This window comes from Mytilus californianus, unplaced genomic scaffold (assembly GCF_021869535.1).
Source record: "Mytilus californianus isolate M0D057914Y unplaced genomic scaffold, xbMytCali1.0.p SCAF_1, whole genome shotgun sequence".
NCBI classification, from domain to species: Eukaryota; Metazoa; Mollusca; class Bivalvia; order Mytilida; family Mytilidae; genus Mytilus; species Mytilus californianus.
Genome location: NW_026262581.1, coordinates 61,081,354 through 61,153,442, shown reverse-complemented (window position 1 = coordinate 61,153,442; position 72,089 = coordinate 61,081,354). Strand labels below are relative to the sequence as shown.

The 72,089-nt window shown below is 33.2% G+C and overlaps 2 protein-coding genes across 2 annotated transcripts in view; one reads left to right on the top strand and one right to left on the bottom strand.

Annotated features, from left to right (window-relative positions):
• The window catches only part of LOC127705150 (uncharacterized), a 12,841-nt gene extending 5,139 nt beyond the window's left edge, over nt 1-7,702 (top strand). Inside the window, exons 3-5 of the mRNA XM_052209404.1 lie at nt 2,615-2,768; nt 5,766-6,011; nt 7,030-7,702. Of these exons, the coding sequence (XP_052065364.1) occupies nt 2,615-2,768; nt 5,766-6,011; nt 7,030-7,197 (568 nt within the window). The 3' untranslated portion in view covers nt 7,198-7,702. The remainder of the gene's footprint in view (nt 1-2,614; nt 2,769-5,765; nt 6,012-7,029) is intronic.
• A 19,283-nt stretch (nt 7,703-26,985) lies between these two features.
• On the bottom strand, nt 26,986-65,414 carry LOC127724628 (uncharacterized). The gene is made up of 4 exons (XM_052231673.1): nt 65,321-65,414; nt 63,518-64,009; nt 45,312-45,421; nt 26,986-28,816 (listed from the first exon to the last, which is right to left on the bottom strand). The coding sequence occupies exons 1-4, from the start codon at nt 65,375-65,377 to the stop codon at nt 26,986-26,988; spliced, it is 2,490 nt and encodes an 829-aa protein (XP_052087633.1). The 5' UTR covers nt 65,378-65,414.
• Between the last annotated feature and the right edge of the window lie 6,675 nt (nt 65,415-72,089).

Here is a 72,089-nt window from a genome sequence, read left to right as displayed (position 1 = left end):
TGACTTCTTCATTATAAATATTTCTTCCGTGTGGAACTGTAATATTATTAAGGAAATTTTATTCAATGACAACTAATGAAAATTCTACTACTGATTTGACCATCTTGAAATTGAAGCACAGCATTCTCTTAGCAGTACACATTTTATCACCAAAGAAAAAATGGATTTTATTAGCTAGGTTTTGAGATACATGTAATTATGAAACGTAGGATTTTTTAAGTGTTTGTTGTTAGAGATTATGACGATGATGTTACAAGCTATAACTCTTTGGCACACCATTATCTCCCCTTTTTATACGACCGCAAAAAAATTTTTGTGGTCGTATATTGGTATGACGTTGGCGTCGTCGTCTGGCGTCATCCGGCGTCGTCCGAAGACACATTGGTTTTCTCACTCTAACTTTAGTTTAAGTGAATGGATCTCTATGAAATTTTACCACAAGGTTCAATACCACAAAAGAAAGGTTGGGATTGATTTTGGGGGTTATGGTACCAACAGTAAAGGAATTAGGGGCCAAAAAGGGGCCAAAAATAAGCATTTTTGTAACTTCCAGACATAACTTGTGTGTTAGTGTATGGATCTCTGTGACATTGTACCACAAGGTTCCATATCACAAAAGGAATGCTGGGATTGATTTTGGGGGTAATTGCCTCAAAATTTTAGGAATTAGGGGCCAAAAAAGGGGCAAAAAACAAGCATTTTTCTAGTTTCATGACAATAACTTGTGTGTAAGTGTATGGATCTTTCTGAAATTGTACTACAAGGTTCCATATCACAAAGGGAAAGCTGGAATTGAGTTTGGGGGTAATTGCCGAAACGTTTAGGAATTGGGGGCCAAAAAGGGGCCAAAAATAAGCATTTTTCTAGTTTCCAGACAATAACTTGTGTTCAAGTGTATGGATCTCTCTGAAATTGTACTGCAAGGTACCATACCACAAAGGGAAGGCTGGGATTGATGATGGGGGTAATTGCCTCAATATTTTAGGAATTAGGGGCCAGAAAGGGGCAAAAAACAAGCATTTTTCTAGTTTCAGGACAATGATTGTGTGTAAGTTTATGGATCTTTCTGAAATTGTACTACAAGGTTCCATATCACAAAGGGAAAGCTGGGTTTGAGTTTGGGGGTAATTGCCCTAAACGTTTAGGAATTTGGGGCCAAAAAGGGGCCAAAAAACACATTTTTCTAGTTTCCAGACAATAACTTGTGTTCAAGTTTATGGATCTCTCTGAAATTGTACTGCAAGGTACCATACCACAAAGGGAAGGCTGGGATTGAGTTTGGGAGTGATGAATCATAAGGGGGGTTCAAAAAATTTGGGGGGGGGATTTTTTTTTTTTCCTTTTTTTTTCTTTTTTTCCTTTTTTTTTTCTTTTAAAATTTTCCATTTTAAGTTGGTTATTTCTGATTTATATTTAAAAGCAAATAATAATGATATGGTAGGAGATACACACCAAACAGGATGTGTAAATTATTATATAATAAGTATTGTGCAATAGCAAGAAATTTTCAATTGCACAGTATTGCACAATAGCAAGAAATCTTCAATTGCACAGTATTGTGCAATAGCAAGAAATCTTCAATTGCACAGTATTGCGCAATAGCAAGAAATATCCAATAGCACAATATTGCGCAATAGCAAGAAATTTTCAAATGTACAGTATTGCGCAATAGCAAGAAATATTTAATTGCACAGTATTGTGCAAAAGAAGATACTTCCTATAAATTGCTTATTTCTTGACCAATTTCAATGGGGTTTTATTCTTGAATTCTTGGGGTTCTTTAATATGCTGAATCTAACCGTGTATTTAGTTTTTGGATTTTGGGCCCCGTTTTTAGATTGGTCCACATTGAGGTCAAAAGGGTCCAAAATTAAACTTTGTTTGATTTCATCAAAAATTGAATTATTGGGGTTCTTTGATATGCTGAATCTAACCGTGAATTTAGATTCTTAATTTTTGGTTCCGTTTTCAAATTGGTCTACATTAAGGTCCAAAGGGTCCAAAATTAAACTTAGTTTGATTTTAACAAAAATTGAATTCTTAGGGTTCTTTGATATGCTGAATCTAAACATGTATTTAGATTTTTGATTATGGGCCCAGTTTTCAAGTTGGTCCAAATCGGGGTCCAAAATTAAACTTTGTTTGATTTCAACAAAAATTGAATATATGGGGTTCTTTGATATGCTGAATCTAACCATGTACTTAGATTTTTGATTTTTGGGCCCCGTCATCAACTTTGTCCACATTGAGGTAAAAAGGGTCCAAAATTAAATTTTGTTTGATTTTATCAAAAATTGAATACTTGGGGTTCTTTGATATGCTGAATCTAACCATGTATTTAGATTTTGGATATTGGACCATAATAGGTGAATGTCCAATTTAAAATTTTTAAGTTCTTAGACCACATTCATTCTGTGTCAGAAACCTATGCTGTGTCAAATATTTAATCACAATCCAAATGCAAAGCTGTATCAAGCTTGAATGTTGTGTCCATACTTGCCCCAACTGTTCAGGGTTCGACCTCTGCGGTCGTATCAAGCTGCGCCCTGCGGAGCATTTTATTATACAGTAGTGTATGGTATTCCCATTTACATTTATGATTTTCTATTTTTAGGCCAGGTTCAGCATGTTCTGCAAAAAAAACCATCATGACATTGCAGAATGTTTCAGTTACATCACAGGCTGACCTTGTTATGATTCCAGAAAAATATCGTCGAGGTGCATTTTCAGCTTGTGTTAGTGCAACATGTGTTGTATCTGTAGTTGAGGTATGATTTCATTTATTTCAGCATTTAAAGTAATCAAAATTAATTCTTACATTCTCATACTAGTCTGTCTTCACATATATTAATCTACCATCACCAGAATATTTGTACAAAAGGGGTTTGTCATTACTTTGAGTTAATCTCACATTTTTTAATCACATTCACTAAAACCAAAGGATCAATTTGACATGTTTGAATCACATTTCCCCCAATATTATGTAATATAAGACCTGGACAAAATGTTTTTATTAGTCATTTGGACCTTTTGATGTTGAGTAGGACTTTCTATGATACCTAATAATATATGAAGCAAGAAGATGATAGAATATACATCAAATTTAATTTTTGTCTCACTTGCAATTAAATTTGCAAAGGTCATATCTCCTGGGCCAACCAACAAAGCCTTCAAGCCTATCTGTCAGTTTGGTTCATTTGACCATTCAAATTTAAATTCAAACTCAACTGACAAGGCGGATGAAAATAAAAAGAACTATGATTTCAACTTCAATAAATAATTGTAAAATTAGAAGTTGTTGATCCGTTGAGTTTCGCTTTGGTTGACCAACTTTTGAATTCAGTATGGCACCAGACAAAAATGTTAGGCTGTATATTTGTTATTTGGTAGGAATGATAGTATTTTGAGCTTAATACCCTCCTGAGACCAACTGTATCTAGCTTGCATTGGTATTGGGAAATCTCATAGATTTTGAATTGGGTTAAATCCTGTTAATCATGCAATATAATATTAAATTTATGTTACATTTATATTTATAATTTAGCAGTTTTATTTGACAAATAACATAGACCATTGCTTTATATAATAATGCTAACAATAATAAAAGTTTTTATCTTTGAAATATTAAAACTGATCAAACCAATCTTGTGGTGAATAATTCTGAGTTTATTTTTGATAGATATTTTAAAGAATGAGTTTGATAGTCTGTTATTTGAATCAGTATACAGGAGTCCTGTACTAAAGAAACTCTGAACTTTGAATTTTAAATCAATTTCATTTTTTTTGATACACCGTGGAAATCCCTTGTGTTGAGTCTCATTGAACAGATATTTCTTATGTTTCTTCACTATATCAGCTAAGTCTTAAAAATGTATGTTTTCGTCAATTTTTTAATTAAAATAAAGTATCCATTATTATGATTTTTGTCTTGCCTGCAACGAAAGCCTGGATGATGAGACATATTCTATGTAACTATTCCAGCAGCGGCAGCACAATATACATTGTATGTTGGCAGCTCCAACAATTGTTAAGTTTTCAGCTTAAGTTAGTTTGATGAGAACTACAAAATGTACTTGTGATAGATCAATGATATTTTGTATGAAGTTACAATACTATCATGATCAGTACATTTCAGTTTGACGACTATTTCGAGGCCCTGTCCCCTAGGTCATTGTCCAGTGACTTTCAATAAATTAACAATTTTCAATGTTAAGTTTTCTGCTTAAGTTAGTTTGATTGGAACTACTTACGATAGACAATGATATTTTCAATTTTAAAGGTCTCTTATATTATTCCATAATATAATACGGCTGGATTGACAACAACACTTTAGTGTTGTCAATCCAGCGATATTTTATTTATTTATTTTTATTGACAACCATGCATACCATCAGGTATCCTCTTTAGTGACTCTACCTTCACTTCACCACAAAGGCGTTGGTTCAGCAGCTTCTTATTTTTATTCCATAATATGTTCGTAAATACTAAGTAGTTCAAATAACATCTTTGTTACATCTCAGTTTGACGATCATTTTGACGCACTGCCCTCTATGTCATGGTCCAGCAACTTTGAATTAATAAGAAATATTGCTGTCCATCAGATTGTCTTTTTCTGAATTTTCTGGCAACAGGTGAAACATATCTATCTCTGTGTTAACAGTTTTTTATTCTAAAAAATAGTCAATATCTAAACTGATCCATATTAATGAGGGTCATATAGTTCTTTATTGCCCCCCACGCAACGCGTTGTGGGGGACATAGAAATACTGGGTGTCCGGCTGTCTGTCTGTCCGTGCCTCGGTCTGTCCTGTCTTGATAGAGCTCTCACGTGTACAATTCTTGCAAGATTTTAATATAACTTGTATCATAGATGTAAATCGGCATTGTCTCCAACAAGTTTGAAAATCAGTGCCGATCAACAATTTTTAAAAGAGTTATGCCCTTGGAAACATCAATTATATGGAAAATTGCATTGTTTGCGCTCTCAAATGTACAATTCTTGCCAGATTTTTATAAAAATTATATCATAGGTTTATATCAGCAATGTCTTGGACAAGTTCAAAAATCAGTGCTTATCAATAATTTGTAAAAGAGTTATGCCCCTTGGAAATATAGATTATATATAAAATTGCATTATAAGTGCTCTCATGTGTACAATACTTGCCAGATTTTAATAAAAACTTATATCATAGCTTTATATCAGCAATGTCTTGGACAAGTTTGAAAATCGGTGCCGATCAATAATTTTCAAAAAGAGTTATGCCCCTTGGAAATATTAATTATATTGAAAATTGCATTGTTAGTGCTCTCACATGTACAATTCTTGCCAGATTTTTATAAAACTTATATCATAGGTTTATATCAGCTATGTCTCGGACAAGTTAAAAAATCAGTGTCGATCAACCATTCATAAAAGAGTTATGCCCCTTAGAAATATGAATTATATGGAAAATTACATTGTAACTGCTCTCACATGTACAATTTTTGCCAGATTTTTATCAAATTTATATCAAAGGTTTATATCAGCAATGTTTTGGACAGTTTCAAAAATCAATGCCGATGAAATATTTTTAAAAGAGTTAAGCCCTTTTGAAATATTAATTATGTCTGAATTTGCATTGCATTTGCTCTCAAGCCTTCATTTCTCTAAAGATATTTATAAAAATTTAAAGAAATTTTAGTTTTTGCCAATGGACAGATAATATATGTGCAATGTGGGGACATTAGAACTCTGTTCTTTTATTCATTCTTGTTCCACTGTTTAGGTCAATAACTTAAATCATAAAAAGTCAGAGGTGGAAATGAAAAAGGCTGCACAGCATGGGAGGTCATCAACTGAAGCTGGTGAAATGGAAGGCTCTGAAAAACCACAGATTTACACAAAAGTTCATGCAGACATTCTTGCTCAACATGGTGGTGATCTTTTAATTCACAGACAACTTTATTGTAGTACTCTATCCAGTAGCACAACCACTTTATATCTTCCAGGGATGGTTGTTGTTGGATCTGAGGTAAATTGCTATGTTAATTAATTGGTTATTATCGGCAATCTGTTGATATCATTACTAGCATTTCAAATCATTTGGATATTTTAAGCTTCACTATGCACAAGATGTGCTGCATACTGTAAAACTTAAATGGATAATAAAAAGATTTGATCAAAGGCCATCCTTATAAAAAATTATTCTCTGTTTGTTTTCTACCAAAAGAATCACATATTTCAGAGACTTAAATTTTTGACAGGCAATTTTTGATCCTTATGATTATTTGGTCATTGGTGCAAATTTAGGCATCTGTGGATTTTGAAACCTAATTGTATTACAGGAAGTAAACAAGAATGTGTCCATAGTACACAGATGCCCCACTCGCACTATCATTTTCTATGTTCAGTGGACCATGAAAATGGGGCCAAAACTCTTATTTGGCAATAAAATTAAAAAGATCATATCATAGGGAACATGTGTACTAAGTTTCAAGTTGATTGGACTTCAACTTCATCAAAAACTACCTTGACCAAAAAGTTTAACCTGACAGACGGACGGACGAAGAGACGCACAGACCGAAAAACATTATGCCCCTAGGTGGGGCATAGAAAAGAACTGAATGATCAGTGACAAGTTTCTTTTTGTTATATTCAGCATTCTGATTTTTAAAATATCTCTTATAAGAGAATTAATATGTAGAAAGTACTTGGTGAAACAGTTTACAAATAAATTACATGAAATCAAACTAGAAATTGGTAAAAAAACGATTATTCAAAAATTAGAAAAGATCAGTGTTATTTATATAGATTTCATCTCAACATACTGGAATAAAACTAAAAAATATACCTCAACAAAAATTTAAGCCTTGTTAACATAATATAAACCATGTATTCATGTCAGAAAGAAATAATTTAAGGTAAACATTATATTTGATCTGTAAGTTAAAATAACACATTATTTTGTTAAGGTTCGTTGGACTCTATTTTGAAATTTAAATAAATATTGTACTATTGTTTTTATTGAAAGAGACAATTTATATTTGCAGGTAATTTTTACTCTCCTGAAAATACTTAGAAAACATGTAATGCAGCTAAAAGAACAAAGAGACACAACTTTAAGAGCAACTATTTATTACTCAAAGCCTAAAGATATGCTAAAAAAGGAAGATAGAGATGAACTAATAGAAGCCTTAACACGGATAAGCAATGTTTAATTTCAAACACAGGAATTAAAGTATTTTTTGGAGTAATGAAAAGTTGCTATTCAGACTATAAACAGCTATTGTACATTGTTGCTAGGTTTTAGGCTGGGATTTTACAGCCTTATGTTACTGCTGCAAGAGATAAAGGCTTTAAGGTTGCAAAGGATATATTGTTAATAATATTCAAGTAAAAATGAATTCTAATTTGCAAGAAAACCAAAATTATGAAAAAAAAGAATGACAAATGCTTATTCAAAGGACAATTTCGGCCAGATCAAATAAGCAGTTCAGTGGTGCATATACAGGAATCATAAATGTTATGGAAGCATAGACTAATTTGATAAGCAGGTTGATGTCATCCAATTTGTTTTTATCAATATTGTCATTAGGTTGTTATATAATCTAAACAAGCATACCTCAACTATGTCAGATTTTTTTTCTTGGAAAAATACGGTAATTGAAGTTTTATTACAATAAATAATTTGAGAATTAAAAATAAATTGAATTGAAGCATGTCTGTTTTGTCAGAGTTTATTTGTCTGAGGACCTAAATGTTTATTTAAAAATTGCACTACCGTTGCCTCCTTTTAAAAAAAAAAATTACTGTACAAAAATGGTATATAAACAGTATTTTAGTATAATCTAAATTTCTTTTGGCTATTGGAATTTAGGAAAAAACGTTTTTGTCACTTGATGAAACTCTGTCAAGTTTTAAGTGGTATATGGTCGGTTGCCATATTTCTTGGTTATGCATTCCTTTATTATTATAAAATAAGTCAAAAATGTCATATAATGATTTTCTTAATATTAAAAATTCACAAGTGATAAAATAAGTCAAAATTGTAACAACAAACAAAAAAAAAAACAAATGCAAAACTTGTTGTTCAGTCTTTAGTTTTCTATGTTGTGTTTTGTGTACTGTTGATTGTCTGTTTGTCTTTTTGTTTTTGAGCTGCTAGTTTATTTTCGACTTATGAGTTTGAATGTCCCTTTGGTATCTTTCCACTCTCTTTTTCTGTTTGTCATTAACCAGAAATTGAAAAACTGTAATAACCAAACAAGTTCAGTGTAAGTGTGCCCAAATCTTTTGTCATCTAGAGTTACATTGTTGTAGTAGAAATAAAATTTTATCATTAGTGTGAATGGAAAATGTTTAAATGGATACCTTTGATTTCTCTAATAATATTGAAAATTTTGGTCAAATATCAATGTCTAAGTCTTTCAGTAGCTTCCATTTTAGAAATTTATTTAGTGGCTGTTGCAATATTTTATTGATTGATTAATGATATTTAATGCAACTTTCAGCACCTTATCTGTTGAAATGTAAAGAAGTTCTTGTCCATACAGAGTGTATATTAATCTGACACTGGCAAAATATTTAAGATATCTAGAGTTAGAATATCTTTGGTACGTGTCTTAATACTTTGTTTTATGGTAGATGAACAAATTAAATTTCTTCCAAAAATTTCCTTATCAAAATGAAATTTCGTGCAGTTTTCTTTTTTGTAAAGAGAAGACTGTCACCATCTAATTTGGTTAACTTGACAGTAAAAATACCTGCTATGGATGATCTTACTCCAATATAAATCTTATCTCCACAACTTACTTTGGGTATGTATTAAAAGAAGGCAATTAAATGTACCATTTTAATATAAACCCTCTTTTTGTAAAATGTCGAAACAGTGTATTGTGTAATATACCTCTAATTTCCCATTCCAAGTTGAGATATATAAAGTGTACAGTAACTTTAGTACATGATAGATTTGGTAAAGCTGTTAGCAAATGAACTATATTAAGGGAAACTGCCAGTATCTAATACTGTAATACCAAGGAACGAGTATTTTTGCATGTTCACAAGACTCAAGTAGTTTTAGTACTGATGAGGTTTCCTTGATTTTTCAATTTCAGCTTGTGCCAAGTAAGCTTTTCTTGTCGCTTTGTGTCCTTCATCGTCTGTTAAATTTTACAAAAATCTTCTCCGAAACTACTAGGTCAAATTAAGCCAAAATTGGCCAAACTCATCATTGGGTATCTAGTCTAAAAATTGTGTCCAATGACCCAGCCTACCAACTAATATGGCTGACATGGCAAAAAATAGAACATAAAAATTTAATGCAAGTTTTGTCTATTATCTTGAAAACTGCTGTAGATAAAGAAAATCCGACCGAGGCAGAAATGTTTAGATCTACCTCCTATTCATGACTTATTATAGGAATTATTGCCATTAAATGACGAATTTTACCATTCTTTTTTCGATTTTGCTTATTATCTTGAAAATTATAATAGGTAGATAGAAACTGTGTACAGCAAAAATTATCAGCAAGATCAGCTCTACAAGTAAATTGACATGCCAAAATCTCTTGTCGACTTCTTATTGGAGTTATTGCTTTTTAATGAAGATTTTGCAATTTTAAGCTGACCTGGCCGAAAATCCAAGTGACCTTTTCTCATCACTTGTCGTCTGTCGTCCTTTGGCGTCTTTGTCCATTAACTTTTGCAAAAATCTTCTCTGCAGAGACAAATTTAACCAAACTTGGCCACAATCATCATTAGGATATCTAATTTAAAAATTGTTTCCGATGACCCTGCCTGCCAACCAAGACGGCCGACATGGCTAAAAATAGAACATAGGGTTAAAATGAAAGTTTTGCTTATTATTTTGAAAACCGCTATAAATAGAGAATATCTGAAAGGGGAATATATCTTTATTTATGTCAAAACTGTTAGACAACTTTTTATAGGAGTTGTTGCCCTTAAATGACAAATTTTACCATTTTTAAAAAAATTTGCCTTTTATCTCGAAAATTATAATAGGTAAGACAGAAACTTTAAAAGGTGTAATACCACCAAATCATAGTACATCACATCCGGTTGCATACGAAAAAGGGTCGAAAAAAAATATTTCCTTGAATTTGATAGTTGTAGGAAATTAATCCTACATTTCATTGCAGTAAAAAATTTCTGAGTCATCAACATATATCTTGGGTGTTTCAAAGCACCATTATTTTTTATTTAGTGTTTCTATAGAATATTTTGGAAACTTGAGGTTACATGGTTACTAAAGCTTGTACACAGAAAAAAGGGGTAAAAATTTGATCGGTTAACTTCCAGTGATGGTTATTTTCTTATTTGCAATGAAGTGTTATGTGAAAGGAGTAGGTCCGGTAAGGGCCGATTTTGGCCTCAAATTTCAAATACATCTGATGAAAGATTTTGGACACTTTTTAAACACTTAAGTGTCTACTTCAGTCGATTCAATTAGTTTATGTGAAAGATTTTAACTGATTTTAGTCAATAAATACGCTCAAATTCAAGCTTAAATATGAAAAATCTATCAAATATGCCATAATATGTCACTTTTTAGATGGTTTTTGTCAAAAATGGAAGTGGCCGCATCCGTGTTCACTCTCACCCTTTATATATGTTTTGTATTATCATCAAATACTGGACCTACTCCTTTTGTCTATAGTCCTGGACAGGATAAAACTTTACTCATGCCAAGGGTATCAGGTCGTTCTGGCCCCAAACCGAATAAAGCATGCCAAGTATTTCTTTATTTGAAACAATTTTACGGAATAAAGCTATTTTTATTAATTATGTATCAGAAAGATATTACATGGGATAGAATAAAGACTATATAATATAACACTTTTAAATCCTGTTTGATTTTTCATTTTGAAATCTTTCCTTTATTCGTTTTTATTTTTCAATCAATCAGAAGTGATGCTATATCAATGACAAATTTCTTCAATCCCGTAAGGGACAGAATCAAGATATAGCCCCGTCTTGACCTTGTTGTAGGGTATGAATGATTCGTTCATTGTTGAAGACCCTACATCAACTGTCAAGAAGAAGAACAGGAATAAAAGCCCTGTTCGTTGATAATTTTCTATGTTTTCTATGTATTGTGTGCAATTTTGTCCCATGCACATTTACTCCATATCCTTTCATTTTCTATTCAATACATAAAAAAAGTGGCAAACATTGTCAGCATGATATGATCTACAAATAAGTCAGCAGAGTTGAAATCTTCAGTCGACTCCTTGTTAGAGTTACAATGTATTGCCCTTAAATGATGATTTTTACAAATTGTTTGTGTTTTGGCTAATATCTTAAACACTATAATATATCGGTAGAAACTTTAAAAAGCAAACAAGATCAGTAAGACAAGATCTACAAATAAGTCAGCATATAACCGAAATCGTTAGTCGACTCCTTACTGAAGTCTGTTTCCTCTTAATAAAGTTATTCCCCTTTAATGATGATTTTAGCTTAAAAGTAACCACTGTTGGATGCAGGTGAGAGACACAGGCTCTTTAGAGCATATAATTTTGCTTTTTGCCTAATATCTTGCAAGCTATAATTGATAAGCAAGACAAGATCTACAAATATGTCAACATGGCCGAATAGTCAGTCGACTCGTTATTGGAGTTATTGCTTTTAAATAACTTATTTTACGTTTTTTGTGTTGATTATCTTGTAAGCTTTAATATATAGATAGACCGTGACTTGAAGTAGCAAAATTAATCTTCAAGACAAGTTCTACAAATCAGTCAACATGGCCGAAATCGTCCGTCGACTCTGTTATGGAGTTATTGCCCATAAATGACAATTTTTATTAACTTCTTGTGTTATTGTCTATTATCTTGCAAGCTGTAATTGATAAGAAAGACAAGATCTACAAATATGTCAACATGGCTGAAATAGTCAGCCGACTCCTTATTAGAGTTATTGCCCTTTAATGACGATTTTTACAAATTGTTTGTGTTATTGGAGTTATTGCTTTTTAATGACATATTTTACCTTTTTTGCGTTGATCATCATGTAAGCTATAATAGATAGATAGAAACTTTAAAAAGCAAACATGATCAGTAAGATCTGCAAATATGTTAGTATAGATTAAATTGACCGTGAGTTGTCTTCTTCCAGGAGTTATTGCCTTGAAATGACGATTTTTTTTATATTTGGGCAAAAACTATAGATAGCTTGAAACTGTAGACAGAAAAAATGATCAGCAATACAATAGATTTAGTCATAAATTACTTTATAGTCCACAATGTTGCAGGGAGTCCATTCTTGAAAATGAATATAGACCTACGTGAGCGATACAGGCTTTTTAGGGCCTCTAGGTTCGTTTATTTTGGCAAACAAGCTATTCAATAGGCAAAATCTTATCGTTGTCATGTGCCATGATATATCAAACTCCTACTTCAGCAATTGCATTTGCTGTTTTGTAACATGGAAACAGAAACGATTGATAGGCTCTGTTTTGGGTTCGGAATTAAAACTTTGATTCATGTGGAAGTAATCGTTGTCGAATAAATTAAATAATGCGAATAAATAAATGTTATACATGACGCCGACGACCTTAGTAACGTCACCGTTGCCGCATATTATTTAAGAAATAATTCACGAAAGCCATAGATTTGTTGGAAATTTACACATGGCCTGGGCCGTGATATTCGAATTTTATCCTGAGCGTTAGCGAGGGATAAAATTAACGAATATCACGGCCCAGGCCATGTGTAAATTTACAACAAATCTATGGCTTCCATGAATTATTTCGATTCTAATAGGACAAATGCGGTCATTAAAAAACTGAAGCGAGGGTGGGTATGCCGTGTGTGTGGCTGTTCTTTTTTACTCCCTGTTAGATAAAGCTAAACATTCTAATAAATCTGTAGCTTGCATGAATTATTTCGTAAGAAAAAATGTGCTTAATTCTTTTGATTCTCAAACCCAACATTTGCCATTTTTAATTTACATGTTTTTCTCGTAAGCCACCATCAAATCCAAAGTTGACATTTCGTAACTAAAGGAGCCGCCATGTTGACTTGCTGAAATCAGTAAATATATGCGAATAATGCAATAAAATAAAAAATAAAACAACACCTACCTCAAAAATCCATTTTAATGTAATATTATACGAATTTCGATGGTTCACGTTACGGAAAAACCTTGAGCTTTAGCGTTTTCATTTGTATGACGTCATGTTTTGAAATGACTTAAATGCGCCAAAAGGTATAAATGGACTTTCGCGGAATTTTATTTTATTTTGATTTTGTAGATTTCTCCGAGCTCTTGTGCATTAATTTTTTTTGTTATGCATCCGAATAAGAATAAAAGTTCTGTAGACTTTTTTCAATTGCAATTTTTAAAACAATAAAATCGGCATAGCGTTTGCAAATAGGTTCCAATACATGTGGATTTACGAGGGAGGTATATTGTAACATCCATTATTATGTATATCTCTGAGTCTGCGCTAAGTATGGATATATCGAAAATTTTATCACGGAGTTGTTTACAAAGCGAAAGAAGCACGTCATATTAGAATTGTTATTAAAAGCTATGCCTGAACAGACATGTTTACATATCTTAGCGTAAATGCCACAGTTTTAATCTCTACACTTATGGTCCCGTAACCAAAGGATTTAAACAAGCTCAAATCGATACGATCGGGGAACAGAAGTGCTGTAGCAAAATAATTCCAAAAGATAGAAGAAGCGATGGAGAATACAGATTTCGATCCAGAAGAATGAACCGCAACGTTTGACAACCTTATTCAGATGCAAATATTATTGAACAACTTGAATGAACAGATACTCAACCTAACCGAAACGGAAGATATTGAGAACGAAATCATAGATTCAGATGAATATTGTATAACTTAAGAAACAAAAATCAGACACATACACAACTTTATTCAAAATGCTCAAACCACATCACAGACACATCGTCAGAGTGAAACCTCATCGCAAATAATAAACATAAACCGTTCGTCACAACAAACTTCACAGGAAGTACATACACACAGTCGTCCGAAAATCCTTTCTCACAAACTAGTCACACAGTGAGTACTCATGTAAATGCGCATACATCCGGCAGTAGTCAGAATCATCGCTTAGGGAGCTACCATTTGATTTTTATGGGGGCTAGGATGAAATTATTCTGCCATTATATACACACCCTAGCGCATTGCACGAACGTGTCTGATCTAGAAACACGGATGATTATTGTAAAACCTGAAAAACTATTTTTCAACTGCCTTGGCAGTCACCGTATAAACGAATGTAATTCAAAACACTTTAAGCGTAACTGTTACAAAATGCACCATACAAGTCTGTGTGATGGACGCCCATTTAACAAGAACATAAACCATGATAATGACAGGAGTAGACAAATCGTGCAAAATACAAATGGAACGGAGACCCAATTATTTCTCCCATTACTTCAATGCAATTTTATCCAAATTGAGGGGCAGATTTTTTATTCCCTATATTAGACTGCAAAATTTGAATTACTTTCTCATACTAGTAGCCCCCTTCATGGTTTTTGGGAGAATTCTTGGAAGGTCATGACCGGCATTTAAGAGAGCAATACTGTTTTGAGTATTAATAGGGTCATTTTATTAACTTCCTGGTTAAAATCGAAAATAAAATTAGGACCATTTACTCAGACAATCATCCACCCTTTACATTTCAGAATCACTGAAAATTTAACAGAAGTTGAAAGATTAATGAATACCCTTTAGATATACTACAAATTTAAGCATCTCTACATAATTTTCATCTCGGTACAATATCCCATTTAAAAGATGGTAGATTTATTAAGGGACTTCATTCGTGGGTACTGGACTGGTATACTGTAACTGGGATTCTATTCCTATCAGACATGATGATCATCTCAAAAAGAAGAAAAATCATGTTATTTGCTGAAAGAAATCATTTATCTTCAATAAAATCAATGTGTGTTATGTCTAAGTCTTCGCTTTGTGCATTTTATAGCCAGAAACAAGAGACCACCACTTCACACCAAAAAGAGCATATTTTCAGCCAAAATTTGATTTTGACCAAAGAAGTATCAAAATCTTTTTTCCTTAACCCATTCAATTTGTCTCTAAACTGCTCTAAAATGACTTTTTGATGAAGGAAATGTTATATAAAAGCATTTTCTCTGTTTTTACAAGCACCAAAAACCCAATTTTAGCTTCAGAGATATGCAAATATATGTAAAATGAGATATATTTGATATATTTATACAGTGGCTTACATCTCTATTTCTCTTCAACTTCAACCAAAGAAAAAGAAAATCAGGCATAGATATATGAAGAGTACTAGTAAAATGCATACATGATCAGTGGCAGAATTCAATATTTAAATTACATGAAAACCTAATGATGAGTGTATTGGACTATGTTACAATATGATAGAATTTTGGTGCGTTGCTGTAGATACAATAAATATGCTATAATTTGCCATTTTTTGGCCAAAATTGAATATTGTAGGAACTAGTTTATATAAAAAGATTATTAAGACACAATACGTTTTGGAATGCTGTACATAAGTTATGCAGGGCCCCTCAAGTGTTCAGATTATTAGCCAATCAGCAAGGGTGTTTCCCAGTCACTTCTGCATGTGCTTCTAGTTTACTAATTGTTTTGCGAGATCATACTAATTAACCAATGAGATTGCTTATTAATTTTGAATTAACCAATCAGCACTTATTTAGCAGGGCTTTTGTTTTAAACACACACGCTTAATTATTCTTAAAGCAGTGCTTTCTTGTAGCAGTCATTTTAAATTTTTCGGGAAAATATTTTCTTAACCTGCAGTTTTTTAGCAGGATCATTTATCATAACAAAGTATGGATTAGTATTTTCGAAGTGAAAATGAACCCAGAGATAAACGAACGTGCAGAAAAACGTATTAGAGGCATACCGAACATTCCCGATTGGTATTTGTTGACAGAAATTGACATTTGTACATGTGCAAGATATTTACGGCAGTCCGAAGGAAGTCGACGATTTGTTTATTGGAGTCTTTAGCTGGACTGTGCAGCTTCATGCAATGGCTGCTTTTTCTGAGGCTACATCACAAAGACAAAAATAGGTCGACGACTGGGGTATGTGCTTCAACGCTAAAAAATGCTATATGCTAAGCCTAAAAAGTAAAAGTCAGCGGTTCTACAACTTAACAACCACACACTCGAACAAACTACATCCAACCAATATCTTGGGCTACAAATACAAGACCACTTAAATGGAAGGAAAAATTAACAAATACATGCTACAAAGCCAGTTCTACGCTAGGCTTCCTAATGAGAAACCTACAACACTGCCCTAGGGAATGCCGTAAAACAGCATATATAGCAGCCGTAAACAGTTATCAAAGGTACCAGGATTATAAGATCTATTATGCAGTTTGGATCAATTATTTGGGACCCATATACGCAAAAAGACCTCGATAAATTGGAATCCATACAAAAGAGAGGGGCTAGATTTATCACCAAAGACTACAAATCAAGAGATGAAGGATGCATGACAAAAATGCTATTAAAACTTCAGCTTCCGTCACTACAATCAAGACGTCAACAGCAACGACTGATTTTCTTTTTCAAAGTGGTTGAGGGGAAGATACCAGCGCTCCCTCCGGACGACCTTATTAAATAACATTGACCTAAACGACAAATCAGAGCAACGACATACACTAACTTGTTACTAAGAACATTATAGACCAACAAGTCCGCAGCAACAAGCGCGACTAACTTGTGCGCAGACCAACCCGTCACACATTAGCCGAAAGGAATTTGTGACGTACCCATCCATATTCAGAAGTGGGAAATACAGATACAGACAGATACAGAAAGATGTGCGTTTGCGCTACCAACCCGCGTCAGTGAGACGTGATTAACTTTTTGCCATCTAACTGTATTTTTTTAATTAATATTCATCAGTTTATTAAAAATGTCTGACGACGAAGACGTTACATTTATGACTACGGCCGAAAGACAGTCGTCTGATAAATTGAAGATATGGCCCAATGTCATGAAACTAACCGAAGCAACAGCCAATGCTATCTTAGAGCTAGGTTTCAACAGCATGGAAGCGTTATCTTTAATCGAAGCTGACGATTAAAAAGAGACAAATATTCCCATTGGACAAAGGAAATTGTTGTTGAAGGCAGTGAAAAAGACTTTTCCGCACGACATTAATGGCGAGAAAACGGACCTATACGCGGAAGCAAAGATGGCGGCTTCCAGGGAACAAACAAAGATGGGGCGCCGAGGTAACTAAGAAAGATGGCGGCTCACCCGAGGATACCTATATGCAGGCGGTGCTAAAGTAGTAAGCTAACCAAAAGCAACAAGAACTTACATATGATGCAGTGAATTCTGTTTTAAATCCAAGTGAAAAATAAATGAACACTTTAGGTATAAACTCTAACATATCTTGGCAGGATACTCAAATTTATTTAAAATCATCAAATATAGACTGTAAAGTTAACTTTTATGATATTTCGGACTTTGTTTCATATGATATAAGGGAACCAGCATGCCTGAGTAATGCCTTATTTCGGATTCATCAGGGGGGCAACTTGTGTTTAAATCGGGGCCTTTCAGACCGAAACTTGAATCCCTGTCTCTGTGTCAGTGGTCAATGGCAAATTTGTCAATCGTGTACAAATTGCTTAGCACAGGTGAACTGACACAGACACAGGTGCTCGATTATTTATCGTATACAATGCGATTTTACCACTTGATGTCGTCTTGTGAATTTGTGTCAGTGCTGTTTTTATACAACTTAAAAAAAATTTTGCGGTCGTTTATTGGTATGACGTTGGCGTCGTCGTCGTCGTCGTCGTCCGGCGTCGTCGTCGTCGTCCGAAGACACATTGGTTTTCGCACTCTAACTTTAGTTTAAGTGAATAGATCTCTATGAAATTTTACCATAAGGTTCAATACCACAAAAGGAAGGTTGGGATTGATTTTGGGGGTTATGGTACCAACAGTTAAGGAATTAGAGGCCCAAAAGGGGCAAAAAATAAGCATTTTTGTAACTTCCAGACATAACTTGTGTGTTAGTGTATGGATATCTCTGACATTGTACCACAAGGTTTCATATCACAAAGGGTATGCTGGGATTGATTTTGGGGGTAATTGCCTCAAAATTTTAGGAATTAGGGGCCAAAAAAGGGTACAAAAAACAAGCATTTTTCTAAGTTTCATGACAATAACTTCTGTGTAAGTGTATGGATCTTTCTGAAATTGTACTGCAAGGTTCCATATCACAAAGGGAAAGCTGGAATTGAGTTTGGGGGTAATTGCTCAAAACGTTTAGGAATTAGGGGCAAAAAAGGGGCCAAAACAAGCATTTTTCTAGTTTCCATGACAATAACTTGTGTTTAAGTGTATGGATATCTCTGAAATTGTACTGCAAGGTAAACTACCACAAAGGGAAGGCTGGGATTGATTTTGGGGGTAATTGCCTCAAAACTTAAGGTATTAGGGGCCAAAAAGGGGCAAAAAACAAGCATTTTTCTAGTTTCAGGACAATAACTTGTGTGTAAGTGTATGGAACTTTATGAAATTGAACTACATGGTTCCATATCACAAAGGAAAAGCTGGGTTTGAGTTTGGGAGTAATTGCCCTAAATGTTAAGGAATTTGGGGCCAAAAAGGGGCATAAAAACAAGCATTTTCCTAGTTTCCAGACAATAACTTGTGTTCAAGTGTATGGATCTCTCTGAAATTGTTCTGCAAGGTTCCATATCACAAAGGAAAAGCTGGAATTGAGTTTGGGGGTAATTGCCCAAAACGTTTAGGAATTAGGGGCCAAAAAGGGGCCAAAACAAGCATTTTTCTAGTTTCATGACACTAACTTGTGTTCAAGTGTATGGATCTCTCTGAAATTGAACTGCAAGGTACCATACCACAAAGGGAAGGCTGGAATTGATTTTGGGGGTAATTGCCTCAAAATTTAAGGTATTAGGGGCCAAAAAGGGGCAAAAAACAAGCATTTTTCTAGTTTCAGGACAATAACTTGTGTGTAAGTGTATGGAACTTTATGAAATTGAACTACATGGTTCCATATCACAAAGGGAAAGCTGGGTTTGAGTTTTGGGGTAATTGCCCTAAATGTTTAGGAATTTGGGGCCAAAAAGGGGCCTAAAAACAAGCATTTTCCTAGTTTCCAGACAATAACTTGTGTTCAAGTGTATGGATCTCTCTGAAATTGTACTGCAAGGTACCATACCACAAAGGGAAGGCTGGGATTGAGTTTGGGTGTGATGAATCATAAAGGGGTTCAAAAATTTGGGGGAGGGATTTTTTTTCCTTTTTTTCCTTTTTCTTTAAAATTTTCCATTTTAAATTGGTTATTTCTGATTTTTATGTAAAAGCAAATAATAATGATATGGTTTGAATAGGTAAATTAAAAAATTTTAAGTTCTTAGACCACATTCATTCTGTGTCAGAAACCTATGCTGTGTCAAAATATTTAAACACAATCCAAATTCAGTGCTGTATCAAGCTTGAATGTTGTGTCCATACTTGCCCCAACTGTTCAGGGTTCGACCTCTACGGTCGTATCAAGCTGCGCCCAGCGGAGCATTCTATTTGATAGGGAATACCGGAGACTCCAAAAACAACACAATTTTAGGTGGGGCACTGACATACCTCATTTGCAGTCTGTGTACCTTCGGCCAAAAGCCATGTACACAAAACCTCAGTCATCTGGTCAATCTAAGTTTGCAAGTAAACAGCAGGATAACTTAAAGTATACCTCTCACTCTTCAGAAGGTATTGAAATTTGCAGAAAGTTTTATAGTAGAAAAGGTTGCGCATTACAAATCTGTCGCTTTGCACATATTTGTTCCATGCAGGGGTGTGGGGCCCGACACCAATCCTTTGCTCATCCAAAAAACCTGGTATAAAGGTAAAGTCTGTGCGTGACCTAGATTATAATGTTTGGCAAGAAGAACTAAAAAATGATTTTGATAAAGATTTTCTTTTGCATGGTATAAAAAATGGCTTTGACATTGTTCAAAATGGTTTGGCTTCACTAAGCATATCAGCAAAAAATCATCCTTCAGCACAACCGTAAAATCCTTTACATGAAAAAGCTCATCAACAGATTTTAACTGAAATTGAAAATATGAATTATGAGTTTACTGAATCTGCACCCGAAATTATCGGTCCTTTAGGTGTTTAAAAAATTGTTTCATGTCAAAAGTCGATTTGAAATCTGCTCATAGATCTATTGGTATCAGTCGCTGTAGTCAAGAAGTAACAGGTTTACAATGGACTTTTCCTGACGGTCAAACACATACCTTTATTGATAAAAAAATTACCCTTTGGCTCAAAGTTAGCACCTGGTACTTTCCATAGACTTTCACAGGCTGTTCGCCGCATGATGTCACGCAGCGGCTTTACCGTTATAGCATATTTAGATGATTTTTTCATCTGCGAATGCACTAAACAGAGCTGTGCACATGGCCTAAGAGTCTTGATTGACTTGCTGCTAGGCTTTACCATAAGTTGGTCCAAGGTTTTCTACCCTTGCCAGAAGTTAGTATTTTTAGGTGTGGAGATTGACTCCACAACATCGGAATTAGGATTACCTATGACAAAACTAGAGCAGTTAAGGACAGAATTAGCAGATTTTAAGCAGCGCAAGCATGTTTCAAAGAAACAATTGCAGTCCTTTGCGGGAAAAGTGAGCTTCTTTAGTGGTTCACGGCGGAAGAGTTTTTCTTCGGAGAATCATTGATGGCATTATGAAGCTTAATCATGACTGGCACAAAATGCGCTTATGCGGTGAAATCTTGCATGATATCCATTGGTGGGAAATCCCTCTTACTAAACACTGATCCTGTCACCTCAGTATATGCTGATGCTTGCAAAACAGGTGCAGGGGGTATTTTTGATACAGATTGGTTTTATGTTAATTGGAAAGAGGATTTTATATTAGCGCAATCTTTGCATAAAAATGAGCAAGAGGCATTTGCTGTGGCTTTGGCGGCCAACAGATGGGCTAAGTGTTGGCAAAATAGAGGTGTATATATTTTTTGTGATAATTCATCAACTGTAAGTTGTATCAATAAGTGTACCTCTAAGAACAAACTCTTGATGTCTTTTTTGCATGAATTGTTCTGGTTTTCTGCTTCTTAAATTTTCATCTTGTGGCTATTCACCTGCCAGACAAGGAAAATGATATGGCTGATGCCGTTTCACGATTGCATGATTTAAAGTTATGTAAATTTTGTACGAAGGAATGCTTACCAGCCCCGTTGTTAGTGCATCACCTTGTTTCTCACATGTCCTGTCACTCCCTCCGTTTTCTTTTATTTAGGCTTACAGGCACACATAGAAGTTACTAACTTGGACAATTTAGTGGAAACCTTCAGGAGTTACACTTATGCTGAATCCACAAAAAAGACTTATCAGACTTATTTGAACTCTTACAGGAAATTTTGTGCACTAGTTAATATCTCCAAAAATTGCGCTTTAATTCTATCAGTAATTATATATCAATAATTAAACTTTTATATTTGGAGGCAGGTCAACCATCGCCAATAGATTCATACAGTTTTGCAGAGGGCTAAACGTGTATTAGGTACAATGGTTCAAAGAAAACTCTCTATTACACCTTAGCTTTTGAAAAAGATTTCAACTACCCTGGATCTTCAGAATCCAATTCATTTTAGTTTCTGGGCAGCATGCTTGGTTGCCTTTTTCTCCTTTTTTTAGAAAGTCTAATTTATTTGTCCCCACTTTGGCTGAATTTGATGCTGGTAAGCACCTCAGCCGACAAGACATTGTTTTTTAGACTAGCGGCACATTGCTTCGCATACGAAAGTCAATAGGCTGTTGGAAATTCCACTTCCCCAGAATCTTTAATTCCCCTCTTTGTCCTTCACAAGCACTCCTATTACATGTTAAAATGATTCCAGCTATCAGCTGTCCATCTCCTGCCTTTTTACACATATCTAAGGGGACAACAGTTCCTTTAATCTATTCAATTTTTCTTCAAATGCTTAAGCATTCTATATCACAACTTAAATTGGACACCAGTGGCTACTCTGATCATAGCTTTTGCAGGGGTGAGGCTACATTCGCTTTGGAATGTGGAGTTTCGTCTGACCTCATCCAGGCTCGGGGGGACTGGAAAAGTGAGGCATACAAAGGTTACTTAGACCCTTCCTTTTCTCATAAACAGCAAGTCATGAATGCATTTGCGTCAGCCCTTAGTCAATAGCGTCCTTCTGATGCATGAACCTAATTTTACTACTTTTACACAGGTTTGGGATTATTTTTGGAGTACCACAGTTTTTCAACTTGATTTTGCTTTCTTTGTAAATATGTTTATTGTTTATTTGTACTTTTATACAATAACCAGTTGGCATATGTCTTGGTCCCTTTACTTAACTCTAATAAGTGTAAAGTAAGTGCCTTTATCTGCACTGTATCTCTTCAGCATTTGGTTTGGGCACCAAAGGGATAGCCAACTAGTTATTGGTACCACTGGTCTTATTCATCAAAATCAAATAAGGGAGGATCTGGGAGGGGCAAGTTTTGTGGATTAATGGAACTATTATATATAAATAGATTATTAAGACACAATACGTTTTGGAATGCTGTACATAAGTTATGCAGGGGTCCTCAAGTGTTCAGATTATTATCCAATCAGCAAGGGGGTTTCCCAGTCACTTCTGCATGTGCTTCTCGTTTTCTAATTGTTTTGCGAGATCATACTAATTAACCAATGAGATTGCTCATTAATTTTGAATTAACCAATCAATACTTATTTAGCAGGGCTTTTGTTTTAAACATGCACGCTTAATTGTTCTTAAAGCAGCGCTTGCTTGTAGCAGTCATTTTAAATTTTTTCGGGAAAATATTTTCTTCCCGCCCACCTCTCCCTAGTGGACATTTATTTTTGTTTGCTATATACATATATTACAGATATTGCTGCATTAGTAGAGTCAGCTTTGCTATTTTATATTAGTAGAGTAGTAATGTTTCAAAGAACTCACAGTTTTTATGTACTTTTTGTATTGAGTACCACAGTTTTTCAACTTGATTTTGCTTTCTTTGTAAATATGTTTATTGCTTATTGATATGCAAAGAAAATATTAAACTGAGATTCTTCTCCCAAACCTGTGTTTGTTCAGTTTGTACTTTTATACAATAACCAGTTGGCATATGTCTTGGTCCCTTTACTTAACTCTAATTATTGTAAATCAAGTGCCTTTATCTGCACTGTATCTCTTCAGCATTTGGTTTGGGCACCAAAGGGATAGCCAACCAGTTATTGGTACCACTGGCCTTATTCATCAACATCAAATAAGGGAGGATCTGGGCGGGACAAGTTCTGTGGACTTATTGAATAAAAGAGTCACATCAGCAAGTCTTGCTACAAACAAACTTATTTTCATATTTAGAAAATGAAACATTCTCTCTCAATATTGACTATTTTGTCAAAAATTATCAAAATTTAGCAGATTTTTCATTGACCGTCTCATATAAAATTGCACATTACAGACAACCTATGACTTTTAAGTACAAAACTAGGACTGTTTGACCCTAACTATATATCAAGTTTACCACAGAATTGATAAGATTTATTGATAGTTATATTTCGTGGTACAAAATTGCCTTTTTGCATCATTTTGTTTGTTTGGTATCAAATTACGCACACTTTTTACAGTTAAAATGATAATAAATAAGGGTCAACTGTACTTTTAATGAAAAAAAAAATGTAATAAAACTGCACTATCTAACATGTATAACACTGCATGTCGTATAAAACATCTTTGCAGCCAATATTATGAAGTTTAAACTAATTATCTGCTCAGACTATGGAAAATCATGTATTTCTTTAATATAATTACATAATAGCCTGTAATATGACACCAATATGATAAATATAAAAAAAATATTTCTAATTCTTTAATATTTTGTTAAGGTCTAACAAATAAACCACAATTTGAAGATTTGTGTTGCTTAATTCCTTCAGGTGTACCTTACCATTGACAGGAACGTGGACCAAATTATTTCTCCCTTTACTTCAATGCAATTTTTTCTAAATTGAGGGGCAGATTTTTTATTCCCTATATTAGACTGAAAAATTTAAATTACTTTCTCATACTAGTACCCCCTTCATGGTTTCTGGGAAAATTCTTGGAAGGTCATGACCGGCATTTAAGAGAGCAATACTGTTTTGAGTATTAATAGGGTCCTTTTATTAACTTCCTGGTTAAAATCGAAAATAAAATTTGGACCATTTACTCAGACAATCATCCACCCTATACATTTCAGAATCACTGAAAATTTAACAGAAGTTGAAAGTGTAATGAATACTCTTTAAATATACTACAAATTCAATCATCTTAACATAATATTCATCTCGGTACAATATCCCATTTAATAGATGGTGGATTTATTAAGGGACTTCATTCGTGGGTACTAGACTGGTATCCTGTAACTGGGATCCTATTCCAAAAGACAAGCCACAGAATATGAATTTTCATAGTAGCAATGAACATTTGCAGAATGCATCAGCCAATCAGACATCTGTACATCTTGTAAATGATACGAATAAGAAGGAAGAGGACACCACAATACTACACTCTTCATCAGCCGAAGTACGCAACCATGTAATTTTAAAAACTGTCGTAGCACCCGCATGGTCAGACCACTTATGTAGAGATACACATATACTTTTTAATGAGGGAGCACAGAGATCATTTGTAACAGGAGTAATGGGACAAAAACGTACGACACTTAGAAAAACCAACAGTATAATATGTAGAAACAGACACCAGACAAAGAATACCTATAAATGTTCTGATCGTACCTATGATTGCCATACCATTACAGAACAATATTTGCCACATTAGCAGAAGACTGAACTATTTGCGGGGACTAAAGCTAGCATGTCCGGTTTGACAGCAAGAGTCGTTTGAAATATCATTATTGATTTGAGGAGACTTATTGGGATATAGTCGAGGATGAAGTAGTACGAGGAAATGATCCAACCGCCGTTAAGTCAAAATTAGGCTACTTACTTTTCGGTCCAATGAGTGACAAGAGAGAAAACTCGTTGATAGATACCATCATATTTAACATTTTTGTTTCGCACAAAACAAAAGAACTTGAAATTAAAATGTCTCTAAAGTATGAAGACGCAACGCACAGAAGTACTCTACCGAAACGAGTAGCGAGTGTGAAGGTCCGGAAAAAGATAAGGAAGTGGATAGCCAATGTAGATGAATATGATGAATATGATGAACAAGACTAACAATTGTAAAAAGACTTTCGTGGTCAATTCAACATTTTCTTTTATGTGAACAAGAAATTTGTCAATTTAGTACATTAGACGTTTTAATTTAATTTATTTTCAAATATGGACATCAAATATGAAATAGTGATAAGTATGTCGAGATTGTTGCGGGATGAAAACGTTCTTCAGTTTGCACTTTACCACTGTCGACGTCGGCGACTACAGTTACATCACCATGGGTGCTTATTAGTTGTTTTTAAAAGATATGACCGAACAGATGTGTTTACATATCTTAGCGTAAATTGCTACAGTTGTAAACTCTACAAACGGTATGGAAATTTTTTTATCCTTTCTTATTAGCCATATTTAAGTATTAGTGAACTCCGGTTTATCTTAAATAAGATACACAGTATATTTAAGCTGGCTCGGGTGTCTTCCTCCATCTTGAATTTCGAAGTAGCAATTAACGTTGGTCTAGATATTTCATGAAATGTGCAAATTTTGAGAGTAGTATGTAATTTATGTAAAAGATTTTTGATGTAAATATAAAAAATTGTGTGTTTTATCATAATTACGGCTGTAATTTCTCAAAAACATCCTATTTGCGTTTGATTAGATTTTTTTCAACTTTGCCAAATAAGGGGAGATAACTCAGATAAAGAAATTTTTAGAATAGAAAGTGTTGTGAATTTACCTATTTTGATATGTAGCAAGAAAACAAGTTCGTTGAACTCATTTTTTCTTGTTCTTATCTGAAAGCATCTTATAAGAGCTATCTTCTCACATTTTATCTTAAAGTTCTATAAGTAGTTTTCTTTTTATCACACAAAATTTGATTTTTTCCATGCATAATCTATACAAAATCTCACAATTTTGCACAACCTCTAGCGTGAAAAAAAGTTCGGTGACCCATACTTTTTATTATATTTTTGAAAAAAGCATGAAAAAAACTTCATTTTGAAAAATTATCAAAAAATTCTATCAATTTTAATTAAGACGCCCAGCCATCTTAAAGTATGACGTTTTGTAGATCAGCGTTCAACGTCTCAAGGTTGATGACTTAAATGAAGGCATAAGCAGCTCTTTTTTTATTTTCGACTGTTAGGAAAGTCGCCGAATGTGAGTCATAGAGATGCTAATTCAGCAATTGAGGCGACGGCAGAAATTTTTTGTTTAAAACTTAATAGCTTAAAAGACTGAAGATTTGGATACTTCATGCCTTGTAAAGTTGTTTTATGTTCTAACGTTTTAGTCTCTCATTTGTCCATTTTGTTTGATTTAAAAAAAAAAACTATAATTAAGAATTTTGATTTAAAAAAGAGAGTCGAAAGATACCAAAGGGACATTCAAACTCAAAAGTCGAAAAATAAAGTGACAACGTCATGGCTAAAAATGAAAAAGACCAACAGACAAACAATGATACACAATACACAACATAGAAAACTAAAGACTGAGAAACACGAACCCCACCAAAAACTAGGGGTGATCTCAGGTGCTCTGGAAGGATAAGTAGATCCTGCTGCACATGTGGCACCCGTCGTGTTGCTCATGTTAGTAAGTAATTTACTGACATTCCAAACATTTGATAAATCCTCCCATTCGTTAGAAGATAACTAATGAATATTAGCAATACACTGTGTATATGTATAGAGCACTCCACCGTGCTCAATATGCAAAATTTAATTTTTATAACATTTTTAAAAGCGTGGCATGAAAAAAAGTTTCCTATTAAATTTTTCTCAAGACCATGGATTTTTATTTCTATAATCACAAACAAAAACAATCGGAATCTGGTTTTCATCTTGTTGAGGAACAGAAAATTTGGCTGTTCTCCAAACCAAGGACTCAGCACCTCGATACGTATTACTGTAATATCTTGGTCCGTTTGCTGTTATTCTAATAGCTCCTTGAGTATTCCTGTATCGAAAGAAACGGCGCTTTTGACGACCCGGGATCAAAATCATTGGTTGGCAAGCAATTCCACATTCATCAACCGCAGTGATAAAAATTCTCGTCGCCTTTTGTTCCGGATTTTTGATACCGATATACGAAATTTCCGTTGAAACTGTGCGTTTGTTGTCCAAAAAGACTGTGTCTTCGTATATGCCATAGTAATTTAATCCATATGAAGAAACTCTAACTTTGAACAAACCAGATTTATCGTAACTGCATGATTTACGTTTCGAACGTGCATTGGCTTGCAAATTAGAAGTAAACTCTAATGGTTGTCCATCAGAAAACACATCAGTATTATTCAATTTACGTCCTTCCAAGTCAACTGGATACGACGCATAAATTATATCACCATGTCGTAAATTGACAACTTTGACTGGAACAAATACCCATAATTGTTTTCCTACTTTACAATCTAACCTAAAAGAATTCTGAACTGGATTTCCACCACATGCTTTTTGAAATCTTGGTATTTTCAATTCGTCAATAGAAGGCATTATTTGAGGAAGACGTTGCGTATTGATGTTTGAAGGAGAACCAGACCTTCCCCCTGTCACGACATGGCGTGTTCCTTTCAGCCCAGGCCTACCCTTGAACCCATGTTGGCCTTGACGTCTCTGATTTCCAGGTGTCCCCGGTCTGAATCTAATACGTGGCGTATTTGCAATAGTGATAGGCTGCTTCTTCAATGTTTTAAGTGCAGAGAAAAATTCCTCAGCTGTTATTTTTCTACCAGACAAACCTGCAGAAACTGGTTGACCTCTAGAGCTTGACGGAAAACCAGGTGCAAAACTCCTCAAACCTGGAAATCCTGGTTGACCTCTAGAGCTTGACGGAAAACCAGATGTAAAACTCCTTGGCGGAAGAGGTTTTCTTCTCGATGTTGGACTTCGTCTATTGTGCACTTCAAAAACATCTTCAGGAGTAAAGCTGGGTAAGGCGGCCTCTGATCCTTCAGAAACACACCTTTCCCTAAATATATCACATTTAAGCCACTTGGACCCACACTTTGGTGCCTGAAAGCTACACGATGGTTGAGGTGCACAAGTATAATAAGTCTCGGTCCAGAAATCTTTATATCCATCAGCATTTGTAAGATTAACATTATTGAAAGGTGGCAGATTTGCCATTAAGCTAGAGGATTGATGATCCAGCGTGTGCAAAACATCGTCTGGGTAGATTTCCGGATTTTTGCCTTTTTGTTTCTCACGATCTCTATAAAGCTCCCATATGCAATCAATAAAAGCATGATGCATGTAGAAAATAGGATCAAAAGGAGCAAGGTCTAAGTTGTTCATATCGCCACCAACCCACCCATGAACACCCTTATGGATATCTTCTAAACGGGTCAAGAAATTTGTGTAGCTAATATTGTCACTTAAAAGCGATATCAAAATACTTTTTGTAATAAGCAACGACGATTTACCATTTTTGACTGATCTATTAATTTTTCTTATCCATCCTCCGAAAGGCACTGATACAGTTTCATGTGCTTTTCCAATAAACTTTTCGGTAAAAATAACAGTATCAGCCGGATTTTCCATTGCACTATCTAAGGTGGAATCCCAGTACGGAAGCATGACATTTGGGTTCTTTTCTTGCAATGCAAGTTCGTACCTAAATATGGAACAGAAAGAAAAATTGGCATAATTGACTTAAGAATATTTGAAGATAAGTCTAGGTTTAATAAACATTACATAACTGTTTCTTGTGCAAAGGTATCGGAACGATTCAACTGTCGAGTCACCAAATAAATGATAATGATAAAAAAGATAAAATTAATCACAAAGAAGCAAGCCCAGAACAACAGACTACATCAACCATCAACACCCTAATTGCCCTAAAAAACACCACAGATGGACATAAAAATACAAACATCAACGAATAAAAAATGGCCAAAATAGACTGAATTAGTAAAAGCACAAATTGCGCAGGGTTAAACCAATTTACGTGCACCCTAACCCCTTTGCCTATTTAGACACTCTGTCGTAAAACCAAAGCATCACATAAATGCAGTTACAAACATGGTAACCGCTTATTTAAATCAAAATGGGTTCACACTGCCACTAAAGAAAACAATTTAAATGGACACTATTTGTGAGGCGACGGCAAGTCTTAAAAATCATTAAACCATCAGAAGATGTACATATTTTAACTGAATAAGTGAGTATATCACGCTTTTAACCCTTTCAGCTGAAATTTCCTAAATTTAGAATTATCATTTTAATGTTTTAACTCTCTTAACGACATGACAATAAAAGGTATGACGAGAAATACCATCAAGTATGATTTATGTTTACGAGAAACATGATATTTAATTGATAATCGAAATGCACCTTTGGTGAACTAAAATTCGTACCGTAAAAGTATGTACTTCAACTTGGTCGCTACCTATTCTAGTAGATTGCTACTTCTTCAGGGAAAGTTGACCATAAATGATTTTGGCTATACTTTTTAGGTATTTTTTGTCATATTCATGCACCCTTCCTTTGAATCTTTAGGATGAGCGTTCCTGATGAAGGTTAATCCAGAAAAGCGCATCGGACGCAAGAAATGTATTTAGTGTTATTTTTATTTACTAGCACTGGGTCGATACTACTGATGGTGGCCTGTAAGTCTCCGATGGTAATATCAGTTCAGTGGGCAGTGTCTAGGTACTGACATGAATTTATAACTGACTGTGTGTTTGTTTATTCCACATTGGCTAAAGGTATAGGGGAGGATTGAGATCTCACAAAACGTGTTTAACCCCGCCGCATTTTATTTGCGCCTGTCCTAAGTCAGGAACCTCTGGCCTGTGTTAGTCTTGTATTTTTTTATGCAAGAACCCCCTGAGGGGTTCATGCCTTTAAATTGGTGAGTTTTGGTAGCTTCTATGTGTCATTCGGATATTTCCGGAAACAAGATTCTCGGAACTTCTCGAAAATGTTCGATCATTATACAGGTAGTTATCTATGCATGTCTTTGATACGGTCCCTCTATGGATAGGCTACCACGTGACATTTTATATTTTAACAATCAAAGTTCATTCGGATAGTAAAGAAATAAAGACTAGGTTGCAGTCAAAAAATTATTTATATGTTAGAACCTATTTGCCTTTTGACAAAACATATGTGTTTTAATAATGCGAATGTTTATTAAATATCAAGTATAATGATAACGCTATTATATAATTCATGCTTTGAGACGGTCCCTGTACGTGTTATGTGTGTAGTTTTAATACAGCGTGCTGTTGTGTATCGTGACAATAAACCTGGGAATCGTTTATTAATAAATAATGTCCCAGAATAACTGATTATTTCTGGGCGTTTATCACGTGATATTTTGTATTTCAATCATAGCCTGGGAAGATTTCGGAAAGCATGCAGAAAATTAACCTGAGACCACCATTATAAATATTTATCTTAGGTCGGAAACACAGTGCTCGGAAAGCAGAAATATAATTAAACAAAAGGATTTTTCTGTCAAAAATATTTAATTCCATTAATAGATACTACCAGACCAAGAGAATATTCATTAAAATTATCAAGTTTAAACTGAGACTAAATTTATCCTTGCTAGAATATAATTAAAGAAGCTTATATATAAGTGGATAATGTCCCACAGGATTGAACAGTAAATACATTTATGAAAGTTATATGCAAGATATGAGCACCAATGAGCAGGGATGCGTATACATAAGTTAGTATCTAAATTTTAAACGGTAGTGAATGAACAAATACTTTCATGGTTTCAATTCACAAGGATTTTAAATCCTTGTATCTCACAAAAACAAAACCGTAATTAATATTAAACAAGAGGCTCATGAGAGCCTGCTATCGCTCACCTGTAATTTCAGTTTCAGGCATTTAATTTTTTTATAGATCTTACTTTGCTGAACAATTTTGTCATTTACACTTTCTCTCTTTCTATAATAATATTAAACCCAATACATAATAATATTAAAGATAATAAACCAAAACTGTCAAATTTCCTATAAATTAACTATTTCTGGACAATAACCCAACAATAAGTTGTCTTATTGGTCTAAAGATTACTTGACAGGTAGATCTAAACCTGTTTAACACTTTCACCTTTGTCAGTTTTGCTCTTACTGCTTTAGTTTTTGAGATGAAAGCCAAAAACTTCATTTGACCCCTATGTTCAATTTTTAGAAACTGCCGCCATGTTTTTGAATGGATCAAATCCCCGAATACAATCTATAAACTAGATACCCTAAGGAACATTCAATTAAAGTTTTTGAGTATTTGGTCAAGTAGTTTCAGAGAAGAAGATTTTTGAACATGTAATTAAGACTTTCACAAAAAATGTAAAAAAAAAGGTTTGAAGGGCAATAACTCCTTCAGGGGTCAATTGACTATTTTGATCATTTAACTTATTTGTAGATCTTACTTAGCTGAACATTTATAGCCATTTATACTTTCTTTCTGTCTATTATAATATTAAAGAAAATAACCTTAAACAGTAAAATTTAATAAAAATAAACTATTTCCAACAGTTACCCAACAATGGGTTGTCGAACTTGTCTGACAATTTCATAACAGATAGATCATGACCCATTTATCTCTTAAACTCCCTTTCACTTTTGCTCTAACTGCTGTAGCTTTTGAGATATAAGCCAAAAACTGCTTTTGTCTCCTATGTTCTATTTTTCGCCATGGCGGCCTTGTTTGTTGATGGATCAAAACTTTGGATACAATTCATAAACTAGATACCCTAAGGAACATTCATTTATACATGTCTCCGTCTTTCCACCAACAATACGGTAAGGTTCACGTTTAATGGTCGCACATTTTCCCAAATTTTGAAACTGATATCACTTGAAAAACCGGGATGCGGTATTCAGTACGTAGATGAAACTGGACGATATTTATCTAAAAGCACACAAGAACACCTTTATCGTTTTAAAAGACCCCATAAATTCAAAAGTATCATTTATCAACACCTTAAGAAGCACAATCATCCTTTTAAATATTTAACAGTTCAACCTTTAGAAGTAGTTAATAAGCAGTCTGGGGAATCTCATTCAAAATTTGTACGATCACGAAAAATAATTGAATTAAATTGGATTAAAAAATTACAGACAGCCTATCCTCTCGGTCTTAACGACAATATCATGGGAATTGGTAATATATCTAGAACAGATTCTGTTAACATTTTGGATATAGTTTCTAAAACAGTACGTAAAAACCGTTCTCATGGGCGTAGAATAAATCGCAATCAAAGAAATTTTCGTAATAACATTACAAATATTTCGGACCTAACTTCTATTTAAAAAAACAACGGTAGACACTATCTATTAAGCAAGCTCTGTTCTTTGCCTGTTAATAAATTACATCGAATTTTGGAGGAATGCAACACAATTCCATATTGCAGTCCTATGTATGAAATCGTCCAAACTATAATTGCATATTGCTATTCTAAATTGTTTCCCAAAATTGATCGCCCTGAAGATCACGAAAAACATTTTATTAAAATTAAATATGTCAATAAAGGTTTTGATTTTGTAAATATTGCCGGTATTTTTAATGATAATTCTGTTGAAGAACAAATTCCTGGCTATTTTGATAAAACTGAACTCCCTCTTATTTGTTATGTTTACAAAAAATCTACCCGGAAATATGTGTTTAATTACAGCGAAGTGTGTAAAGATGTTAATATCAGTGACAACACACCTACCTCATGAAATTGCAGTACATCCGAATACATTTATACATTTATAGCCCCAGTTCCCATGTTATAACAGGAGACCTTAACATCGTTCGTGACCGAGAGTTGAAATCATTCCTCAGTAAAGGACCTAAATACCGTCCTCCATCAATTATTAATTGGAATGAGTGTCGTAACATCATACACGACTCACTCCGTACTTACTGCTCTAAATGGATAAAACCAGAAAAAGCTGACAAGAAATTATTAGATTCTTTTTTTAATTCGGTAATGCAAATAGTTGATATACGTATTCAACATTTTAAAGATCATTTTACTCCTAACAACAACCATAATAGCCCAATTTCCCGTATCATACATAAACTAAAAGAACTCGCTAAGGAATATATTTTTTTCCCGGCTGATAAGGCTGCTAATAATATCATTATTGCTTGACGTAAATTTTACATTGACGTTCTACAAAAGGAAATCACGAATTCACCAACAGCCGCCCAACTGACTCCATTTTCGGAAAATGACATCTGTAACAAACAAAAACTTTTAGCTACCTCTTCACAAACAGAACCAAATACAATGAAAGTTCCAACTATGAACTAGCTTCCGAAGCTGCACAAGACTCCTTACAAATCAAGATTTATTTCGTCTTCAACCCATTGTTCCACTACTAAACCATCTATTCCACTTACTAGTACACTTGGTACAATCAAAAACCTGGTAATAAATTGTTCAAATAAGGCCTTTGAAAATAGTGGAATTAATTACTTTTGGAGTGTCAAAAATTCGTTGGAAGTACTTGATAAATTGCATGCTTATATTGGTGATTTCGAATCTGTTCAATGTTTTGATTTTTCTATCCTATATACCACGTTGCCTCATAATCTTAATAAGAAAAAATTCACACACCTTATTAAATGGGCATTTAAAAAGTCGAAATGCGAATATCTATGTTCAAACTCTTTTAGGTCATTTTTTAGTAACAACAAACAAAAGAACTATGACAATTGGACCTGCTTTGATACTATAACTGCCCTTGAAATTTTACTAGATAACATTTTTGTACGCTATGGAGATTCCGTATATCGTCAGGTTATCGGAATTCCCATGGGAACTAACTGTGCACCACTTATTGCGGACCTTTTTCTGTATTGTTATGAGTTACAATTTATGACTAAAATCAGCAAAGACCCATCGAAAGAACATCTGATTCAAAAATTTAATAACACTTTTAGATATTTAGATGATACATTGGCTCTCAATAATGACGACTTCAGTATGTACACTAAAGAGATTTATCCTGCCGAACTGACTTTAAATAAAGCTAATACTAACAATGAACACTGCCCTTTCCTGGGTCTTGATATCTTTATCTTTAAGTTTTATCATCGGTACAAGGACATCATTCGTAAATATAAATCAACATGCAGACATCTTATACGTTCAGGTATTTCACATCCAATATTTTATGGTAATATTCTTTATAAAGCACAAACATGTCGGCATTCACATCAAAAGCTAACCAAACCTTTAAACAGACTTATTCGGAAAGGATATAGTTACGATACTGTTGTCAAGTCATTAAGGATTGCATATTTTGGTGTTAATATTGATTCACTCATAGGGTCTTTGCATCGGAAATAAACACATTTATTCTAAAACCAGTTGTTGGCATGATACGGGTTATGTGTTTCTCATATATTTTATGATGGTGTGATACTAAACCCCTAACGGGAGGGATTGTACTTGATTTTCATATGATGAAGACATAATCTTTCAATCAGTTTAATTGATGTCTGGAGCTGGCATGTCAGTAACTACTAGTAGTCCTTTGTTCATTTATGTATCATTGTCATTTTGCTTAGTTTCTTTTGTTACCTATTCTGACATCGGACTCGGACTTCTTTTAAACTGAGTTTTACTGTGAGTATTGCTATGTGTTTCTTTATTCTACATTGGTTAGAGGTATAGAGGAGGGTTGAGATCTCACAAAACATGTTTAACCCCGCCGCATTTTTGCGCCTGTCCCAAGTCAGGAGCCTCTGGCCTTTGTTAGTCTTGTATGTTTTTTTTTAATTTTAGTTCATTTATATGTTTATGAGTTTACTGTGACGTCCATTTTTACTGAACTAGTACACAATTTTATTTAGGGGCCAGCTGAGGACCACCTCCGGGTGCGGGATTTTCTCGCTGAGTTGAAGACCCATTAGTGGCTTTCGGCTGTTTTCTGCTCTTTGGTCGGGTTGTTGTCTCTTTGCCATATCCCCATTTCCATTCTCAATTTTAAAAGTTTGGAAGTATTTAGCCCGGTAGTGTCAGAGAAGAAGATTTTTGAAAAAGTAATAGACTTGCACGAAAAAATGTAAAAAAATAAACATTGCAAGGGCAATAACTCCTTAAGGAGTCAATTGACTATTTTTATCATTTGACTTATTTGTAGATCCTACTTAGCTGAACAATTTTGCCATTTACACTTTCTCTCTATCTATTATAATATTAAAGATAATAACCAAAAACAGTAAAATTTAATAAAAATAAACTATTTCAGATCGTAACCCTACAATGGGTAATCCAATTGGTCTGAAAATTTCATGGATTTATAAGTCTCTGCTTGCATTTTGCATAGCAATATATTCATATAGTGGAAAGTTAGAGTTTAAGAAGAGATTGATTTGATAGATAAAACGGCAATCAGTAAATTCTTGACGTTTGAGATTATTGATATTATATTCTAATTTTCGGAAAAGATTCATTAACAGAAATGTATGTTAATAATCTTAAAATTTCAATTATTTTTTTTATTTGTTTTTAATAGTTCAACATTATAGCATCTTAATCTTTTCAATATGGTACGTTTTGAAAATTGTATTCATTGTGTTGACCAGCTATCCTACACATCTTGGTTCATTGACATTTTATATCACCCTCTTCACACGACACACTATCGGTTTGCGTTCACACAAATTCCGGATTAAATGGCAATGAATCGGAGTCAAAACACTTGAGGTAGATGCAAATGCGTATTCTTATCTAGAGTATCAGTGTGTATGCTTTCTATTTACTATTTCTTGCGCAAAAAAACCACGTACATGCATAAATATAAATATATCTTTTTATATAAATTGGTTCCTTTGAGAGTATGTTCAGGTATTCATAAAACTTCTGAAAATAAGATAGTACTCAAAACTAAGTTTTCCTGTAAAATATTTGGATTGATTTAAGTAAATTCAGGAAATCTGTGACAGGGCAAAAGTGGACGTCTTTGCTAAATGATAGATAAAGAAACAGCTTTACAGAGTATAAAGGTATTCTATGTAAAGATTAATTAATCCTCTAGTCTTTTCAATTAGCGCTTATTCGGCCTGAAACCCAAGCGACAGATATTTATTATGTAATAAGGCATGAGGGCCGTCAAGGGATTTCAATCAGTTAATTCTTTGTTAGATTAAGAAAAAACTTCCTTGTGAACATCAAAGAATAAAGTATTATATTTCAAATTGTCTGTATTTTCCCAGTTTACCAGTCAGAGGTTATTATAAGTCAGAGTCATCAACCAGTCAGTGGTTCTCAGTCATTATATCAGTCAGACAACAATTGGTCGCTCACATTACATCTGCACAGTCACAAGTAGTTCACACATGCAATCACACACACCAAACCAACACGCCAAGTATAAAGCTAACAGATTTGTGGACGACCCAAAGAGATTCCAGTACAGCTCTACCAAGTTAAGTCATATCAACAGTAGATGCCTTTGAACAGAAACAACAAGACAGGTGTTCATCCAAGTAATTACCCTGGTACAAGATCCAGATCTAGATCAACACAAACAGATACCTCACCACAACACAACGAAAGTCACCTGGACTCTTCAGACGAAGAATTGTTAGAAAATTTGGGTAATATAGTATCAAGTTGCTTAGTAATTAATTCAACAGAGCTTGAAATCAACATAGTTCCTGAAATAGTTACAGAAGACTCAAATTTTAGTTTTTTTGACGAAATGACAAGCTCAATCCAAGTACCTAAATTCTGTGATGAGTCATCACATGTTCCAAGTCAATGGTGGAAATTATTAGAATCATACCAAATTTGTTCCAAAATGAGTGACGAGCAAACCATTGCTTCACTTAAGTTTCATTTTAATGGTCAAGCACAGCTCTGGTTCAAATCTTTAGAAGGTGCAACAAGAGACAATATGCAAAACCTAAAAACGGCATTCTTAAACAGATTTTCCAATCGTAAAACAAGCAACGAATTTTTTAAAATTCAACAACTTGACCAAGAAAGTGGCCACCAGTATTTAACACGCATTCAACAACTGGAGCAGCAGAACTGCCATAAAGTGCCATCATCGAACTGGCTATAAATGGCATGTCGCAGAATCTAAAGCCACACGTTTCACATGACACAAAATCATTTGATGAACTTCGACGATCAGTAGAAATAGCTAACAATGTTATTAATTGTAAACCTCATCAAACACAAAATAATTATTGTTCACACAATTTCAACAATTCATGTACTCAAAGTCATAATAATAGTTCAAATATTAGTGCAAATGATAAACTCAAGTATGTTCTTCATTAGCAGAATCTTTAAAGAGTGTAGTTAGACAGGAAGTTATGTCCATGCAACCAAAACCACAGTATCAGACACGACAGCAGTATGAGAGAAGAAAACACATACAAGGTGACAGATGTAGAGGTTGTGGTAAGTTCTGTAAAATTAGAAGACAATGTCCAACTTTTAAAGTTAAGTGTTTTCAGTGTGACAGAATAGGTCATTATAAAGAAGTGTGCGAACAAAAAAAAAATGAAATAAAATCAGAACACTCACCCATCTGGTAATGGTCAATAGGGAAACGCGCCTATCCAGGGTATGGATAGGCACATTCTTTGCAAGAAATGGTCAAGTCAGCCCAAAACACCAACAACACCCAGATCTCTCAAAGAAATAGAAGTGCAAAAATTTTGCAACTAGTTCATTTAAATGGAAATTCTGTTCTAGCAAGTATAAACAGCAGTTTGGTCAGCTGTTTAGTGGACAGTGGTGCTTCAGTCAGCTGCTGTTCTGTAAGTTTAGGCATAAACAGTAAAAGTTTTCGTAAACCATATTTCAATGAAGCTGTGGGTGTTGTTGGTGAAGCACATAAAATGTTAGTTGTTACCCTTCATGTCACACTAGGTAATGTAACAAGTAAACAGAAATTTCGCATCTTAAATCACATGCAACGAAAAATGATATGAGGGCATGACTTTCTAAAACACAATAAAATCCATCTTGATTTTGACAAAGAAACATTATTCATTCCTGAAACAGGAACAAAAAATCAACAGCAGTTGAAATGAATTCAGGTTTAGCTAGGACAATTTCTCCTATCACTATTCCACCTCTTTCACAAGTTGACATTCCCATCAGAGCCTCAAGGGTTCAAGGTAAGGTTGCCATTCTGGAACCTTTGTCTAGTTTACCACAGCAGTCTTTAGCTGGTGCAAAATGTTGCATTTCACTCGTCAATGGGAATGAGTCACTCATGAGAATCATGAATCCTACTAAAAAAGGGGTTTTCTTGCCTGCAAATTCTGTAGTAGCTTCTGTCTCTCCTGTTAACTCAGATTCTGTTACTTCACTTAGTCAGAAAGTGGACAACTCTAAACATAGTCAAGATACTGCTTTGGTTGATAAGAAAATATGCAAGGACACATTAAACTTTAATTTAGACAATTCTAATCTAACAAATCAACAAAAAGTAATTCTAACACACTTTCTCAATAAAAACAGGAAAGTTTTTGCTAAAGACATGAGTGAGTTAGACCACAATGATGTCTACCAACACAAAATAGACACAGGGAATGCCCCACCCATCAGAAAGAGATTTTATCGTCAGTCACCTCATTTCTTAGAGGAAATGAACAAACAAATTGAGGAGTTACTCAAATATGACATCATTGAGGAATCAAACAGTGAATGGGGGCACCAGTCGTCATGTGTCGTAAAAAAAACAGGCCAGCTTAGATTTTGTTGTGATTTTAGATCCCTGAATCAGGTCTTGGCAACAAAATGTTTTCTTTTGCCTCGTCTTGAGGATGTCTTTGACTCTATTGGCAAAAGCAAAGCTCAAGTTTTCATTACGCTGGACCTTTTCTTAGGCTATTGGCAGTGCGGCCTTGCCCCTTCTACTGCTCACAAGTCAGCCTTTGTAACGCCTAGTGGTGTATATCAATAGAAGAGACTTCCTTTTGGTATAACATTAGCATCTGCTTCTTTTCAGCATATGCTCACTCATGTGTTACATGGTCTGAATTACCAAATGGCTTTGGTATATGTAGATGACATTTTGGTATTCAGTAGAAACTTTGAGGAACATATGAAACATATGAAACATCTCCTGTTAGTTTTTGATAGACTCTTATCAGCAGGTTTAACTCTGAAACCAAGCAAATGTGAATTTACCTTGGTCACAGAATTTCAAGGGAGGGTGTCAAGGTTGATCAGTCTAAAGTTGAAGCTGTCAAATCTTTCCCAGTACCAAAAACTGAGACACAGGTCAGAAGCTTTCTAGGCCTATGTAACTACTATCGCAAATTCATTAAAAACTTTGCATACATAGCCAAACCTCTGACAAACCTTACAAAGAAGGATGTTCCATTTGAGTGGTAAGAAAAATGTCAAAAATCTTTAAACAAACTTAAAGATGCACTCTGTTCACCTCCTGTACTTGCCTATCCAGACTTATCTAAACCTTTCATTCTCATTACAGATGCTAGTGGAACTGCTATAGGGTATATCTTAGGTCAGTTTGATTCGGAAGGTAGGGAAAGAGTCTTACAATGGTCGTTCTCTCTCACAATCTGAAACTAAATGTGAAAAAGAGTGTTTAGCTGTCTTAGAATGAATTAAAAACTACCATGTTTATCTTGCTAATAGTCACATTAAAATCTACACTGACCATCATCTCTCAATTGGCTTTCTAGTATTAAGCAGTCTACAGGTAGATTGGCTCGCTGGTATACAAGGGTATGACTATGAAATATGTTTCCGTAGAGGCAGTAAGAACACAAATGCAGACTGTCTGTCCCGTAGTGAGTACCCTCATACTGATAACAATCTCCCAAAGCCAGAGGATAGCATTCCTTCTATTGATGTTAATCGAATTTCAACATCTGAGCCTAATAATTCTGAGCCTGTCGAGATTACATTTTTCTTCATTGAAAACTCACCTTTTCAAGAACCTATTTTAGCTGCAATAGACACTCCCACCGAATTCAACATCATTACTAAAAATATAAAGATGCTCAAAAAAAATTGTTCTGATTTTAAAGACATGTACTCAAATGACACACTACCTGAAGAGAAAAAACGTGCAGACAAGGTGAAACATGATTTCCGACAATATTGCTTACTAGATGGAGTTCTAGTCTAGAGGGGTAAAACACAAAGATCCATTCATTAAACAACTGGCTTTACCTAGAAAATTTAGGAATGATGTTCTAGCTTCTTACCACAATCTTGGTCATTTTGGTTTTGATAAGACATATTTTGCTATGCAGCAAAAATATTTCTTTCCTGGTATGAACTAAGCAGTTACAGACTATATCTGAGGATGTGATATGTGCCAACGAGCAAAACAACCAGCACATGCAAAGAGAGTACCACTCACAAACATGCCAATTCAAGATACTTTCAGTAGATGGAACCTTGATATCATAGGACTATTCCAGGCACTTACAAAAGAATACCGTTAATACTCATAATAGTTGATTCTTTATGTAAATGGACAGAAGCCTTTCCAGTTAGATCTGAGAGTGCTGAAGAAATATCTAAAATTCTACACAGAGAAATCTTTTCCAGATATGGAACGTGTCATAGTCTTGTTACAGACATGGGTCAGGGTTTTGCCAGTAAACTTGTTGCTGCAATCAACCAAATCTACTGACAGACTTGTAAATGTCTGTTGTAAGATGCATAGTAGATGCCTTTCCTACCTCTATTTTGGTACCATGGCCCACTTTTAAAAGTCCTTATTAAGACCAGCTAGCAATATTTGGTTTGGGCTATGACACATACATGGTACCTGCCTTTTCTTATGTAAACATTAAAAATTAATGTGAACAACGCATATTTGAAGATTTTGAAAATGATATTCTGGTCTTGTAAGAACTGAAAATAAATACAAAACAGATTGAAAAATATATATTTTACACAATAAAATGCAGGATATAGATGTTATACAAAAGTAAAAATAAATGTCCAATTAGCAACAAGATAAAAATAACACAATATCAAATGGTCATCCCCTGGTAATTGTTTTGTAGTTCAAAATTTATAACTCGTTTATGTTTGGTTTGGACCCCTCTTTTTTAAAATGACATTTGGTTTGATTACGTTTGAAGATTATGTTTACCAATTTTCATGAAAAAGTCAATATTGCAATTTTTTTAAATTTGATAAATATACAGCAAAAAATGACGGTTTTTTTTCTACAATCATGATCATTTGATTAATATGAGTTATTTGTAAAAATGAAATGTACAAATTTATAGAACATTTATATAATACAGAAATTACAAATAATTTAGCAGAAAACAGCTTGTGTGCATCTTTTAAAACAAAAAAGTTATGTATATCTATCGAAAAGAAAAAAACGTCCACAAATCCGAATTTTGAGGAAATATCTGAAATTTCAACCTCAATTTACTCAAAAAGTAGCACATGGTGGTATATTTTTTATTACATATTTGATTTAATCAGGTAAAAAATAGCCTATATGCAAAGGAGTAGGTCCGGTAAGGGCCGATTTTGGCCTCAAATTTCAGGTTCATCTGACGAAAGATTTTGGATACTTTTTAAACACTTAACTGTCTATTTCAGTTGATTCAATTAGTTTATGTGAAAAATGTTAACTGATTTAGTCATTAAAAACGCTCCGATTTAAGCTTAGATATGAAAAATCTATCAAATATGACGAAAAATGTCACTTTTCAGATGGTTTTTGTCAAAAATGAAAGTGGCCGCATCCGTGTTCATCCTCAACCTTTATATATGTTATGTATTATCATCAAATACAACTTACATTTCAATATTAAGAATGAACACAAATGCGGCCACTTTCATTTAAGACGGAAACCGTCTAAAATTTAACTAAAATGCTAAATTTGTGAAGATTTCAGTAATTTAGCATGACTTGATGATTCTAGTACCCAATATATGTGCATTGAATTGTCAAAAACAGCCCATATTTATGTAGCAAAAGCATTATACTTTCCATTAAATAACTAAAAGTTTACATTTTAACAATTTTGTAAAACTGCTATACTTTGGGGCCAAAAAGGGGTCTTACTGGACCTACTTTTCATCAAAATTTCATTATGGGATCAAAACTGTATCGTATGCCCTTAACGTACATGTATCAGAATAAACACCCTTGTTTATATGAGCGCCGTAAAATAATGCCTTAAACTCTAACCTTCAAAAGATAAAAGTTCATAAAAAAAATAAGATCTGTAAGAAGAGGTTGGTTGTTTAAAGACTTAAAAACTTGATATTATGTGGTATAAAACGTCCACAGCAGAAAATGCCGAGGTAAGGCACAGTGTCCTATAAGGAACAAATATAGTTAAATAAATGAATAGTAATTCAAAGAGAAATGCACGTGTAAAAATGAATAAGTATTGGTTGAATGTTAAAGTTTTTAATGGTTCTATAGCGATCACGATAAAATGTTGAGAAAAAACATGTGTTTTAATGTTCCCGTTTGTAAGGATTTAATGTTAGTTTAATCATAAGAATTTGATTTTAGTAGATATCCTAATGAAATTAGTTCTTAATATGTTAACTTAGCTAGTCATCATGTAAAACCTTGATTGTAGCAAACACAATGTATTCTAGCATAGGCAAGTCATTATCCACAATGTAAAATCTTAACTGTAATCAAATGTTTTAGAAAACTACCCATTGTAAAACGAACAACAAATCCGACTAAAGTAATATAATAGAAAATGAGGGTATGACTTGCGGTAGTTCTGGAGTCGAAGCAAAATACCCAGGAAAATGAGCATACTCCAGTGAGAGGAAATGACTCGGGTATGTTTGGAGTTCGAGCAGACTACCAAGAAAAGCGGGCTTACCACAAAAGTATAAGTAATAGAGAAACGATAATAATAATGATATAAAAAAACACCAACGCTCCTAAAATAAAGAATAAAGAGATCTGTAAATGTAAAATATTTTAAATAAAATTGTTTTATTGATGAAAGAAAAGGAAAAAAAACATAAATAAATAAAGTACTACATGTATATGGTCATATAAAGTCACGAATTAAAATAACTAAAACGCAATAAGTCATTTTGGTCATATCAATTTGTCTAACCGATATATATATATACTATCAACTGATCATAAACCACGAAGTCATATAGTCAAATCCAGTTGAATTTTTCCTATTTGATTAAACTTGACACTTAGAACATAAATAAGGTTTGACAGCTTAAACTCTTAGAAGTATTTCCTTTAGCAAATATATCTAATTCTTTTCTATTGTTCACCTAGAATTCTATATAACCAATTAATCGGATTTCCCCTAATGGTCGTAAAAACAATGTTTTGAGTAATTTAAAACAGTAACCCTAAATTATGTAAAAATGTAAATTCAGAAGAGATCTAACCAATTGAAACTGTTTTCATAAAATTAATTATTCTAAAAGGCATTTTGATTGGTGAATAAAACGAGTCCAATCAGCCACGTGTTCTTAGGGTTTAAAATAGGACCAAACATTACTCTTTTGGTTGGACTCGAAATTAACATACATTTTATATAGACATCTTTATTTTATTCACCAGGTTCGTAAACTAATAATATCTGTTTAATGAAAAATATAACGTAACCTTATTAATCTATTAACGTAACAATTTTATAACAGAAAACTTTCTTTACTAAAGTTACCATAAATATCATGATAAACTATTTCAATTAATTACTAAAGTAATTTGATAGTTGTTAATTTAAGTTCATTTTAAGAATCAAACTCTTTTATTTCAAATTAATGTGTTTTATATGAACACTGTTATGGTTGGACTCGAAATAAACAAATATAGTCATATTTGTTTTATTCACCAGGAGGCCTCGAAAGAACGTGAACGACAGTCCCCCAATCTGTTGTAATTAAAGCAGTACATAGCAACAATGTTAAAACCGGTATCGCACAATAATCGCTTTAAGCGGAAGAGAAGAGGCAACTGCCTTAGTATGCCCTTCCCTTCTTTCCCTCATAACACACTCTCAAGATAAGTGTTTAGAAATAATTCTTAAAAGTCAAAGTCTATCCAAAAACGGTTGTCTATAATTGATTACATCATTTGAACTTTGGTGGACAGTTGTCTCATTGGCAATCATACCACATCTCCTTATTTTTATAAACATGTATAAATTTCACAGTTTTTTTCTAGAGCAGATAAAAAAGGAGAAATCGATTCAGATATGCAAAGGCAATAAATGGATTTGGAATTCGAGAGAGTAATTCTTAGGTAGATTGAAACATAACTTTGAAGGCCATACGCTTACCTATAGTTGCCAACATCAACATGATTTGTTCTGAGAGATAGTTGTCTCATTTGGCAATCTTTCCACACCTCCTTTATTTATATGCATGTATAGAAATGTATGGTCCTACATCCTGTTGAAACAATTTACGTATAGTTTGACCTTGCATAAGTTCTTGTTTTTCTCAGTCCGTTTATGGCGTCCTATTTGTTTCCGTTTATTGTTTTAGCATAAAATAGTCTTTTTGTTGTAGCTTACTATCCAGTATATTTATGAAAGCTGTACGTTGACAGCACGCCCTTTGGACTCTATAGCTAGCAGTTAGTTAAGTCATTGGCAATCATACCTTGTCTCCTTGCTTTTATACAGATGCTTCAAATCAAAGAAAAATAGAACATTTATACATACCAACCCGATCAAGAAAACACGAAAGAAGCTGTATATTCTAGCGGATTGTTCTTAATCAAATCTTAGACTACTTTCCACAGTGTCCAAATGATGTGTCTATTTATTTTCTTCCTGTACTATTTCACATTTTGTCGATTTATTGGTATTTTTGATTGTGATACATAAAAGAACTTGGATATGAGTGGTGTCCAAACGGTGTTCATTTTCAATGCCATTTATATTTTTGCTTGGTTGTCTCTTTAACGTTTACTTAATAATCTTTTCGTTTATATCAATTATGCTTTTGTTAGCTACATAAAAAAAGAAAACCTCTATGCTGTTTGGGGAAAAATCTGAACCATAACATTATTCAGTGGCATGATTTTATTACTTGAAACTGTGGATGGCAATTTTAAGAAATCCATTAAGCATCTATAATTTATTAATAAATACATTAATAAGGTATTATCTTAGCTCCGAGTATTTAAATTCGGTCAATAGATAAAAGATATACTTACATAACTAGGTAATATCGATGCCAACCAACAAAAGCTACTCCACCATGAGCAGTCCGTCCTGTATTTTGGTGATATTCAGCAAGAGCATCATACTTATTTGGCCGTACACTCTGAAAAGTTATTGATCAACTTATTAAAGCTTTTACGGTAATAAGTATTAGACTGACAGACAATTGTAAAAATATATAAGAATGTCTTAAACTAGTTTTTATGTTTACATACTTTTTTTTTCTAGTTTAAGGTTGTTTTAAAGGAAATCAATTTTTTTAAAAGTAGTTTTTTTCAAGATTTTCAGTTTTTATTAAAGCACATATATCAAAAGGCTGGGCAGGCAATACAAAAATACGGAGCTGTTCATAGCATTTGTAAGATATTCTAAAATATAACTACCCCCCCCCCCCCCCCCCCCCCCACCCTCCCCAAAGACAAAAGGACAGGGGTGAAAACAATAAGAGGTACATGTAACAGATAAGTAAAAACCATACCGTATAGTAGTTTCTTAAAAATACCCTTGGATAATAACTATGAAATAGTTCAAAAGCGAAACCCAACGGCCTGATTTAGGATATAAACATTAAATGAAAAATAAATCTGTCATTTTTCAACCATCGACTACCACTAGAGTATAGGGTTCCGGCTTGGGATATGTGCATAGATATGGACCTTGGTTAAACATAAACAATACAACATTAAAAAAAAAACCGCTTCATAAAGTCAATTTTACCACCAACTAAAGCTTAATATTGAGTAACAGTAAAGGTCAGTAAAAATTAGGAGAAAGGACGTATTATGAACACAACGCCGGAATGCATTGATCTGTTATTTGTGCTACGTAATTAGTACTGATGAAATACCGGTAGGTTGTATTGTTGTATATATATATTTTTAGTTTACCATAGTGGTGGACGTTAGAATTGGTAAAATATTTTTTCGTAATATTATTCTTGAAATACCTGTCCAGTTACCAGTTGAATACAAACGAATACAATTATTTTTTTCTAAATTTTTCTCTTGATATTGTCTTTCGATTATTAGTATTACAATTGTGCGTAATTCTTCCCAACTGTGAACTTTCCATTTTTATGTAGCAACATTCCAGCAAAAGCCTGCATACGGAATATATATCTCCCAGTTGATACGATATTCCAGGGCTTGCATTTTCTATCACGATTCTCTTGATAGAGGGTTGATGCAAACAAGGAAACTATTAAACGAAGAGTTCCAAGTGATGAAAATGAAATCATCCTTTCAAACATTTGGAGTAGGGGCTATGATGGCCAAAAAATGGCCCCAGATTTACAAAATAATGAACATTTATACTGACCATATTTTTCATCATTAATTATTAGAACTAGAGTGAAGGATTTGAAAAACACTGTTTTTATCTAACAAAAAAGCAAAATGACTTCACAATGACGAGTGTAAATGAAGTCATAATCGGGAAAATAAGCACAAATAAAGAAACTGGGTTGGTTTTCCTTAATTTTGACAACCGCGCAATGCTTGCACCAATTTGAAATTTTGACATTTAGACAAGTTTATCAAACTTCAGATAAAATATCTTTTTGGTGCAAGGTTGGTGCGATAGTTTATTTGATATTTTTTCATAGCTAAGCAGAGCATTAAAAAGCAGAAATTTGACTATAAAATGCCACCAATTCTTCTGATTAATTTAACTTATACATGCTTATGCCTTTATACATTTGACCTTTTCACATATGAATCGGTAGCATGAATTTCTATTATTATTTTCGTAATTATATCTATTTTCAATTTTTTTTTAAACCAATGAACTACATATTGTAAGAGAGTCAACGCAATGTGGAGGAAAACAGCTAATTTTTAGAAAAAAATGAAATTCTCCTCAACTATAAAATAGACTTAAAATTTAACAAAATCTTATCATTTCTAATGTTTCTGCTAATCTCAATTAATAATTCGGTGTTCGAAATTAGGGATGGAACCAGATTTTTAAAATAAGAAAAGTTGGGAAGGGTAATTCAAGAAAACAGAATAAAATATATCGAAAAAAAATTCAACGATTATCTTCTAAAAGTTTGTATAAATCATGACAAACATGAGATTCATTTTTTATCCCACCACTTGGTTTCATGCTTTTTAGTATTTTACGTTAATGATGTGAGATCTGAATTTGCTACTTAAAGATGAGACTAAAATACAAATTTTAGACCAAATGTGTAAAGTTTCAAGATATACATTTATGTTAAAAGAGATATGGAGAATGGTGCAATATGTTTTTCATATGTCAATATAAATATTACAAGCATTTTGAGAGTATGTCCCCTTCCGGTTAAAAATTCATTGTACTGGAACAAAATGCTAACTTAATACGTAATTTGTAATATTTTCTATATTCTAAAAGTCCAAATATGTGTACTTAAATATTAGGCAACGGTCATGTTGCAAGATAGTAGGTTTAAATTAGCTTATAATAATCATAATGAATGCATTCGTCATCCAGAAGTCCCCATTTCTGTTTCCTAACGGCTCTTTGAGCCATAAACAATATATGTATCATCATTTGACATAAATAGGCAAATAATTCGACATATACAATAAAGAGCTGCGCCATGAGCGCATGATACGCCCGTCGCTCTTTTAGCTCGTCTTTATGCTTAAAATGATTTTTTTTGATCAACCAGAAATACTGTGAGCGCTGTTCAGATAGACCGATCCCCCCCCCCCCCCCAAAAAAAAAAAAAACCAGCATGCACCATTTAGGTACCCCTTGACACAAAACATGAATAATTTGGGACTAGTAAGGCTACCTCAAGTTTGAATAAGTTTGTTGCCTAGAATTTTGAACTAATACAATTCTATAACAGTGCAAAGTAGTGTGAAAAATGGACAGTTTTTGACGATTTTTCAACAAATAAAGTTCCACAATTCCGCAATATCATATCAAAAATTTATAAAACACAGAAGGGAGCTTATTTCAATAGATATAAACAAGCCACCAAAGTTTCATGAAAACTGCTCAAGGCGTTTTTGAGGTATTGTCCAAAAATTGGAAAATCCCCCCTTTTTATGAATAAAGTCCCAATTCTCCAAAATGTAAAATCAGAAATTTATAAAAATCGAAAGGGAACTTATGTCAACATATTTTAACAATTTACCAAAGTTTCATGAAAATTGTTCAAAGCATTTTTGAGTTAATTGTAGTCAGAAAACTGGAAAATTACCCATTTTTTTTATTAATAAAATCCCATAACTCGGAAACATACAATCTAAAACTTATAAAAATCGAAAGGGAACTTACGTCAATAGATATAAACAATTTACCAAAGTTTCATGAAAACTTGTGAAAGTGTTTTTGAGTTATTGTACGAAGTGTTGACGACGGACGGACGGACAACGGTATACCGGACGGACGGACGGACAACGGTATACCATATTACGTGCCGTAAACGGGCGTATACAAATAAGAGAAAGAAAAAGTATCCAACACAAAACAAAATTTCTTCCCTCAATTTCCATAAAGATTCGGTAATGTGGATCGCATAAAACATGTTGATAAAGAAATAGATCGAAAAAAGGAAAGTTCCCATGTGGGAGTGATTATATGCCATAACTGTTAAATTACAAGAGTTTACACCTCAATTTCCAGCACTAAAGACAAAAACAGTAATTGTCACCAATACTGTATTATGAAAAGAATATATAAGCTGTACACGTATTAATTTATGAAACAAATGCAATAACCAGTAATTTCACTATAATATCAATTTTACATTTTTTTACTTCACAGAGGTACTCTTCACGTGCATTTCGTCACCACATTTTCTTGAAGAATTACAGTTGTTTGTTTGTAGTCTTATTTGTTGATCATATTGATCATTAGTTTTTATCCTTGTCATTTTCCTTGGAGTTTGGTACTTTTTATACTGTGCATCTTAAATTATTTTTTATGCAACAAATTGCCGTTGCTATGTGTATAGTTTTGATGCTAGGGAGAAATTACAACGATTTTGCCCAAAAATGTGCATTACATTGTATTACATTAAAACAGTGTATAAACGTATAATTTTCTGCATGTTAAACAAGTTGGATCTTAAACATAAATAGATTAAAGCTGTATATTTAACATATTTATTGAGTTTATTGTCACCGTTACACTGGTTGCTGGGCAACAGAATATACGAGATAGACCCAAAATGCAACCATTTTCAGAAGGTCTGTGATAAAGAGTTACAACATGACAAATTAAATGAAATTTGGGAAAGGGGCCAAAAACGACCCTTATCACCCCTCATCATTTTACGGATGCCATCACGATTTGGTTGACCGTTATGGAATATTTGTTTAACAGCTGACGACGGATATGTTCCAATTGTCGTAGCTACAATCCTATCTCTTTTCCTCGATTGTGACCTACCGCATTTATCACTGGGTTTGTACTTACATGAGCAACATGACGGGTGCCACATGTAGAGCAGGATCTGCTTTCCCTTCCGGTGCACCTGAAGATCAACTCCGTTTTTTGTTGGGGTTCGTGTTGCTTATTCTTTACTTTTCTATGTTGTGTTTTGTATACAGTTGTTTGTCTTTTGGTCTCTTTCTTTTTTGCCATGGCGTTGTCAGTTTATTTTCGACTTATGAGTTTGAATGTTCCTTTGGTATCTTAAGCCTCTCTTTTACAAGTAAACTCATCATAGGTAGCAGGTTTAAAAAGAGAGGAGAAAAATACCAAAGGAACATTCAAACACATAAGTCGAAAATAAACTGACAACGCCATGGCTAAAAAAGAAAAAAAGACCAGCAGACAAACAACAGTACACAAAACGCAACATAGAAAACTACAGACTGAGCAACACGAACCCAATGAAAAACTGGGGGTGCTCTCAGGTGCTCCGGAAGGGTAAGCAGATTCTGCTCCACATGTGGCACCTGTTGTTTTACTCATGTTAGTACACCGGTGATAAGTCAAATTCGGTAGGTCAATTCGGGGAAACGGGGACTGGATTGTAGTTACGACAATCGGAACATATCCGTTGTCATCTGTGAAACGGATATTCCATAATGGTCAGCCAACTCGTAATTGCGTCCGTAAAATTTACGAAGAGATGATTTCAACATCTTCACTTGGAACAGAACTTCAACTCTTTGTTTAATATCTTCCTTGTGAGCAGCAACCCTCTTTCAAGGAAATCATTATAGGAAATACAAGCGCTTGAATATCGTTTCAACTGGGAGATACATACCCGTATGCAGGCGTTGCTGGAATGTTGCTACATAGAAATGGAAAGTTCACGATTGGGAAGCTTAAAGTATCTCAAATTATCTCTATAGTCGTTAAGTTTTGCTTTCAACTGACCCTTATTGACAATTTCTAGATGTAAGTCAAGATATCAGTCAGACTTTTTTTTACATTTAACTGTATATGTTGTATCCTTTATCTCAAGGTCGATGGGATAGATGCGTTCAACATAGTCGCAAAATTTGGAATTATTTAGTGAGAGAACATCGTCTATATAGCGGAATTTTAAAATTTAAAATTTTATACGCCAAACGCACGATTCGTTTACAAAAGACACACCAGTGACGCTCGAATCGAATGGCTAAAAAGGCCAAATAAAGCACGAAACAGTACTAAAGGGCATTGAGGACCAAAAATTCCAAAAGAGGGGAGGTAACTTCCACCAGCAGTGTCATCGACCCAGTGGTTGCAAATAAACTCATCATAGATACCAGGATTAAAATTGTATACGCCAGACGCACATTTCGTCTACAAGACTCATAAGTGACTCTCGAATTTTGTACATGTGTCAGAATATTCCCTGCAGTTTTAACAAAGTTGATGTTAACAACTTAAACCCTTGACTCATATGGAATAGTCGATCCACATGTAATTATTTTTTAGATTGAGTACATTATCTACGCAGATTTTTATCAAAAAAAGAATAAGTACAAATAAGTACATTTGATGATTATTCATACACTCAAAAAAAAACATGCTAAATGAATTTGACATTGAAAACATTTGATCGTGTGTGAGCAACAACTGTTTATAATACGGAAGACTTCTTTTGGTCTGAGGGTATGTTAACTTTTATTTTCGAGTTAAATGTTGCACTCAATATTAAAAAACAAGCAACAAAATAACACTTTGAGCGGATAAAAACATTTAAAAAAAACCCACAGAAACGATCTATTGAGTTGCAAATCAATCATAAGATTGGGGAAACCAGAGCAACCAATAAGTCAATGTTCCTTTTAATCGATGCACCCCAAGGTATTATAATAGATATAATCAGTTAAAGAAAAGTACGCATGCGCTTAAATAAGTTAACAGACCTTGATTGAGACAAAACGTCAATTGTTTGGCACTTCTTTTTATAAATGGAAGTTCAATTTCGGAGTTCCGTAAAGGTAATCTGATTGGAACAACATCACGTCAGTTTTTATCTGATGGAAATATTTTTACCAATAGAACACAGCTGAATTTCCGTATTAACGTCATGCTGAGTATACATATCTCTTAATACCTATTTTTCATATTGTAAAATAAAGGCAAATTAAAAAGGAAGATATCAAAACTTGAGGATTCTGAGCAGATATAGTTGTTTAAATTCAATATGTTTGTTTGTTTTACTTTTTCTGAAATACAAAATAATTTGAAGAATCTGAGTTGTTCCTTAATGGCACAAAACGGTTGACGCGAGAGTCTAGGAAAATATATTTAAACTTTGTGTTTATTACAAGAGCATTATACAAATAAGATAGGATGGCCAACTTTACATCTGGTGTACTTTATTACTCTTCAGTCAAATAATTTTACTATTGTGTAGAGGTATGAAGAAAATGTAAAATCGTTGATCTGCAATTAATTGAGAAAATCCCACTCTCTTCCCCCTTTTCCAATGGTTTCAAAATCTGTTTAACCAAAATTTGAATTAATGTGAACAACGCATATTTGAAGATTTTGAAAATGATAAACTGGTCTTGTAAGAACTGAAAATAAATACAAAACAGATTGCAAAATATATATTTTACACAATAAAATGCAGGATATAGATGGTATACAAAAGTAAAAATAAATGTCCAATTAGCAACAAGATAAAAATAACACAATATCAAATGGTCATCCCCTGGTAATTTTTTTGTAGTTCAAAATTTATAACTCGTTTATGTTTGGTTTGGATAATCTATTTTAATTATTATAGAATAACTGGGGTGAATTCAGTCGATAATTACAGTATATAAAGAGCCAAAAAATAAAACAACGAAAACTTAAATTTACATGCGAAATGCGAATAACAGTTATGAAGACTAACTTCTACGTCATTTGGTCTATGGTGGAGCGTTGTCTCATTGGCAATTATGCCACATCTGCTTATTATTTTTATTTATACGGAGAGTTGTTATAGATTTCATGGAACAAACATTCTGATATTGTCCGCTGGATTAATTAAGGGCTTCTTAAAGTGGTCCATAAAACTGGAGGTAGATGTAGCCAAGGACATTAGTATGCAGCATATCACAGATATCATAGACCTGTAGACACGTCTGTCTGCAAAGGTAAGTGGTACCTGGTATGTCCCAAAGACTATAGTGTGAGCTGAAAAAAGTCCTTCATAAGACCAGTCTGCAATTCTTTGGGCTATGGGACATACCTGGTACCCCATTCTCCATACTGACAGACTTGTAAATGTCTGTTGTAAGATGCATAGTAGATGCCTTTCCTACCTCTATTTTGGTACCATGGCCCACTTTTAAAAGTCCTTATTAAGACCAGCTGGCAATATTTGGTTTGGGCTATGACACATACATGGTACCTCCCTTTCCTTATGTAAACGGATGCGTACAGGTTAAGAGTATCTGTGGTATGGTGCATACTAGAAGCCATGCTTACTTTTCCCTCCACTACAAACCAGTAAAAGTCTGAAAGGGCCTATATCTGTACTCGACTGTACTGATTTCTACTCGACCAGTCTGAATTGGTCTGAATTTTACTCGATATTACTTGACCCCAATCTTAACCATACTCGACTGTACTGATTTGTACTTAACCCTTATCTTTGCCATTGAAAAAAGTCTGAACTATTACTCGACAAGTCTGAAACAGTCTTATGTATAACTGGTAAATTATTAAGCCAGGGATTTTCTTACCACAAATTACTTAAAACCTTTGCTAAATTCTTCCACAGGTATAAAGATTTGGTTTTGAAGTTTGGTTGTACCTGTAGAAAACTTATTTCAAACGGGATTGCACATTCTCATTTTTACGGCGATATTATTTACCGTGCCCGGAAATTTAGAAACGATCCTGGTAAACTTATTCTAAAAGGTAACCAATTCAATACTGTAATTAGATCAAATATAAAATAGATTGTTTTTATTGGTACTGATATTGATTTTGTTATCAGTAAATTAAAAGCAAACTAAATATTATTGTTATATACATATACACATTCATGGATCTACAATCTGTCGATACCTGTATCTTGGCATTGCACAAGGTCATGTTTTTCTCTGACTGTTTATGACGTCTTTACGTTGGATGTGTACGGATTGCTAATTTAGTCTTAGATGCATGATTTTTTTATTAGTTGTTAGTGGCTTTGAACTAGCTGTCAGTAACTGCGAGTACTCTCAGATCTGTACTTAGTGTCTTTTTGTTGTTTGGATAAACAAGTACCCGGCCACGTCCACTTGTAATTGTAGTATTTGTATTTCTATCGATCTGATGAGTTAAGCCTCTTTCAACTGATTTTTATAGTTCGTTCTTATGTTGTACTGTTACACCACTGTCCCAGGTTAGGGAGAGGGTTTGGTTCCCGCTAACATGTTTAACCCCGCCACATTCTTTATGTATGTGCCTGTCCCAAGTCAGGAGCCTGTAATTCAGTGGTTGTCGTTTGTTTATGTGTTTCATATTTTTTTTTCGTTCATTTTTTGTACATAAATTAGGCCGTTAGTTTTCTCGTTTGAATTGTTTTCGTTGTCATTTCGGGGCCTTTTATAGCTGACTGTGCGGTATGGGCTTTGCTCATTGTTGTAGGCCGTACAGTGACCTATATTTGTTAATTTCTGTGTCATTTGGTCTCTTGTGGAGAGTTGTCTCATTGGCAATCATTCCTCATCTTCTTTTTTATATTAACCCATTCTCGACCTGTACTCGACCAATACTTAACCAGTTCTCGACCTATTTTTTCAGTCTGAACATACTCGACCACAGGTCTGAACAATACTCGACCAGTCTGAACCGTTCTTGACCAAATAACCTCTACTTTTCTTAAATTTTAACTGTTTAAATAACTTTCTTTTTAACTATCATGACAACAGCCACAATAAAGTAAAGATATATAAAAACAGATCCTTTACATGATTATCAGATTTATCAAATCGAGATATTCAAACTATCTAATTTTAAAGTCTGAGTCTTGTAAAACAAAGATTTTCTTTTACCTGAAAAACAGCTGAGGGTTATAAAACCTTATTACGGTGCTACTTGTTTTGCATGTGTTTTTTTTTTTTTTTATAACAAAACTTAATTCACCTAAATTCTTAAATAAAAACTACATAGGTTTCATTCATGGTTACATACAATAGTTATATAACTATCTTTTTAACTGAGGTAACAACAGCAAACAAAATCACTGAAAGTGTTTAACCTTATATCAGAAATATATCTATTCTTATTATAATTTGGGATATATATATGGTAAGCGGATAGAAATTTACAGAACAAAAAGTCACAGGACAGAAAGTCAAATTTTGATAGGACAGAAAGTCACAGGACTAAAAGTCACAAATAATTTGTTGAAAATTGTTTGAATATATAAGAGAAATCAAAGATCTTGAAATATTTACTTTTTATTACATATAGAAATAAGAAGATGTGGTATGAGTGCCAATGAGACAACTCTGCATCCAAGTCATAATGTGTAAAAAGTAAACAATTATAGGTCAAAGTATGGCCTTCAACACGGAATATATTCATTTTACAGTTTAGATTGTTTAATAGCCTTGATAAATGAAGATTTATTAAATTTTAATCATGCAAAGGATATATGTCTTGGCATCATGAAGCCATTTAAGTACCAAGCCACTTTGACATTTTGTTTTCTTAACAATTATTTGATCATTATTGATATATTTTAATAAATTTTGTTGACAAAGTTGGTTTATATATACAATAGTTCAAGAAATTTTTTTTTTTTAAATAAGTGTGTTCTTATTCAAAGAAAATAATCTCAAAAACTGAATTGTGACTTTTTGTCCTGTGACTTTCTGTCCTACATTCCAACCATATATTTTAAATGGTATTCAAAATTTTTTGAATGTTTCAGATATATTTTATGGTTATTATATATATATATATATATGACTAAAAGGGATAAAAAAATTAAAGAAATGATTAAAATTATTCTTCTGATTTAGGGTAAACTATAAAGTAATACCTCTTGCTTGGGGAACACTCTTTAAAAATATCACACCTGGTCAGAAAGTAATATATTTTAAATAACATCCATTGAAAATTAAACAACATCCTGTAAAACTTAAATCACAAGGCCTTTTGAATTCACTAGATAATTAATACACAAGTTAGGGTTTTCTTTTTACCTGTAAAACACACCTGTACTGAGGTAATTAAATCTAATTAAAGTGCTTCTTGTATGCCATGTCTTTAATTTTTGACAAAACTAAATTAATCAACATAAATTTTTACTGCAACTTTGGAATACATTTCCTTTTTTAAAAGGTTACCAAGGATTGCTATGGAAGTTCTATAATAATAAATTTTTGGTTTTACAAAACAAAAGTGTCATTTTTAAAATTTATTAAATTGCTTTATTTACAATAAAAAAAAATGTTCACTGCGTTATTAACTAAACTCCACTAACATCATAAATTTATACCAGGCTTAAGTTAGTGTGTGTTGAAATTTTTCCAGTAACCATAAAATATATCTGAAACATTCAAAAATTTTTGAATACCATTTAAGATATTAGAATAATGGTCGTAAGTTCTAGTATTTTTGATGTGCATAATGCAATGTGAACATGATATCAAGTTTATAAAAATTCATTTAACAAAAACTTAATTTATTACATGATATTTTTTAAATCCGACCTGTAATCTCTTCCTTTGATCATCTTGTTTTATTTTTATTTTTAAAAGTGATATACATTATATATATATATATATATATATATATATATATTTACAAGTCTAAATTGAAAACAAAGTTCAAACCTATGATTGAGTTGGATAAAAACCGCAATTTTTATACTTGTGCATGCAAAACAAATTTCTTGGTAGAGGGGTCTTACTACAGCACAAACAACATTTTTCAAAAGACCTAAAAAGTGAAAAGGTATATTTTAACAAAACGCATTTGACAAGCAGGTCGAACAACGGATATTCTTAAACCCTGCTGACTGCCATTGGCGATTGCCAAATAGACAGATCACCAGATGTAACAAAATGGATCTTAACTATTAATTCAATACCAAACAGAAAGCAATAAACTTGCGGAAAAGATGGTATACCGCAAACATGAGGTGCAAAAATTTGTACATCATATCCGGATTTCGACAATTAATGTCTCTTCAGTGATGTTAGGAATCGAAACGTTATTTGGATAGCCATATAATTTACCTTAATTTAGGATAGACTCTTGAATTTTGAAAGAGTCGAAATAGGATGAACGGATCATATAAACCCGAAGGCAAATATAATACAAACCCAAACGAAGAAATATAAACAAGTCTAAATTGAAAACAACGTTCAAACCTATGATTGCGTTGGATAAAAACCGCAATTTTTATACGTGTGCATGCAAAACAAATTTCTTTGTAGGGGGGTCTAAATACAGCACAAACAACATTTTCCAAAAGACCATATGAGTGAAAGAGTACATTTTAACAAAACGCATTTGACTAGCAGGTCGAACAACTGATGTTCTTAAACCCTGCTGACTGCCATTGGCTGCGTATTTATCATTCCAAATAAATAGCAGTTTTATAATGAAAAGAAAAAATAATAGTAAATTTGGGCTAAGGTTAAAAGTTGGACGTGGATGCATACTTGTATATCCCTACCAAATGAAAAGAACCCTGGTATTTAAACTAGTAAAATTCCAAAAATTCCAAAAGAATCCTTAAAACTGTAAGAGTCAAGTAAGGAAGCCGGAGTAACTGCCAACAAATACTGAATACTCAAACATTTACTTGCTACTCCACTGACGTCATTTTGGAATTTTAAAGTTGTGCCAGTTCATATCTATAATTACTATTTTCATTTTAGGCATGTCTATGAGTCGTTTTTTGGAAATTTTAAAAATTTATTAGCGTCTCTACATATGATGTTCGGGTGAAACTGTTTCACTTTTTTTATTGTATAGATTTCAAGATTGCTATAGTTTAATAATCAGAATAGATTTATCTGATTCATTTTACATCGTGCTCATATTGATGAAGGATATCTGTTATCCGAAATATTTATAGTTACATTTGTTCGTTTATTGTCATTTTTTGGTGATGTTGTACCCTTTTAGACTGGTTATATATTATATTTTGTAGTGTACTGTATCATATTTATATGATCCATCGCCCCGTAAGATTTATCGTTGGCTATTATTCAGTCATTGTATATATATAATTCGTCTAAATAATAGCCCAACAATGTTAGATCTGTAAATTTTGCGGGAAACAAATTTTTTTTTCAACCCTGGCCGGGATTCGAACTCATACTACTGAGATATCGTGGCACCAAATCGCCTTGCATTATGCCCGGCGCGCTAGACCACTCGACCACCTAGGCTCGATAAAAGTCAAGCTTTTAGTGGCCGGGTATTACCTTTCGTCGTAAATTTTTATCTAGCGTCGTAACACAGTACATGATATATAAGGCATGAAGATGGAATATTTATCAATTATGGACTTTTGACGAGGTGACTACGTTATATATGGACCAGTTTAGATTATATTGACCGAGAACGAAGTATTAACTGAATGAAAGTCCTTAATTACATATGTAAATAATGTATTAGGAAAATGGTGTTCACTGTTCTTTCTGTGTATTTTTAAATTGTATTTTGCAAGAATTTTAACATGTTATTGAAAATATCAATATTCTTTGAACAACTTCATGGCTTGTTGCGTCAGCTTTCTTGTATTCTTAGCGACTGCATTTAACATAAAATTCTTGATATCTCCTTCTGATAAACTTGCAAATTTTCTTTTCTTCTGCTGCGGCGCTTCCTTTATGGTTGTTATGTGTGACGTCATGACGTCATCAATCTAAATTTAGCAAGATATTTGTTATATTGACCGTCAATATTATACAATTACTGTCTTTTGATGAGGTAAATATGCGGTTTTATTGACTTTTGAAAAACTGATATTCACTGAGGCCAATGTATTTAATGACAAATATTTACCCAAACCAATTGTACATCAAACATTTTACCAAAACGTTACATGTAAAAGCGCGTGATGTTTAGCGCGGTGAATAACACTTTTCTCCAGGTGAATATGCTTTTTTATTTAAAATCCAATTCATATAGAGAAAACTACTAAAATAATACTAATATTGAATAATATACAATTACTGTCTTTTGATGAGGTAAATGTGTGGTTTTATTGACTTTAGAAAAACTGATATTCACTAAGGCCAACGGCCGAAGTGAATGTCACTAGGTTTTTCAAAAGAAAGTCAATTAAACCAAATATTTCCCGAAACAAAAGACAGTAAATGTTTTATTCAATGTTCCGAGACAGAAAAATATGTGTAAAATAACAGTTATTTACCAAAACCAACTAAACGTCAAACATTGTATTATACACGTAAAAGCACGCGACGTTTTGCGCGGTGAATATACTTTTTCTGCAGGTGAATATGCTTATTTATTCAAAATCCCATTCATATAGAAAAACCTACTAAAGTTCTATAAATATGGAATAAACATATAAATAGAAACATAGCGTCAATATACGTAAAAATAGAAACAAGGCTTCGGATACATAAAATAAATTTTGAAACACGTGATCGTAATATCCAATGAAAACAGGAGAATGCTACACCATATGTAATATATATATATATATAAGTGTTGATGAATATGGTGTTGATGATTGTATTATGTTATTGTGAAATTTTGGTTTCGATGCTATATTAAATACATTCTGGATTTTATTTTTTTTTCAAATTTTTAGCCAAGGGAAATAGCTGTTGTTAAAAATAGTTCCTAAATTGATGAAATACAATAGATGGATACAAAAATAGGTCTTGGTTGGATAAGACTTGGTCGAGTATGGTTCAGACTAGGTAAAGTATGGTTCAGAATAGGTCGAGAATGGTTCAGACTTGGTCGAGAATTGTTAAGACTACGTCGAGTATGGTTCAGACACGTATAAAAGGGTTAAGTACTGGTCGAGTAAAGGTCGAGTACAAGTTCAGACTGTTAAGTATGATTCAAACTACAGTCGAGTAATATCAAGTAAATTTCAGACCAATTTAGACCGGTACGTCTAAACACTGCTAAGGACTCCTTAGTGCACTTAGGACTTAAAATATGCCACTAAGGACTAGAAGGGGTTCTGTTAGATGTATTATTTTTTTATATTATGGTAGAGATTGATAGTTAATGCATAAATTCTAAATTTTATAGAAAAAGAACCACAAATAAATGAGTAATTGAACAATATTTAGGCACGTGCCAGTTTTTCTTTGATATTGCCGAAAATCAGAGCCGATTGACACGTGCCAACTTACATAACAACTAATTAAACAATAATAATCTGTTTTATTTTAAGAAGTTAACAGTTGTATCGAAAAGACTAGTGCTAAATATGTATAATTGAATGTTTTGTTCTTATTTACAATGATTAAGAGGACAAATCATTTTGCATTTGTTTTATTCCTCTTCCGACAAAGTTATTTGCCATAGGTGCACGGCTTTGATGTGCGTCAACTAATAAGTTAAGAGTGTGGTCAATCATAAATCGTTTTTAAGATCCGGCCCGACATGTGAAAACCCCCCCTTTAAAAAAAAAAATCAATATCTCAAAAATTAAATTTTGAATCAAAACCAAAAAGTATACAGATCTTTAGATTAATATAACTAAGAAGTGTGTAAAATTTTAAGCAATAATCATAAATCGTTTTTGAGATACGGCGCGACATGTGAAAAACCCCTCCCCCCTTTTTTTTTTTTACAAAATACTCAATAACTCAAAAATAAAATTTTGAATCATCACCAAAAAGTATACAGATCTTAAGCTTAATATAACTAAGAAGTGTGTAAAGTTTTAAGCAATAATCATAAACTGTTTTTGAGATACGGCGCGACATGTGAAAAACCCCTCCCCCTTTTTTAACAAAATACTCAATATCTCTAAAATAAAATTTTGAATCATCACCAAAACGTATACAGATCTTAAGATTAATATAACTAAGAAGTGTGTTAAGTTTTAAGCAATAATCATAAATTGTTTTTGAGATACGGCGCGACATGTGAAAAAAACACACACCTGTTTTAGTTACTAAGTCCCGTAACTCAAAAGTTTTAATCTTATTTTCACCAAAAAGTATACAGATCGTTTGACCATCATAAGAAACAACTATGTTAAGTTTCATGAAATTTGGATAAGTCATTCTCAAGTTACGGTGCGACATGTTTACGCCGGACAGACAGACGGACGGACGCCGGACATTTGTATACCATAATACGTCCCGTCTAAAATTTGACGGGCGTATAAAAACGAATGGACGCAAATATACACGGACCCTACAGGCCATGTTTATTTCAATCTTTGGTACTATGGCTATGTTTGACACTCTGAAAACTTAAACTGTCCTTCTTTGGTCACACATTTTAACATACAGGGATCATGTTTTAAAAATGAACTAGAACCACATGAAAAATTCAAATATTGTCCGCTTTAGAAAAAAAAAACATTTACGAAGGGGGTTAAGTGCTCTATTCACGCGCATCATGTTGAAGAAATCTTTGTTCTGATGGTTCTGAATGACCACAGTATTTTACTCAATATTAGTTCATGATTTAATAAAATATTCAAATGGTTTCTAATTCATATACTTAATTTTTTTATCATGCCATAAATCATCGGCTACTTGTTCACTACTGCCATTCGGTATATTGAGTAAAAGGATCGTAACGTGAAAGAATAAGTAACGTTAGCATTGCGATCTGATCGTTAAAGATGGTATCTGATAGTTAATTTGATTTTATCTAGGAGACACATGCAACGTAAATATTCGGTCCAATCTAAAGAACTATAAAAATAGGCAACCGTACGGCCTTCAACAATGAGAAAAACCTATACCGTATAGTCGGCTATAAGAGGCCCCGAAATGAAAAATATGAAACAATTCAATTGAGAAAACTAACGGCCTTATTAGATAGCTCTTTTAGATAATACTTCCATGATTTTAGATAACATAAAAAGTGTAAACAAACATGCATTTTGTATAATATGATGACATATATGTTATTACTTTTTTTCTGAAAAATGACTTTCTATATTACTTTTTGCAAAGGCTTCTAAATTGTTTTGCAGTAGCGCTTTCTCAATCTGTGCGAAATGGAAAATAGTTATAAATACTTTAAATTTATGATTGTGAAAGATCGGGAACAGCTTTTCAAGATGCTCTTGGAAATGACTGATTTGTGTTTGCAAACATCCTGTAAAGCATTCCAATCATTTTGGTAATTAAACGTTTATTTGTTTTTTTTTTCGCACCGAGTAGCTAAATATACTTAGATATACACAAAACGTTCACAGTATATATCAACAGATGAAGTATTCATTTGAAAAAGTAAAATGTAAGGAAAAGTCATCATGCGACATCCACAAAAAGTCAACGTTTAAAAATGAGCAATTAAAATAATTTACAGGCATCCATTTATTTTTATTAAAGAAATGAATAGTCAGCATGGACTATTGTCAAATTGTTCTAAATATTAGAAGTAAAACAAAACATCATTAATTCGATTTTAACGGATGTGAATTTAAGCATGAATGCAATTTGGGAACTTTTGGGAACTCCAGAATACATAATCATGGATCATTTGGAGGTCGGTTCAAACCGATTTTTCTATGATTAATATGGATTCAAAATTGAATTGGTGGAACTATAAAGTTTATAAGGATCTACTATTATACATCTACAAACGAAAACTTTTGTCTGTATCATAAATAAACGTAGGTCACAAAACTATCAAAAATAGGTGTAATTTGGGTACCCTCACATTATACTTATTACAATCCTGATAGAATCATTGTGGCTATCTATATTTACAATTAATTCGCTATACATTTTACTTTGATAGGTACCATTTAACATGATTTAACGTAAAAAAGAATTGCATATGTTTTTAAAATACGGTAAGGACTCTATCCATATAACAAGTCCTAACCCCTTTATGACTAATAGATGCATTAATTTGTTTCCGTCGTGTGCAGTGTTATTGAATAGTAATCAGCTTGACTGACACATTTGTTTTTGATTTATTTTGTCGTTTGGTCAGTACATAGTTTTTTCATAGATTTTGAAGTTAAATTGTAGATTAAATTGTATTCACGATCTGATAACAGATCGCAATACTTGACCAACGTTACTTATTCTTCGCGATAATTTATTAGATATACCGAATGCAAATCGTGTTAATACGACGTCCGTTGTATGTAATTAAAATAATATCTTCACCTCATATGCAAGGCCAATTAAAAACAAAGGTCATCCTTAGATTGTCTAGTTTCAGATTTGTTCCTCGTGTTCCTATCAAGCAAGCAACATGGACACCGATGATAAAATTATTCTTGAAAATATAATAAAAAAGAAAAACTGAGGCAATGAAAATGCTCACAATTAGTTTGTAGACTCTTTTGTAAAGTATACTTTTGACCCATAAGAAAAGTGTATAGTATTTTAGCTTGCATTTATTTTTTTAAGGTTTTACTCACGTTATTTTTTAACAATATTATGACAATGTAATTGATAGAAGGAAAGGAAGTGTTCCGACCCAACATTGAAGACTATTTAGAAGGCTGATATTTTTTAATTCGTTTAATTGACCTTTATTTTTTAAATATTTTTTTTCTGTTTCAATTGAGAAAAAAAGTAACATGTGACAGCCCTTGCTCACGTTAACACAACCATCAAATAGTTTTCCACGGCATACATAGACTAACGACCTGGAATTTTATACTCACAGTATCTTTTTTTAAGTCGTTTATAGCCTTATGATAATCATCTCTTTCTTGGTCAGTTAGCATTCTATACTCTTTGCGCTGTCTTAATTGCGACCCTGTCGTTTGTGCTTGTGACGTTGTTGTTGACAATTGTTTTTGAGAGGTGGTCGCTGACGATTGTGGTTGTATAGCGGGAGGATGTGACATAAATGTCGTCTGTGGTTCAGATCTTGTCATGGAATTACCACTTGCATGTAATGGTGTAGAGCTTGGTCGCTGTTGTGATTTTTCAACAAGTGACGAAAGCCAATCAAATGTTTGTTTTGACACCTTGTCACATAGTTGTCTATTCGACCACAGAAATTGTAGCAAGCAAGATGTGCTAATTTGCTCGTCCGTCATAGGAAAGCTTTGATCACTTGTTCGTAAACATCGCCTCAGACTTTTAGGAATTGGTACTCGTTGAACATCGCAAATTATAGAGGCCAATAATGAGCTCAGAATAAAACAAGTCTGATAATATATAAAAGAAAAACAAGACTTAAAATAATTAAGAAAACAATACAAACCGTAAATAAGTTTTGAAGCTATTAGTGTCACTAGTGGAGCTTGAACTGTTTATCCTTCCTGGGTACCCAAGTTAACTCTATATTTCAAATGGGTTTAGTTTTCTGTGTAGTGTTTGTCATACGGTTACTTTTCTTTCGACTTTTGGGCATGGCGTTGTTCTACAACTTATTGGTTTGGACTTCCCATAGTATCTTCTTACTATTTCTCATCAACACGCCATGGTTATGTGTATAATTTATTTTAAACTTATTTTAATACATAGATGTATTTCTCTCGCAAAATGGAAGATAAAATTATCATATTTTGAAACAAATTATTATTTAAGAAGAACGATTCAGATGATTTGTTTTACTTTCGAAGGACAATTGTTTAAATATAAATCCGACACTACTCTGTCAACTTAAAGTCTTTTTTGGACTGGCTGAGCTTGTGTCACTTATAAGCAATGCAATGTGTAAACAAAGGATTAGTCGTTATAAACAAAATTTTATTGTTCGAAATATTTGGCACTTAACGACGTGCTTGTCTGTAGATAAAATAACACTTATATACTTTCGTGCGTCCGGAGCAGTTTTCTGGGTTAACCTTCATCAGGAACACTCAAAACCCCTAACATGTGATACATCAGACTTGAAAACGTGAAGATATATTTTTCATGACATTTGCAAGTGCAAAATAAAGACATCTTACACTACTAAACAACCACACAAAAAACGACAGAAAACAAACAAAAACAAACAAAAGTGCTACAGAGTGGCTGATGTCCCCGCCATTTCACTGGTGCATGTAACTATAAAGCATCGTTTATGACAATAAAGACAGTTACTTAACTAATCAAAGAAAAGATAATTGGGTACTTCAGTTGAAATTAAGAAGATCACATACTTTTCTTGTATTTTTCGAGCCAACAACTAGCTTGTATGGAATGAGCTCATGAAGAATTTGACATATTGATTACTGCACTGGAGAGGATAAATAAAATTTGAAACAAATCTTTTGAACCCTTGCGGGGTTTGTGTTTTGATTAGAATTGTAGCTGCTTAAAAAAATTGCGTCATTTGTTTTGGTCGCTGTTTGATTGCTGAACATACTTCCGCTCATGCAGCAGACAAACCCACCCCTCCGACGACGCGAAAAAGTGATCATTATGTGAAACATTGTTACGAAGGCAAACAAAATTACATTCCCGATCAATCCTTAACAAAATGTTGTAGAGAAAAAAGGAAAAAGAGAGCAGAAAAGCATATTTGTTACCTTCACATCCATTGCTGATTTCCCGAGGTAATAGAAGGCAATAATAAGAAAACACATTTTATATCTAAAGGAGGTAATTATGCAATACTTCCAATTAGACTCGTGTATTAAAAGTGTAAATGAATGCATATGTTAGCATTTTTATACAATTATCTTGCATATTTTTTAATGTAGTTAGACTGTAATGTATGCAAAGTCGCTTAGAAAATGTTGATAATGACTTAAGAAATAAATATACGTATAATACATGTATATCATTATATTTGCCATTATGAGAATATCCAGTTAAGTCCAGGAGCCTTACAAAATGTATTTACCTTATCACGCGAAGAAAATTATGTTGTAGTCTGTAGCCACTGTCAAAAGAGAGCGCAGAAACTGAAATGCTGACTTTTCGGTATATCGTTTTGGTCCAGTATTTAAAAAAAATTTGTCTCACATAAACACATACATCCAATATCCTCCTTTACGTGTAGAAGAAATTGGTGAATAAAAACTTTTGCGACATGCATGATCGGATTTCTGTAACATTAAAACAAACTTTATTGCATCTTCTAGGGGAAACGTAAAAAAAAGTAAAGAAAAAAAAATGGTGCTTATTCACCCTTTTGTTTCTGGATGGTTCATAGACAAAACAGTGTCTGGTTTACATCCATGAGGCTACATTAGGTGTATTTAAAATTACTATATACATCATTTACTTTACTGGGCTAGATATAGGATAATCGAGGACGTCAGAAATCAAATTTTTCAAAGTTATACTTATTCAAAACACTAAGGTTTTTCTACTCCTAGGCAAAGAAAGCCTTAGCAGTATTTGATACAACTTTTCGGAATTTTTGGTTTCAATGATCTTCAACTAAGTATTTATTTTACTTTTAACTGTTTTAGCGCCACTAATGTGGAGACAAATGCGCGTCTGAATTTAATTTTTTAAGCGATAAAGCAACTGATTATACTGATGTCAGGAGGTGCATTGCCTGTATAAAGGTGTTCATGTAAACCTTTAAATCAAACATATATGCCTTCAAACTAGATTAACCACGCCACATTATGTATGTCACAAGTCAGGAACACTGTCAATCAGTGGTTGTCGTTTGTTGATGTATATCATATTTGTTTTTCTTTCATTATTTTGTACATAAATCAGGCCGTTAGTTTTTCTTGTTTGAATTGTTTTACATTTGTCATTTTGAGGCCTTTTATAGCTGGACTATGCGGTATGGGTTTTACACCCGTACGATGACCTAAAGTTATCAATTTCTGTGTCATTTGGTCTCTTGTGGAGAGTTATATCATTGATTATCATACTACATCTTCTTATGTTTATATATAGAATAATGACATTGTTGTTTAGCAATAGTCCCAAGATGAGACGTATCCGAGAAACTTCCTCGAGTTGAATTATCATATATAAATTTTTCATCTTTTTTCCCTAAGCAACGTCAGTGTACATGTCTTCCCACTTTACCCGACTGGGATAAATCAAGCTGAGTTAAGAAGCTCAAGGTTAGAAATTTTCACTCTGAAAAATCAAAGCAAAATTAGAGAAAATAGAGATAATTCTTTTATCGACAATTTGTCTTAACAAAATGTTGCGTGGAGATAGGAAATAAACCGAGATGAAGTAAAAAAAAAACCTTTTATGCGTACAAACCGTTTTCGTAGTTGTTCGGTTGTATGAATGACGTCGCGTGCATTTCATTGATAAATTGACGCGGATTGACACTGACATTGCTGCACCGTTACTTCAAGTTATTGGTTTATATTTCTGAGTATCACGTTCTGTCTGCGATCTAAATAAAATATTATACAGTACGTATGATCAAAGTTAATATCTTCAAATTTTCGATCGATTGAAAACGTTAACAAATTTAATTTTTTTTTGTACTCGTTGGCTGCGACACTCAATCCTGAGCGATGTTACAAATATACATGTTTAATGATTGGTGACTTAATTGGCTCGACTTAAATCATGTTATAATATCAAATTTCTGCTTAGTATGAAGCAAACGTTGTTGAAACTTCTTATAAGTGACCAATCACATTGGTAAGTTGTATCGGGGAGAGTTGAGTTCTCATAAAACATGTTTAACCCCGCCGCATTTTTGCTCCTGTCCCAAGTTAGGAACCTCTGGCCTTTGTCTGTCTTGTGTGCTTTTTTAAATTTTAGTTCATTTATATGTTTCGGAGTTTAGTGTGGCGTTCATTTTCGCTGAACTAGTATATATTTTTGTTTAGGGGTCAGCAGTAGCACGCCTTCGGGTGCGGGATTTTCCTGCTGTGTTGAAGACCCATTGGTGGCCATGGGATGTGTTCTGCTGTTTGGCCGTGCTGTTGTCTTTTTAACACATTCCCCGTTTCCATGTTCAACTCTTTTTTTTTATGCGGCTGCATTCGGGTCGCTATCATAATCTAAGCAAATTAGCATGATCATTGGATATTAGCTGTATATATTTTAAAAGTCTTGTATTTGTATTTCAAGATATAGGTCTTTCAATTTATTTATTTTCTAAAAAGGATACAAGATATTGAGTGGTATGAAAAAGCCGTAGTTAACAAAGCTTCAGATTTAAGTCAGAGTTATCCTTAGTGTAAATGTGTTTATGATTTTGTGATTGATAAAATGCTAAAATATTGATTATTTTTTTTATCAAAGAGTAGAGGGAGGCAATTTCGTCCTCGTTGTTGGGGAGGGGTTGTTTTTCGACTTAATAAGGTTTATTGACGTAATGGTTTTCCATGTTTAGTATTGCCGACACTCAGGTACATTGACATTGGTGTAATCTATAGCTATTAGTTACCAGTCGTATGTCAGCTCTGACGGAAGACAATGTTGCAATGATATTTTTTTCTGTGGATATTTCGTACTGTTCAAATATTAATTTAATTAATCTCGTTTTTGTCATGTTTTATTTTTTTTTTTTTTAAATCTAATTTATTGCACTATTGCTGTTATAATGAATACCATGTCTACAGCATTTGACAGGGCACCCCTGTAGGATTAGTTTTACTGAACAAACAGGGAGATTGTTCAGTAAATTAATAATAATAAATTGTTAGATTTACATTCTATGTATCAATACAACAGATTACTACAGAAATTAATTTGCGAATTGAAGTGTTTATATCAGTTTAGTTATTTGTGAATATGTGATTTAAAATAAGGAAGGATGCTTTTTGGATAATTGGGGTTTAATGTTTTATCACTGATCATGATCATGACGAAGTCCACAACACGTGGTCTAAAGATTAAATAATGGTGAGACACATGTATTGCTGAATAAATATAGCATATAACATATATGCATAAAATAATAATTATATGTACAAGCTTATTTCTTTCAAAATGTTACCATGTTTAACTCCTGTTAGTGTCGAAATATTTAAATAGTTCAAAAAATATTTTTTGAACAGGGCATATACATCAGGATTTGTAGTTTTATAATTTGAAATGTGAGTGCACTTGTGGATGGGAAATGTAATGAGTGTTACCAAAAGATTTATGTCATAATAATTGATGTCACAGATTTTATATCCTACTATGAGATTTCTGTAGTTTAGGATATGATGACCAATTTTAACTTTATTTAATAGTATATTTTGATCTTTTCCCAAAAAGCTTTAAAGTATTGACATTCCAGAAAAAAATGTTTATTATCTTCTGTTTCATTACATAAGTCACATTTACTGTCTTCTTTTATCTTCCATTGAAAGAGCAGTTGTTTACAAGGAAGGATATGATGCAACAATTTCCATTTAAATATTTTTAATCTGTTATCTTTAAATAAGTAAATACACATTTTAGCATTGATTTAATTGGGATTAAAGAATCTAAATTTAGTACACGTTTCCATTTTGAGAACCCTGGAGGTATGTCTTTATTTCTACTATTAATGTGTGTGTATATCTGTTTTGTTTCCATTGCTTGTAAATTTGTTATCTTATTTTTTCTTTTGTCTAAATGCAAAGGTTAAGTTTATTTTTTACTTTTGATTTTATTGGTTGATCTGATTTAAGTGTCTTGAGCCATTCATTTGGTATAGCATATTTAATTTTTGAAATTTCAAACATTAAATTGGATTTTGAGGATATTTTATTAGATATTATATCTTGAGAGATGTTACCATTCTGGTCAATAATATCATTAACATACATAATAACTTCTTTTATCCATTTTATAAAAACTAGACACTTTCCTTGAAACTTTATCATTTTGTTTCCCCATAAGATTTGTTGTCTAATGTTTTTAAAATTCATCGTGAGTTTGGTGTTATTTAAATTTTGTACTTTGAACCAGGATTTTACAATTTCTAAGTAGAATTTTGGTAAAGTTTTATGTAGGTTTTGTATGGAGTAAATGTTATCTGGATTCATGTAAAGTAACACGAAATTAGCGCCAAATGTATTAAAGTAAAATGTAGGAATCACTTTCCAGTTAGCAAAATTATCTGCAGTTAGTCTTTTAATTCATGCTATTTGTAGTGCAGTTATATAATTGTCTATATCTGTCATCTTAAGACCTCCATCAGTAGTATCTTTGCTTAATATGGTTCGTTTTACTTTTCTTGTTTACCATCCCATATAAAATTATAAATAAGGGTTTTAAACTGTTGAATAAATTCATGTGGTAGGTTTGTGACTGAAGCTAAATATGTAATGTTTGGTATAAGAAGAGATTTTACAATTGTTATTTTACCTATCATTGTAAGATTTCTTTTTTTCCAATTACTTATTAATTTGTCACATTTTTGTATTATTTTTTCAGTATTAAGCTTATCACATTCAGCTCGATTTGTTATAAAATAAACTCCTAGAATTTTTATTGGTCCTTTATTCCATTTTATGTTTTCAAACTTATCTTTACAATGTTTTAATTTTTCTAACCAAATGCCTTCTGTTTTTGATCTGTTTAGTTTTAAACCTGATAGTTTTCCAAAGATTTCAATAATATTAAGAGTGTGACGTACTTCATTTTTTGATTTTAGAAAAAGTGTTGTGTCGTCAGCTAATTGTGAGATCTTTAAACTATGTGTTTTAGTATCTAGCTTAATTTGAAAACCTTTGATGTTGGTGTCTTGTCTTATTCTGCAGGACAAAATTTCTACGGCAATAACAAAAATCAGGGAACTTAACGTGCAGCCTTGCCTAATACCGCGCTTAATGTTTGTTATGTTTTAAACTGGTGTTTAGGTGGTGTTTTCTTACACAACTAACGCCATAATATTGACGTGCGTGTTACAAACTCTATATCAATTTACAGGATATTTTTGTGTTAATGTCGAATACATCTCGAGAATATGACTTATCAACCATACACATAATGCTTTGTTAAGGATGATGTTTCTTGTATTACATTTAAGTGATTTGTTAGCTAAGATTTTTTGTTTCACACGATATCACTCAAATGCCGAAACACATATGAAATTATTTCCGTGCGCTGAACACGGGTTTCTGGAGTTACTGTGTTAAAGCCCAAAAGTTGTGAAAGCCAAAAGAATTAACACGGGAAAGAACAAAAACCAAAGGCGCTTATTCAGTAAACAGAACAGCTTAAATAGTCTACGGTCAACATTTCTTATGGGATTTGCAACCTCAGCTTAGAACAGTCATAGAATTTTATAAACTGAACATTAACACCCGAACATATCAATTGACTCAAAGCATTTATAAACATGATACTGTAGCTTGTGATTTTTTAATATTGACAATGTCTTGAGAAAATAAAAAATGATAATAAATAAATTTTAAGATGACACATAAAAAAATTCTCATCTTTTTTATAATATCTTGGGTAATATTTGTTCTTAAAATATTGCCTATTTCTTTTCTTCTTATTAAATGATTATATGAGGTTAAACACAATATTGTACAGGGAAACCAGATATTTAAACTGTAATGGTAATTAATCAACTGGCCCATGATATAGGTATATAAGGCCCTGGAAGGACAAAATGTGAAACAATCCCCCCCCCCCAAAAAAAAAAAAAAATTTCACAACAATATACCATATTTTTTTAAATGCAGACAGCAACCCACGCAAAAATCATTGTATTACAGAAAAATAGACAAAGTATTGCATTTATTAAAAGCTAGTCCAAAGCCCAATTACAATTAATGAATAAATCACTAAAATTATTTTACAAACGATTTTATTACTTATGTTAAAATAAAAACAACAGCCGCCTGTTAGCGTTGAAAAGTCATAAGCGGTATATTCAATGTCTTTTTGTTTATTTTTTATTTCGATAGAACACAAAAAAAAAATGAAATTCAAACGAATCTGAATGAGTGTCATATGAAGAGCAGGGTCTGCTTACCCCTCCGGATCACATTAGATCACCCCGGTTTTTGGTAGGTTCGTGTAGTTCAGTCATTAGTTTTTTATGTTGTGTTTTGTAAACTGTTGTTTGTCTTTTGGTCTTTTTCTTTTTCTGCCATGGAGCTGTTTATTTTCGACTTATGAGTTTGAATGTCCCTTTGGTATCTTTCGCCTCTCTTTAACAAATATATAAGAACTTTTTATTAACAATCAAGCTGATGATCGCCTTGCATACGCTTTTATAATGACTTCCTGTTCTCAAAACATTTATAAAAAAGTTATCCTATTACAAGACCTTTTTTGAATATTTTAAATACATTTAAGCTCTTTTTATTAATATTTGAATTATTTAACTTAAATATACAATACAAACAATATTACGCAATAAAGATTAAACACACTGCAACATATGAAGTAACAGTCCATTTTGCCTCCCTTTATCCGTAA

What these genes read in the sequence shown, in the direction of transcription:
- LOC127724628 (XM_052231673.1), bottom strand. Translation starts at nt 65,377, where the DNA reads ATGTGTTTTCTTATTATTGCCTTCTATTACCTCGGGAAATCAGCAATG. An exon ending in AATCAGCAATGGATGTGAAG is followed by an intron (nt 64,010 to 65,320) that starts GTAACAAATATG and finishes ATATATTATCAG; the next exon opens with ACTTGTTTTATTCTGAGCTC. An exon ending in ACGACTTAAAAAAAGATACT is followed by an intron (nt 45,422 to 63,517) that starts GTGAGTATAAAA and finishes ATAACTTTTCAG; the next exon opens with AGTGTACGGCCAAATAAGTA.